General features: G+C 37.0%; 1 protein-coding gene across 1 annotated transcript; it reads right to left on the reverse strand.

The window, feature by feature from the left end:
- Positions 1-26,352: 26,352 nt before the first annotated feature.
- Positions 26,353-41,856, reverse strand: LOC143616032 (23 kDa jasmonate-induced protein-like). Its single transcript, XM_077088996.1, has 2 exons — positions 41,376-41,856; positions 26,353-26,698 (listed from the first exon to the last, which is right to left on the reverse strand). Exons 1-2 carry the CDS (start codon positions 41,820-41,822, stop codon positions 26,576-26,578), a joined length of 570 nt encoding a protein of 189 aa, XP_076945111.1. The 5' UTR covers positions 41,823-41,856; the 3' UTR covers positions 26,353-26,575.
- Between the last annotated feature and the right edge of the window lie 30,233 nt (positions 41,857-72,089).

The raw sequence follows: 72,089 nt of genomic DNA on the forward strand, positions 1-72,089 counted from the left end.
AATTAAAATAATTTCGAATGAGGGTGCACTCTTCAACTCCTATATAACTTGTAATGCATTTTATTTATGTTTCCCTTTTTCTTTATGTTCCCAGCTATCAAAAGTTATTTGATTAAAATCAACAACACTTATGAAATAGTTGTTGATATATATTCACCCCTAGCCTCTAATTAAACTAGCAAGAAAAAAAAATTCTACCTTTTGAACTTACCCATGGGTACCCAACGGCTTGTAAGCTCAATGATAACGTGTTAAATTGAGGTAAAGTTTCTTATAAGTGGAGTGGGTTCAAGTCCTATTGCTAGCAAAATGATGTAAATTAAGAGTAGGATGGAGGCCGGAGTGCGTGTTGCGGTTAAAAAAAAATTGTAATCGCAAGTTAAAAATTAGCAAGGAGCCATGTTATTAAATTGGTCTTATATGCATTGTTTATAAATAGGAGCATGGATCTTGTGTAACCATGAGCCGTTTATATCTTAATTTGTTAAATACCTGCACATGTTACTTCTCCTTTATATAGTGTTATTATAACCAGGTTAGTTACCCAAGTTACACACAGGTAGAAAATAAAGAAAACGTAATTTATATGGTATATTATATATTTTAATGAATTATAAATGTCATATTTATAAGAACGGATAATTTTACATAATTAAATTTAATTAAAACACAATAATTATTTGATTTTAGTCAATAAGAATAAGTAGAAAAAAAAAAGATAAATCATTTTAATATATAGCGAAACAAAAGTAAATCAACTAAACAAGCATAAAACACACAACCACAAATTCATAACCATAGCCTCCTAAGATTGACTACACTTGTTGACCAAAAACAAGTGTGCCAAAAAGTCTTTCCTAAGGGGCCCATAAAAACATAAACTTGTACCGGTGAACTCCCACTTGATCCCTAATGAACAAACACTACAACACAAACATTCAACCAAACACAAGGCCATGGCTAGTTTATGAACATCTATTACACATCCAAATATGTAAAAACATAATGATCAAAATGGTTCCCCTTTCCCCTTAAAACTTTTGGCCCAAACATAACCAAACCGAAAGTTTCGGGTTTTGTCCAAACAAAACAATCAATATCCATATGACTTAATTTTTCAAGATTACCACATGCATGTAAAGTATAATCTTGAAAAACAAAGAGGTAACCAAAACCCCCAAAATTTTCTGCCAAATGGTGAAACCTACCATAAACCCTAAAATTTTTGGGTCTAATGAAGCATGCATCCGTATAAGCGGCTCTTGATGCAATTGTTGGGTTTTAACAAGATTATCAAAGTCCTAAAACCTTACTTTTATGAAAACGCAGCGGAAATAAGTTTTAAATCTTGTTAATATGATGAATGTAAAACCAATTTTTACACATGCAAAACCCAAGCCCAGATCCAAATACGAAACACATGCTTATAAAACATAAACAACCATAAAACTACACATGCAAGTCAACCTTCTGAGTGCTTGTGGAGATTGAAAGGGAGATGGTTGAATGACGAATCTTCAAGAGAGAAGACCTCAAGCTTGTATACCCCAAGCCTTCAACTAACACCTTGTAGCTAGAATTTCACACTTAAAGCTCCTCCTTCTTCTTCCTTGTTCTTGGCCGAAAATCCCTAAGAGGGAAAAGAGAGGAAGAGAGTTTTTGGTCTTGCGAAAAGTGTTGTGTGTGAGAGAGACTGAGTTGGGAGGTCATAAAAGACACCACCCAAGATGCCCAATTAGATCTCTTGCATGTACCCACTAATATTTGCAATAATTATAAAATAAGAAAAAGAGAGAGATAGAGGGGGGGGGGGAGGGCTTCTTTCCCTTTCTTCTTATTATTATTTTTCAAAGTTTCCATTTATACATTGTGTTACATAACTTACATTGTGTTATATAACTTATATTGTGTTATAAATATAACACAATATAGGCAACATGCTAGGTAACATTCTTCACATATTGTTACTTAATCATCTTAAGTAACACTATGGAATGCTCTCTCTCAAAGTATAAATCATCCATATGATTTATTCATTTCACAAGTACATTGTATTTAGAAACCCTTTACAAATAACATAAGTGTCAATATTTATTTACTTATGATCATATCATATATAAACAAATATAATTGGTGTTTGTGTAGCTTGTTATTGGGTATGACCCCACTTGGATCATGACGTACTAGCCACATCAATTATAATATGTGTCTTGGGCGGACCGAGTCCAACAATCTCCCACTTGCACAAGATACATAGAAGATTGATGCAAGTAGCAAATACCGCCTAACTACGGTTTACTACCCCTAGTACGCATGACGAAGTGTCATTCAATAACATCATCCCCTTCAAGTACCTTACTTGAAATGATTTAGGTAAAACTATCATTTATCCTTTTGTCTCAGATGTCATGTCAAATCTAGAGACGCAGAGTGATCATTCTCTGTTGATTTAACTTAGCAGGCCTTAGAAATCTTACTCTCAACGAATAAGAGGGACAAATCCCCTTTTGACTACATACGTCTCTCACAATCACCTTGTACTGTACCCGATCTTAGCCATATGTACCGTCATGTTTCAAAGCAGCGAAGAACTAAGTCAAAGTATAATTTTTGGTGAATATCTAGACCCAATATGTATCTCAGATCTGAGGATACTATGATATTCGCCTTTACTCAAATTTACTTATGATCAATCACAAAGATTCCATGTAGTAACATTTGAGAGCGGGTCAGTCCAATATTTATATCCCATAAATATCTATGAACCTTGGCAGCAACCTTTTGCTCTATATTCATACCTTATGAATATCCACCAATCCAAGTTCATAATAGTCTTACCTTCATACTTGTTCCCACAAATATGAACGACTATGAACATTTAGAATAACTAACTTATTCATGGATTTAAACATGCTAAAATGGAACATAACTCAAAATGCCATAATCATAAACCATAATCATACGATGAGCGAAAATAACAATTGTTCCGATATCCAAATACAAAATAGATCATATCCAATCACTAGAATATCGAAGTCCTAAGGCACAAGTGTGACCTTCATGCTTTGGCCTTTCAAGGAGCTATCCGCAATGTTTTGATCGGTGTGAACTTTCCGAATACATATCTTTCCTTTCTCAACTTCATCCCTTATGTAGTTGAATCTCCGCTCAATGTGCCTCGTCTTTTGATGTGCACGAGGTTCCTTGATTTGAGCAATCGCACCCTCGTTGTCACAAAAGATCTCTAGAGGGTCCTGAATGGTACGGACCACCCCTAGATCGGCAATGAATTTCCTTATCCACGCAGCTTCTTGAGCTGCCAATGAGGCGACGATGTATTCCGATTATGTGGTGGACAATGCTACCACATCTTGTTTTGAGCTCTTCCAAGAGATTGCCCCACCATTCATAACGAAAACATATCCCGATTGTGATCGAGAGTCATCTCGATCTGTTTGGAAACTCGCATCCGTGTAACCCTTTACAACGAGTTCCTCCTCACCAGAACCGTATATTGGAAACATATTCTTAGTCCTTCTAAGGTATTTCAATATACTCTTAACCGCCATCCAATGGCTACTTCCCGGATTTTGTTGGTATCTACTTGTCATGCTCAAAGTACATGACACATCCGGTCTAGTACATATCATTGCATACATGATGGATCCTATAGCCGATGCATATGGGATTCCATTCATTTTCTCTTGCTCATCCTTTGAGCTTGGACATTGAGATGCACTGAATATCGTTCCTCTTTGAATAGGTACCAAACCTTTCTTAGAGTTCTCCATCTTGAACCTCTTCAAGATTTTGTCAATGTATGTACTTTGGTTTAAACCTATCAACCGCCTTGATCTATCCCCATAGATCTTTATTCCCAAAATATAGGCGGCTTCACCAAGATCTTTGATAGAAAAGCAACTTCCAAGCCATGCTTTTACACCTTCCATGGTTGGAATGTCATTTCCAAATAGTAGTATGTCATCAACATACAATACTAAGAAAGTGACTATGCTTCCACTAGCTTTCTTATACACACAAGCTTCATCGGCGTTCTTGATGAATCCAAATTTCTTAACTTCTTCATCAAAAAGGTGATTCCAACTTCTAGATGCTTGTTTCAATCCATAGATTGATTTCTTTAATTTGCATACTTTATTAGGATATTATGGATCAACAAAACCTTCGGGCTGAACCATATAGACATCTTCCTCAAGATGCCCATTTAGAAAAGCGGTTTTGACATCCATTTGCCATATCTCATAGTCATAATATGCGGCTATAGCAAATAATATCCTAATAGACTTTAGCATTGCTATGGGAGAGAAGGTTTCATCATAATCAACCCCTTGAGTTTGAGTAAAACCTTTTGCTACAAGTCGTGCTTTATAAGCATCCAAGTTTCCATGCATATCGGTCTTCTTCTTGAAAACCCACTTACTTCCAACTGGTTTGGAAGAGGTGGTACAACCAAATCTCATACTTGATTGTCATGCATGGATTGCATCTCAACGTTAATGGCTTCAAGCCATTTGTCACAATCGGATTGTGACATTGCATCACGGTATGTGGTGGGTTCATCCGAATCTACCACATAGCATCCATCCATGAAAAATCCATATCTTTCGGGTGGATGACTGATTATACCGGATTCGCGAATGTTTTGATCAACCATTTGATCATTCTCAACAACCTCTTGTTGATTGCTAGTATCAACCAAACATGTATCGGCTTGTGGTTCTCGATCCTCCTCGAGTTCCACCATTCTACTAGTACCTTCTATAAGGATCTTAGTTTCCAAGAACTAGGCCTTTCGAGCAATGAACACCTTTTGCTCGGTTGGGTTGTAGAAATAATATCCCATAGAGTCTTTGGGATATCTTACAAAGATACACTTAGTGGATTGACTTTCAAGTTTGTTTGGGTGTTGTTCTTGACATACGCCTCACAACCCCATACCTTTAAATATGATAACGATTGAGCCCTTCCATGCCATAATTCAAAAGGTGTCTTGTCCACTTTCTTGGTTGGGTCCATATTTAGAATACGGGCCGCGGAAGGCAAAGAAAACCCCAAAATGATAGAGGCAATGTGCTTCTAGCCATCATAGATCGAACCATATCCAATAGAGTTCGATCCCTTCTCTCGGACACACCATTGTGTTGTGGTGTTCCAGGCGGAATAAGTTGTGAGATGATCCCACAACTTCTAAGATGAACTCGGAAAGCATCACTAAGGTATTCACCTCCTCTATCCGAACGAAGTACTTTGATGGTTTTATTGAGTTGATTTTGTACTTCATTTTGGAAGATTTTGAACATTTCAAAAGCTTCATCTTTGTGTCTTAACAAGTACACATATCCATAACGACTATAATCGTCGATGAAGGTAATGAAGTATCTTTTATCATTCCTTGTCATTGTCTTAAAAGGACCACATACATCCGAATGTATGATACCTAATAAGTCTTTTGCCCTTTCGTTTGTTCCACTAAAGGGGTCCTCGGTCATCTTTCCAAGTAAACAAGACTCACATTTATCAAATGAATCATCTTCACGTGATTCCAAAAGACCATTCTTTTGAAGTGTATGTATGCGGTCTTTGTTTATGTGACCAAGGCGACAATCCCAAAGATAAGTCTGACTCAAATCCATTTTGAGTTTCTTGGTGCTTGATTGGTACAACGTGTTATCATAAGATGTGTTATTATGAACTAATTCATAAATGCCATTAGACGGCATCGCTTTAAAATAAAAGACATCATTCATAAAAACACAAATACAATTGTCCACAAATATAAAATCAAAACCATATTGTCTTAACAAAGAAACGGAGATAATATTCCTAGTCAAACTAGGAGCATACAAAACATCATTCAAAATAACTTCCAAACCATTTGAAAGCTTCAAAATGTAGTCCCCTCGGGCTTCGACAACAGCCTTTGCTTCGTTGCCCATGAAGAGACTAATATATCCCTTCTTGAATCCATCATTTCCTTTGAACCCCTGCAACAAATTGCAAATATGAGTTCCAAATCCGGTATCCAATACCCATGTGTTAGAGGAAATAATATTAAAATCAACATGAATCATGAAAGTTGTACCTGAGGTTTGCCCCACATCCCTCTTAGCTTTCAACTCTTTTAGATAGGTTGGATAATATCTCATCCAATGCCCTATCTCCCCACAACCAAAACACGGCTCCTCCGCGCAAACCTTTGGCTTCTTTTCTTTTGGTTTGGGTGGTTCCGCTTTAGCCTTTCCCTTGAACTTACCCTTGACTTGTCCCTTACCTTTGGCAACCTTTGCCTTGGGTTCCGGGTGATGCCTCTTCCTATTTCCTCTTTCATTGATTGTGAGAACTGGTAAAACCCTTTTACCCATTCCCGCCTCGGCCGTCTTAAGCATTGCGTGAAGCTCACCAATGCTTTTGTCCCATCCATTCATGTAATAATTCATAACAAAAGTCTCAAACCTTTTGGTTAGGCCATTAAGGATCAAATCCGTGGCTAACTCTTTTGAGGCAGGACAATTTAACCGTTTGAGATGATCAATGTGGCTTTTCATTTTGAGCACATAAGAGGAAACCTATTGGGTTTCTTCCATACGACATGCATGAAGCACTCGAACTGTTTCGAAGCGTTCCACCCTAGCTTGTGTAAGGAACATTTCCTTAAGCTGGGTGACCATGTCGTATGCCCCATGAAGTTCAAAATCCTTTTGAATCTCGGGAATCATAATTCCCAACATGAGGCAAGAAACTTGCATCGAATCTTCGTTATGTTTTACCCAATCGTTATAGTCATCGGTATCGTTAACGCTTGGTTCATTAGGAATAGGATCCTCTAATACGTAGTATTTCTTTTCTTGCTTCAGAACGATTCTCATGTTTCGATACCAATCCATAAACTTGTTATAGTTTAGACGATCCTTATCGAGTATAGCTCTTAGTGATAGGTTATGAACGGGTGGGATAATAACGTTAGGTGGATTGTTGATTACGGCCATCTACAAATTTAACAAAGCTCAATTTTAGTATTTTCGATATCATTAATTAATTTTAATTGTTAATACCCTATATGTCTCCTAGACAATTAATGATTAAAATCTAGAACCCAACGTTACATTCAAATAGTAGTTAGGTGACCTTTATCCTACTATTTAAATTAACAAGGTAGTCAACGTTTGACCATTGCAACCCTTTGCAACTTCTAGTTTTATGGGATCGGTTAAACATCTTTTGTTTAGTTGGCATGTTTAATCCTATCACCACCATTGTACGCCATGCTTCAGTGACCCTATTCACATGGTTTCCAATTTAAGTCGTCCTACTTACACACACGTGTGAGTTTACACATACAAGTGGTTAGGTGACCTTTATACAACAAATATGGTGAACCCACCTCAAACTCACAAGTTTCCTCCAATATGGTTAGGTGACCTTTATCCCACATCGAGTTCCCAAGTGATTCGAGTGTTGTATAAAAGGATGGTGTTTGACTTATTTTATAAAAGGGATTTTTGTTTTCTAAATTCTAGATTGGAAAACAATTCATGTACCTTGCATTTGCATGCATTCAAATGTATGGTACTTAGTTGAAAAACCCATTTTCAAAATTTCTATTAATAAAACCAATTTTATTATGAAAACATTAGCCTTTAATAAAACCAATTTTATTACCTAACGATTTCTAAGGATCCAATTTTATGCTAGTCGTTGATTTTAAGTTGTTAACAATCCAAATTGTAATAATAGCACAAACAAAAGTAAATCAACCAAACAAGCATAAAACACACAACCACAAGTTCATAACCATAGCCTACTAATATTGACTACACTTGTTGACCAAAAACAAGTGTGCCAAAAAGTCTCTCCTAAGGGACCCATAAAAACATAAACTTGTACCGGTGAACTCCCACTTGATCCCGCATCCAAATGCTCCAAGTGTTCACTCCGTATTGTGGTCTCCATGATTTTATTTGGGTTTCCTTCCTTGCATCTTCTTTTATAAAAAAATATATCCTAACACATTTTTCTATAGTAAATAAAATGCAACTAATCTACTTATTATTAAAACCAAATGAATGAATAAATAGATTACAAAATCCAAAAAAATATTACAACTATATCGAATGAACAAACAACCACATGAATGAACAAACACCACAACACAAACATTCAACCAAACACAAGGCCATGTCTAGGTTATGAACATCTATTACACATCCAAATATGTAAAAACATAATGACCAAAATGGTTCTCCTTTCCCTTTAAAACTTTTGGCCCAAACATAACCAAACCGAAAGTTTCGGGTTTTGTCCAAACAAAACAATTAATCATCCATATGACTTAATTTTTCAAGATTACCACATGCATGTAAGTATAATCTTGAAAAACCAAGAGGTAACCAAAACCCCCAAAATTTTCTGCCAAATGGTGAAACCCACCATAAACCCTAAAATTTTTGGGTCTAATGAAGCATGCATCCGTATAAGCGGCTTTTGATGCCATTGTTGGGTTTTAACAAGATTATCAAAGTCATAAAACCTTACTTTTATGAAAACGCAGCGGAAATAAGTTTTAAATCTTGTTAATATGATGAATGTAAAACCAATTTTTACACATGCAAAACCCAAGCCTGGATCTAAATACGAAACACATGCTTACAAAACATAAACAACCATAAAACTACACATGCAAGTCAACCTTTTGAGTGCTTGTGGAGATTGAAAGGGAGATGGTTGAATGACGAATCTTCAAGAGAGAAGACCTCAAGCTTTTATACCCTAAGCCTTCAACTAACACCTTGTAGCTAGGATTTCACACTTAAAGCTGCTCCTTCTTCTTCCTTGATCTTGGCCGAAAATCCCCAAGAGGGAAAAGAGAGGAAGAGAGGTTTTGGTCTTGTGAAAAGTGTTGTGTGTGTGAGAGAGTGAGTTGGGAGGTCATAAAAGACACCACCCAAGATGCCCAATTAGATCTCTTGCATGTACCCACTAATATTTGAAATAATAATAAAATAAGGAAGAGAGAGAGAGGGGGGTGGGGTGGGGTGGGGGGCTTCTTTCCCTTTCTTATTATTATTATTATTATTATTATTATTATTATTATTATTATTATTATTATTATTTTTCAAAGCTTCCATTTATACATTGTGTTATATAACTTATATTGTGTTACATAATTTATATTGTGTTATAAATATAACACAATATAGGCAACATGCTAGGTAACATTTTTCACATATTGTTACTTAACCATCTTAAATAACACTATGGAATGCTCTTTATCAATGTATAAATCATCCCTATGATTTTTTCATTTTACAAGTACATTGTATTTAGAAACCCTTTCCAAATAACATAAGTATCAATAGTTATTTACTTATGATCATATCATATATAAACAAAAATAATTGGTGTTTGTCTAGCTTGTTATTGGGTATGACCCGACTTGGATCATGACGTATTAGCCACATCAGTTATAATATGTGTCTTGGGCAGCCCGAGTCCAACACATGGGTCATGATATAATATGAACATGAAAACCGGGTCATGGGTCATAGTAAGAAAACGGATCATGGGTCATGATATAATATGAAATAGCTGACATGACATTACTTGGCAATGTAGATAGCCTAATTGAATGTCATGTGCACAATATGTCTTTATTTTAATAGTATAATAACTATATATATGAGTCAGTTTATTCTATAGAAGGGGACAACAATGATAAGACGGATTTGTAGTCACAGAAAATCTCATAAAAATAAGGAATATTGGTTTTAAATAATTCAAACTATTACCTATTGGTAAATAACAGTCCCAACTTCAAGCTTGCCTGGTGGTGGTCCCAACTAAAAGGGTATTTGTATATAACGGGCCCGCAACTAACGGATGCTAACTCCGTTAGTCTATTGCTTATGTGGCATGCCTACTTGTCAAAAATTTCTTACGTGGCAAATACACCTCAGCTCATCTCTCTAACTATCTCTCCCTCTCATCTCTCAGCTCACTCTCTATCACTTCCCTAATAATCAAGCCCTCACTTCACCCCCATCTCCTTCATTCTAGACACCACAACCAACCTCTCGTACCATCACCGATCCACAACCTCCACTGTCCACCTCCTCCGGAAGGTACGGTTGAAAACCGTATTTCGATCTTACCTTCGTATTCTCCCACAAATCACCCTAATTTCCTTATGCAAATCCAATTTTGAGGCACACTTTTCTCCTTCTCTGATTTCTTCTTGGCGGCGTAACCCAGAAGTCTTCCGATTAACGGTGATAGGCGCCGTTGCTATGCTGTTCAGAACGCGAGTGGCGGTGCCGTGGTAGTTGGATTTAGGGTTCCGACGACCATGAGTGACGGTTGCGTGGTGGTTGAATTTAGGGTTTCAACGGTGGAATTGTTGATTAAAGATGGGAATGGTGTTGAGAGATTGGTATTTGGGGATTGGCGGTGCTTGTCGTAGCTTTGGGATTGTGCTTGCCATGGTGTCGCCGATGAGATTGATGCTATTAAAGGACTGTTTGTTTTGAGATGGAGTCAATAACAATGGGTGTATGAAATGAAGAAGGGTGAGGATTGGGGCCCACTTTGTGCCACATAATGAAGTTTTTGACAAGTAGGCATATCACGTAAGCAATAAACTAACGGAGTTAACATCCGTTAGTTGCGGGTCCGTTATAAACATATACCCTTTTAGTTGGGACTGCCACCAAGCAAGCTTGAAGTTGAGACTGCTATTTACCAATAGGGCATAGTTGGAATTATTTAAAATCAATATTCCTAAAAATAATAAAAAAAATTAATTAAAAAAACATAACTCAAAATTTAATGAAAAAACAAAAGAAAGTAAAAACACAAAAATGTTTCCATTATCATCTTCTTTGTTATAAAAAAAGACACAGTGTTGAGGAAAAATAATTATTGTGTCTTTTTATTTATCATTGTTTTTTTTTTCTTGATGTGTTATATTACTCAATATTGTTTTATATTTTGTTCGGTATATGTTGTGTCTTTTTTATTTATCATTGTGTTTTTTGTTTATGCTTGTCACTTGTCACTGTGTCTTTTTTCTTGATATGTCTTTTTTTATTTAGCAACAAGAAGAACATCTGTAGAATTTTTGAAATGAAGATTCCTTTTGTCTCATCCCAAATCTATCATCAAGAAGATATCTACTCATATCTGTCAATTATCAGAGAGTGAGGGGTGAAGTGGCGATGGAGATGAAGATGGGCGGCGACGAAGAATCTAAACCTATGATTTTGGGTTGGGTTTGGGGACGGTGATATTTCTGGGTGGTATTTTAATTTGAAGGGAGAATGACAATTTTGCCATGCAAGAAACACTAAACTTGAAATGAAAATGAAACCTACAATTTGATATAAACCTAAAGGACAATTTTTTTTCACAATTATGTTAATATTCATAAAGACTTTAATATGCAAAAAATTATTTGGTGACTTTTGTGTGGAAAAAACAAAAATTATGTTGGTTTTCTATGTATTTGCCAGCATTTTAACTTTTCCCGTTATAATATATATCATAGATGCCAATTGCAAGTATTTTCAATAAACATTTACTGCAAGTATATTTAGCAAAGAGCTTTTAGGAGCTTTTAAAAGCTTTTAGTTATAAGTTAAAAAAAACTCATATTTAATAAAAAGTATTGTTTGGTTGGAGTAGCTTGAAGCTTTTAGTTTAGGAGAAAAAACTTTAAGCTAAAAGCTCCAATTATTAGCGTTGAGAAAAAGCATTTTAGCTTTTATATTTGAAAGTTTTCAAGTTTGATACTTAAACTTTCAACAACTTTTGTTAATTTATATAATAGCTGCACATTTAATCCTTATTCAAAACCAAATACCACCACGATTTTTTAAGAGACCATAACTTTTTCGCATGCTAATGTTTTTTTTTTTAAATTACATCATAAAAACGAGCATTTTATTCTCTTTAATTTGAGTATGATAATGCTGTACTTCTTTAACTTCAAAAAATTAACATATTTCGTGATTACCGGTTAGATCGGCAACAAGTCGAGTTAGGCGAGCTCGGGTAACGTGTAAGACCAAATTAAGGTCGGAACAAGTCGATACAAAAAGGGTTAATTTAGTTCAGTTCGTGTCAGTACGGTTTTGAGTCGAAAGGGGACATGTCAAAACATGTTTTAAATTAGAACAATGTCGGGTCAGAACGGGATTCAGATCAAAACAGGCTGGTTTAAAAAATTATCTATTTAAAATTACTGTATATTTCGGGTGAATCTTTCAGGTTATGTGTGCACTGTCATTAGATGAATCATGTACCGACACTGATTATACAGTTGATGCCAAGTTGCACTCTCACTCCGCCGCACCGTGCGGACGCCCACTTAGTTTTATTGATGGTTTCAGCTTTTCTGCCAAACACCTAAATATATTTAACAAGCTACAGCTGGTGGTTAAGCTACAACTACCAGCTATCAGCCACCAGCTTCCAGCTAACAGCCACCAGCTAGTTTTGCCAAACATACCCTACATCTAAGTACAATTAATAAACAAATACACATGTTTCTAATATCTCCATCCTAAACATTGAACTACAAAATGGAACACTGATTTCCAGAAATGAGGAAACCATATAAGTTGACTTTAGATACAGAATTACCGATCGAATGCCCTAAAGGCCTAAATACTTATCCAGGTTGAATTTTGTTCAAATGACTATGGGTTCGTGTTCTATTCATATTTCAAAAGGGTTCAAGTTGAAGGGTTAACTTAGCTAGTTAATTAGTTTTCAATTGCTATATCGTTGCATAATCATCCATATGTCCGTTCTTATTTAATTCTCAAGTATGGTTGATTTCAATATTTTCATAGATTAGAAACATGACTTTCCATCTTCGAGTGTAGTGTTGTGAATCTTTTAAATAATTTTATCAATACGAGTAATTATCTTTTTACAAAAGAAAAATATTCCATTTCTTTGGCTTGTTCTCATAGAGATCTTTGAAGTTTGAAGATTTTGATCTTAGTTTTTGTTGGATTTAAGGTTGATTTCATGTTACTCATCTCTTTTGGAGTCCCTTACATCTTAGAAACACACGAGAATCACCAAATCTAAGTTTTTAGTATTTTAAGTTTTTGTGTCTGAGCTCAGATTCGGCTTAAAACTCAGATCTAAGCCGATTTATTGATTTTTAGACTAAAGTCTTTTTGACTTTTTGGAAGTTTGGGTGTTACATTCTCAAAAAAAAAAAAAAAAAAAAAAATCGCATCAGGTACTGTAGCAGTCGCTTCCGTGGTACTGTAGCAATCGGGGGGGGGGGGGACTGTAGCAACTCATGCGAAAAAAGGAATTTCGCATGCATTGTAGCAACTCATGCGAAACACTATAGCAACTCGGTACTGTAGCAACTCATGCGAAACACTGTAGCGACTCGGCACTATAGCAAAAAAAAAAAACTTAATTTTTTTTTCTCTTTCCCTAAAAGAAAAAAAATCTATCGAGTTAAAAAAAATGTCTTACGAACCTAAATTTGGAGGAAATCTGGATATGGGAGAAAGCCGAAAATGTTAAAAGGAGAATTCGACATGTTTACACACATTAAAGGAGAATCGGTTGCCTCTCTCATCAACAGATTTGAGTCACTCATCACCAAAATGAGTAGTGTCGGTATCATCATTGGTTTGTTTGAGATCAACATGAAGTTGTTGAATTCACTACCTTACACATGGAACATCAATGTGGTTACCATCAAAAGAACCACAAAACTGTATACCATGACACTCTTAGGGTTGGCTTCTACCATCAAGTCTTTTGAAATAATGGAAGATAAGCTTCAAATGAACAATCAGTCCAAAGAAAATAAAGTTGGGACAAGTAATAAAGTTGGGACAAGTGCTGCCGGTAAAAGTAGTCATGCATGTCTTATCATTCCCGACACATCACCAGCTGATGAGGTAAATCACAATCTTTGTTCTCAAGCATGCATCAACAAAGTCACATACTATAGATATCATCAAGACGAAGTTTTGAAAGAAAATGCAAAAATTCGTCAGTTAAATGCTGAATATGTAAAAGATGACAAGATCTATGTTGAAAAGATTAAAACTCATCACGATGGTATTGCAAATCTTAAACTTAAAATCTTTCAAGAAGAACACAATGTCATCTATTACAAGAACATAATTAACAAGTTAAAAGTTGAAATTGAAAAGTTAAAACTTGAAGTTTCTGACAAAAAGGAAAATGAAAAGCAAGTTGAAAGATTTGAAGCATCATCTGAGAAATTAGATGATCTTATTGGAGCCCAGAGAAGTTCTAAAGTTAAAGCGGGGCTGGGGTATGATTACACTGCCGTACCACCACCATTCAATGATAACTACACCAGCTTGCCCCACTTTAGCTATAATACTTTTCCAGACGAGGAAATGGAATACGGGGTTGGTAGAATACCAAAGCCTGTGAAATTTGTACCTGCTGCCTCTCAAACTGCTGCTCCAGTCTCATCATCTGATAAATCTGACATCAATGTATCTTGTGTAGCAGGTGATGTAAGTGGTGATTGTGGGAAGATTAACCTGGGTTGTAAGCTAAAAAGAAAGTTAGAACCACGTTTTGAATCATGTGTGGATCTAACCAAAACTATTAACAATCCAGTTTGTAATAAAGTTTGTGAATCCATGTTGGGAAGTTTAAAGTCAGGGTCAAATTATGTATTTTGTGAAAATTCAAGTGATGATAGTTGTACAAACGTTTGCAATGAAAATGAATGCTCTTCTTCTGACTCAGATTATGAAACCGTTTGTAATGAAACTTTTGTTGAAAAATGTGTCAACGAAAGTAGGCCTGTTGAGGTGAACATATCAAGTTGTTCATCATCAAGTTGTGAAACTGAGGATAATTCAAGTAAAAGCCAAGTTTTTGAAATTGAAAAGACAAGTACTTCGTTTACATATGTTCCACCAAATAAACGATTATTTTCTCAAACAATCAATCAATTTAGAAATCTTCAGCCATGCAACTTCTGTGACAACAACTACTATGGTCATTATAAACAAAATTTTGTTGATCCATATTACACAAATGTGTTTTATAATCATGTTCCTTTCCAAGGATCACCTTTCCCACCACACCAACCACATTATAGTTTAGATGAGTTCTTTGGCACTCCCAGGAGAAAGTGTTGTTTTGTGTGTGGTCACTCTTCTCACCTTGCAAGACATTGCAAGCACTGGTTCAAGCAACAAATTGATATTCAAAGGCGGCTTAGTCAGTCCCCAAAAGGAGCTTTTAGTAGCCCTGATTCAAGGACTGATCAAGTTGATAGTGAACCCAGTGAAATGGATGTGAGATCCAAAGTTAATAGAGTAAAACACAAAAAGAAACCCTTTTGGAAATCCAAAAAGGATCCTAAGACTGTAAAGTCTGAGGATTCACCAAAAATAGTTTCAAAATCAAGAAAAGAAAATTCCAAAACTGAAAAAATCAAGGAACAAGTTTTTGCTTGGATTCCTAAGGACTGTTCTTCATCAAGTGAGGCTCCACCAAGAAATAAATGGTTTTCAGGAAATAAAATCAAGTTTGGTCGATTTACGGTTGACCTTCCCGGGACAAAAGTATCCCGGGAACCCATGTCTATTTGAACGTTTAGTACATTCAGGGTCAATCAAGGAGGACTATCAATAGTATTAGGTACTTAGATAGTGATTGCACTCGGCATATGATGGGAAACGAACTCGTGCTATTTGATGCTAAACCATTTGATGGCGGATTCGAGTCTTTCATAAGCGACATGGGAGGATAAACTTAATGGAAAGGAAGCCTTGTTTAAATGGTTCAACAACAACTTTTCGAGCGTTTCTTAAACCAACCTCGTCCAACTGCTTCTCTCAAGTGATGGATCCAGCATCAGCTGTTGGATGTCGGTTTGAATCTCATCAACTTTGTCATACAATGTGATAATGCTTGCTTAAGATAGCCCATCTGACAACAACTTTGCTGACCTTTTCACTAAAGCCATCGATCATGCCCGATTTGAATTTCTGGTCGAATCGCTCGGCATGATCAGTTTTGATTAAAACAACCTATCTATCTTTTTGTATATAAAATTGTAAATATTTTTCAAATATATTTTAGAGGGAGAAAATTGAGTTAAGTTTAACTCACCAAAAAGATTTTCAGTTTGCTTTCAAGAAAAACTAAAACAAGTCATTTGACTTAACAAAAAGATTTTACTCCTATTAAAGTAAAATTTCAAAAATTCAAAAACTATTATCCCGCATAGAGGAAGCTCCTTCGTAAAGGGAGTCGGATATTTAAAATTTTTCAATTAAGAATTGATCTGACCATGTGAAAAATGATAGTACATTGGTATGAAATGATCTTAGCGCATGAAAAGAGTAGATCAAAAGTCCACAAAATCATTCACAGAAGTGTAGGTAGGCTTGAAAAACAAGTAAGTGTCAGGTGATATAAACCTAAATTCCTGCCGGTACTAGTGGATATACGATTGTGAAGCGGTTGCATGATTCTGTGAAGTCATATTCATGAAGGCAGAAATATAATTATACATGTCATACCCAAGCCTCTCTTCACCTGATCACAGTTGTCTTATGAAATAAGTTTCAATTTTTAATCTTTATTTGAGTCAAGAAAAGCCTCATAGAAAGGCAAGAAAAAGAAAAACAAAAGAGTCAAGAAAAGAAAAAGAAAAACAGAAAAACAAAAGAAAAATCAAGAAAAAGAGTCTATCTTAGGATTTTAACTTTTGTTTTATTTCTTCATTTATTTTGATTCAAGCCTTGGACTTTCTCTGTTTGTAGTCATACAAGACCTGATTGTTAAGGCCCTGAATCTTCTGCTTTCTTTTAATCTTTCTAGATTGAGTCAAGTGTGCAAAAATAAAGCGTAAAGTGTCAAGTATGTTAATAAGAGTACCGTGATCAAATAAGAAAGGTTTAAGTCAAGTTGAGGTGATATATCAACACAAAGTAAGCCTGAGATATGATGGAATCAGTAACATGTCTGATTAAGTGGGGACCACATAAGCACCATGCCTAATTGTACTTTAAACGTATCACTTTGGCATCAAAACACTTGTCAGGTTAAACAAATGGACGATATCTACAGCCGGTGATGAAATTGTGACATAATAATATCAAAATGGAAACGCGATCTAGGGCTTTGCAAATCAATATGATTCTATGTTGTGATCTTTCTCACAAAACTATTAAAATCGTTAGAAAATTCTGTAAATATTATTAATATATAATATTAATTTCATCTTTACTCCTATCTTTTATTGTTTATTTTGATTTTGTTTTATTTATGTTTCAACTTCAAAACATTATATATATATTTTCACTATTTTAAAATATATGAAAATGCCAAAAAGATTTTAAGTTTTTATTATGTTCGTACATATTTTATTAAACCTTGTTTTATTCAAAATAATGTGTTTTGTTGTTAAGATCGTCCATGCAATGTTTGTTGGAAACCTAGGACTTAAACAAATCACTTACAAGTTGAGGGACTGAAATTGGGAGAGTCTATGAACGAATTCTTCTTTGACCCTCAAGAGGGTCTGTGAACGAATCTTATTCATTCTAAGTTTTGTGCAGGTGTACACGGACAGGTAGATCAAGATCAAGTCTGCTTGGAGTTGCAGATGCTCAAGCGCTTAAAAGAAAACGAGAACGTGAAAGTTGGTGGTTGAAGCTAAAAATGAATTGATTGCATTCCAAGACAATGAAAGAAACCAGTCGGCTCAAGAAAGTCAAGAAAAGAAAATTAGATGTCGAGCCTCCCGCATCTGATGTTTCTAAAATTTGCTATTGCCGATCCTTCCCAGAAATAAAATGGAAATTCAAGTCTACAAGACTAGAAAATAAAGAATTGTTCAAGATCCAATCTGGTTCAAGATCCTAGATCAAGACAAGTACTAAGTTTCAGAAATAAAGACGAAGCAAATAACTTGACGAATGTTCCTCGACATACTCAATCCTAGAGGGAGATTGTAGGGCCAACATTATATATTGTTTTTAGGATTGTATATGTCGTTTTAGTTTGCTTTTAGTCGGTACGTTTATTTTGTAAGTATTGGAGAAATGGGGACCCTATAAAAGGGCCACTTAACCCATTTCTCCAACTCTCCAACTCTTTAACAACTCTTGAAAATAAAAAGTTATCTCTCTACTTCTCCTTTTTCTCTCTTTTACATAACAAACTAAGATTCGAGATCCGAGTGTCGTTGGTGATTTCTGCTAACCAACAACACGGATTGATCCGAGTTAAGTCTTGAGATCCATCTAGAGGACCTACAATAAGTATAACGTTATAATCATGCTATTGTCTATCAAGAACACATCAAGAAAACATTTTATTTATGTAAAGCTTTAAAAGCCAATCATTAGAAGCATACATAGAGCATAAAGGTTGCGGGTTTTCATCACAATGGCTCAAGTAGTAAGAGCCTTATTGTAACGTACTACGAGGAGGATCGTGGTCGTTATGTAGTTGGCAAGAAAGAAAATGGCAGTGTAACATGGAGTATTGCCTTCCTTATCGATGGTTACTTTTGTAGCATAGCCTTCCTTACTTGCATGGCTTTCAGTACCAGAACCCTCAACTTTTTGTATATTGCTTCCCAGTCACAGTTATTAAAGTATCCCGGATAATTCATCTCACAATAAGCCTGCAACATTTGTATAAATGGTTTGTTGTTATATATTATGTATGACTTTACAAGAAGAGTGGTGGAATATGGGATTTTATTATTATGAACTAAATTGTGACTGATTATATATATACTTGCACTGTTCATTCCGCCCAAGCCAGTTTTCCAGGGGTTTAACAATCTACTACATGCGTGGGTACATGTAAAGACTTTGGGTTTTCTATATACTTTGGAGGACTTCAACTTTTATGTGGTTTTGTGCGTAGTCGTTAAAGCTGTATGCGTGTCCCTTGTCACAACCTGAGAGGTGAGTTTACGTAAAAATATTTATTTCACTTTTTAAAGTTTCAAGTACATTTATTTGTTTATGGTTTAGTGCGATGTGATGCGTGCGGGTCATGTTAATATTAGGATTTCTATTAACATAACTTTTTTAAGGTTTTATGAATTGATAAATTAATTGTTTTTTTTTTGAAAAGCCAAATATATTAGAAAATCAAAGAGAACCACTTACAAGAGGCAAGTAGCCCACAAATAAAGGAGAATAAACCAAAAAAAAAAAAAACTAAAGAACAAAACAGCAGAGGCAAGCGACGACCCATTACAATGGGAAGTTAACGAAATTAAACCTACACCACCTCTCCCAATCCAGGCCTAGCCGCTTGCTCTTTTGTTTAACCCATAAGAAAGACGCCGATTTGATCTCAAGTACCATCTTCAACATTGAGAAGGAGGTGCTAAAAATTATCTCATTCCTCGACAACCATATCATCCAACATGCTGTTGCCAAAATAGACTACCCGCCAAACACATTGCATTTTATGATTTTACTTGGAAATTCTATGATTTCTTCAACTGACTCAAAATTCGTTCGCCTAGAAAGCTTCACCCAATCAAAGATAATTGCCTAGATATTATTGAAGCCTTGACAATGTACAAATAAATGTTGTGTGATCTCCGGAACCGAACCACAAACCACACAACACAAATCCCACACATTAATATCCCTTTTGCGTAAAGCATGTTTGGTAGCAATACGATCCAGCAATAGGCGTCATGTGACACAGTTTATTTTAATGGGTAACCACTTGATCCAGAAGGTAGAGTTTTGTACTTGTTGATCCACATTATCAAGTTCCCACTATAGTGATTCAACCGAGTAGTTTGAACATGTACCATCCGACTCCATCCAAGACCAACAATCCGGATTCAAGGAAACAACAACCGAAGAAATAAGTCTGATGCAGTTTTGTAAATCAACCTTACGTTCGGGCGAAACGAGCCTTCTTTTCCATCTCCATTTCCACTTCATTTCATTCTCAACCCATTCATAACATTCCATGAGCAATATGTCTTTTTGTTTTTCTAACATGAGCAAATCTGGAAATAACAAGTTTAGTGTAAGTTCGCCAACCCATCAATCAAGCCAAATAATATTTTATCCCTTTGCCCGACTGCACTTTTAACCTTTCCATCATCCTATTGTTGCCATTATTATTTTCTTTATCTGCTTGACAAATCTGCTTCCATGAACCACCAAGTGAGCGCTTAACCGGTACCGATTCCACTAGATAAAATGTTAAATTCAACATAAATATCTAAATCAAATTATTCAGTGATTGTTTGGCTTTTTTGGGCTGCTTGTAGACACTAATGGTCCAAACTTTAAAAGTGAAGCAAGCATTTTTTTTTTTTACTATTTACTAGATTGTATTAATGTATATCTAATGTGCTAAGCACTAACACCAGAATAAATCTTATGCTCAAAGTATATCCCTATCACAAGATGTACATTTGAAAACCTTGTCCACAAATTCAAAAGTTATAAAGCTCGAATCAATTATCCACAAGGAACATGAATCCCATTATATTTGTTTGTTCTTATAATACATGACATATGTCCTGATAAGATATTTGCAAAGTAATGTGCCCGGAAATAGACAACCTTCTAGAATCTCTTTTATAATATATTTTTTAATGGTTCATTTGGATCACTAACGGGTCACTGACCTGTCCGATTATCTCCACTCCAACTGACGGTTTGTATGCTCATATATTAATACTTTAATTATATAGCTTTAATGAGTTTATCGTTAGAACTCCTGTACTTTATACATGCTTTTGTATTTCAGGTTATTGATCGTTAATGATGCTAAATTGGAGACTTGTACAAGCATGACATGATATCTCGGGAAGACCGGAGCATGACTTGGAGTCTTGGGAATTGTTAGAAGGATTCGGGATGAGTTTGGTTGATAAACCATATGCAATTGCTAAAAATAAAAAAACATGGGTTGACAAAAAGCGACCTAGAAGTAAAACGAGCATATTCTATGCTAGAAAATGAGTTACGGGATTTATAATACATGAATTTTGGGTTTCTCGACAAAAGGAATCCAAATATGAGGTTTTATTTGGTTGCGTATCGCTACCACACGAGTATATGCCAATCGCGATACGCGATCGACATAAAAAACGTGAAAGAGCGGGTTTTTGACATATATCTTCTATTTTACGAAACCCAATAAGTTATGACGACTTCCAACCGCTGTTTGGCGATTTCGGGTGAATTCCAAGGCTACCAATCATCTCTTGATCAATCCTAATGGCTTTTTTCATAATTGAAGACTTATCGATGACGATGCTCGGCTAGTCTTCTCGAATCATACCCGGGATGTAGAGTATTGTATTTATAACAATTTTTCTCTTGTTTTTAAGAACAACTAACTGTAATTGTTAATTATTGATCTATGAGCATTGATGTAGCGACTCAGCACTGTAGCAAAAAAAAAAAAACTTAATTTTTTTTACTCTTTCCCTAAAAAAAAAAATCTATCGAGTTAAAAAAAATGTCTTACGAACCTAAATTTGGAGGAAATCTGGATATGGGAGAAAGCCGAAAATGTTAAAAGGAGAATTCGACATGTTTACACACATTAAAGGAGAATCGGTTGCCTCTCTCATCAACAGATTTGAGTCACTCATCACCAAAATGAGTAGTGTCGGTATCATCATTGGTTTGTTTGAGATCAACATGAAGTTGTTGAATTCACTACCTTACACATGGAACATCAATGCGGTTACCATCAAAAGAACCACAAAACTGTATACCATGACACTCTTAGGGTTGGCTTCTACCATCAAGTCTTTTGAAATAATGGAAGATAAGCTTCAAATGAACAATCAGTCCAAAGAAAATAAAGTTGGGACAAGTAATAAAGTTGGGACAAGTGCTGCAGGTAAAAGTAGTCATGCATGTCTTATCATTCCCGACACATCACCAGCTGATGAGGTAAATCACAATCTTTGTTCTCAAGCATGCATCAACAAAGTCACATACTATAGATATCATCAAGACGAAGTTTTGAAAGAAAATGCAAAAATTCGTCAGTTAAATGCTGAATATGTAAAAGATGACAAGATCTATGTTGAAAAGATTAAAACTCATCACGATGGTATTGCAAATCTTAAACTTAAAATCTTTCAAGAAGAACACAATGTCATCTATTACAAGAACATAATTAACAAGTTAAAAGTTGAAATTGAAAAGTTAAAACTTGAAGTTTCTGACAAAAAGGAAAATGAAAAGCAAGTTGAAAGATTTGAAGCATCATCTGAGAAATTAGATGATCTTATTGGAGCCCAGAGAAGTTCTAAAGTTAAAGCGGGGCTGGGGTATGATTACACTGCCGTACCACCACCATTCAATGATAACTACACCAGCTTGCCCCACTTTAGCTATAATACTTTTCCAGACGAGGAAATGGAATACGGGGTTGGTAGAATACCAAAGCCTGTGAAATTTGTACCTGCTGCCTCTCAAACTGCTGCTCCAGTCTCATCATCTGATAAATCTGACATCAATGTATCTTGTGTAGCAGGTGATGTAAGTGGTGATTGTGGGAAGATTAACCTGGGTTGTAAGCTAAAAAGAAAGTTAGAACCACGTTTTGAATCATGTGTGGATCTAACCAAAACTATTAACAATCCAGTTTGTAATAAAGTTTGTGAATCCATGTTGGGAAGTTTAAAGTCAGGGTCAAATTATGTATTTTGTGAAAATTCAAGTGATGATAGTTGTACAAACGTTTGCAATGAAAATGAATGCTCTTCTTCTGACTCAGATTATGAAACCGTTTGTAATGAAACTTTTGTTGAAAAATGTGTCAACGAAAGTAGGCCTGTTGAGGTGAACATATCAAGTTGTTCATCATCAAGTTGTGAAACTGAGGATAATTCAAGTAAAAGCCAAGTTTTTGAAATTGAAAAGACAAGTACTTCGTTTACATATGTTCCACCAAATAAACGATTATTTTCTCAAACAATCAATCAATTTAGAAATCTTCAGCCATGCAACTTCTGTGACAACAACTACTATGGTCATTATAAACAAAATTTTGTTGATCCATATTACACAAATGTGTTTTATAATCATGTTCCTTTCCAAGGATCACCTTTCCCACCACACCAACCACATTATAGTTTAGATGAGTTCTTTGGCACTCCCAGGAGAAAGTGTTGTTTTGTGTGTGGTCACTCTTCTCACCTTGCAAGACATTGCAAGCACTGGTTCAAGCAACAAATTGATATTCAAAGGCGGCTTAGTCAGTCCCCAAAAGGAGCTTTTAGTAGCCCTGATTCAAGGACTGATCAAGTTGATAGTGAACCCAGTGAAATGGATGTGAGATCCAAAGTTAATAGAGTAAAACACAAAAAGAAACCCTTTTGGAAATCCAAAAAGGATCCTAAGACTGTAAAGTCTGAGGATTCACCAAAAATAGTTTCAAAATCAAGAAAAGAAAATTCCAAAACTGAAAAAATCAAGGAACAAGTTTTTGCTTGGATTCCTAAGGACTGTTCTTCATCAAGTGAGGCTCCACCAAGAAATAAATGGTTTTCAGGAAATAAAATCAAGTTTGGTCGATTTACGGTTGACCTTCCCGGGACAAAAGTATCCCGGGAACCCATGTCTATTTGAACGTTTAGTACATTCAGGGTCAATCAAGGAGGACTATCAATAGTATTAGGTACTTAGATAGTGATTGCACTCGGCATATGATGGGAAACGAACTCGTGCTATTTGATGCTAAACCATTTGATGGCGGATTCGAGTCTTTCATAAGCGACATGGGAGGATAAACTTAATGGAAAGGAAGCCTTGTTTAAATGGTTCAACAACAACTTTTCGAGCGTTTCTTAAACCAACCTCGTCCAACTGCTTCTCTCAAGTGATGGATCCAGCATCAGCTGTTGGATGTCGGTTTGAATCTCATCAACTTTGTCATACAATGTGATAATGCTTGCTTAAGATAGCCCATCTGACAACAACTTTGCTGACCTTTTCACTAAAGCCATCGATCATGCCCGATTTGAATTTCTGGTCGAATCGCTCGGCATGATCAGTTTTGATTAAAACAACCTATCTATCTTTTTGTATATAAAATTGTAAATATTTTTCAAATATATTTTAGAGGGAGAAAATTGAGTTAAGTTTAACTCACCAAAAAGATTTTCAGTTTGCTTTCAAGAAAAACTAAAACAAGTCATTTGACTTAACAAAAAGATTTTACTCCTATTAAAGTAAAATTTCAAAAATTCAAAAACTATTATCCCGCATAGAGGAAGCTCCTTCGTAAAGGGAGTCGGATATTTAAAATTTTTCAATTAAGAATTGATCTGACCATGTGAAAAATGATAGTACATTGGTATGAAATGATCTTAGCGCATGAAAAGAGTAGATCAAAAGTCCACAAAATCATTCACAGAAGTGTAGGTAGGCTTGAAAAACAAGTAAGTGTCAGGTGATATAAACCTAAATTCCTGCCGGTACTAGTGGATATACGATTGTGAAGCGGTTGCATGATTCTGTGAAGTCATATTCATGAAGGCAGAAATATAATTATACATGTCATACCCAAGCCTCTCTTTACCTGATCACAGTTGTCTTATGAAATAAGTTTCAATTTTTAATCTTTATTTGAGTCAAGAAAAGCCTCATAGAAAGGCAAGAAAAAGAAAAACAAAAGAGTCAAGAAAAGAAAAAGAAAAATAGAAAAACAAAAGAAAAATCAAGAAAAAGAGTCTATCTTAGGATTTTAACTTTTGTTTTATTTCTTCATTTATTTTGATTCAAGCCTTGGACTTTCTCTGTTTGTAGTCATACAAGACCTGATTGTTAAGGCCCTGAATCTTCTGCTTTCTTTTAATCTTTCTAGATTGAGTCAAGTGTGCAAAAATAAAGCGTAAAGTGTCAAGTATGTTAATAAGAGTACCGTGATCAAATAAGAAAGGTTTAAGTCAAGTTGAGGTGATATATCAACACAAAGTAAGCCTGAGATATGATGGAATCAGTAACATGTCTGATTAAGTGGGGACCACATAAGCACCATGCCTAATTGTACTTTAAACGTATCACTTTGGCATCAAAACACTTGTCAGGTTAAACAAATGGACGATATCTACAGCCGGTGATGAAATTGTGACATAATAATATCAAAATGGAAACGCGATCTAGGGCTTTGCAAATCAATATGATTCTATGTTGTGATCTTTCTCACAAAACTATTAAAATCGTTAGAAAATTCTGTAAATATTATTAATATATAATATTAATTTCATCTTTACTCCTATCTTTTATTGTTTATTTTGATTTTGTTTTATTTATGTTTCAACTTCAAAACATTATATATATATTTTCACTATTTTAAAATATATGAAAATGCCAAAAAGATTTTAAGTTTTTATTATGTTCGTACATATTTTATTAAACCTTGTTTTATTCAAAATAATGTGTTTTGTTGTTAAGATCGTCCATGCAATGTTTGTTGGAAACCTAGGACTTAAACAAATCACTTACAAGTTGAGGGACTGAAATTGGGAGAGTCTATGAACGAATTCTTCTTTGACCCTCAAGAGGGTCTGTGAACGAATCTTATTCATTCTAAGTTTTGTGCAGGTGTACACGGACAGGTAGATCAAGATCAAGTCTGCTTGGAGTTGCAGATGCTCAAGCGCTTAAAAGAAAACGAGAACGTGAAAGTTGGTGGTTGAAGCTAAAAATGAATTGATTGCATTCCAAGACAATGAAAGAAACCAGTCGGCTCAAGAAAGTCAAGAAAAGAAAATTAGATGTCGAGCCTCCCGCATCTGATGTTTCTAAAATTTGCTATTGCCGATCCTTCCCAGAAATAAAATGGAAATTCAAGTCTACAAGACTAGAAAATAAAGAATTGTTCAAGATCCAATCTGGTTCAAGATCCTAGATCAAGACAAGTACTAAGTTTCAGAAATAAAGACGAAGCAAATAACTTGACGAATGTTCCTCGACATACTCAATCCTAGAGGGAGATTGTAGGGCCAACATTATATATTGTTTTTAGGATTGTATATGTCGTTTTAGTTTGCTTTTAGTCGGTACGTTTATTTTGTAAGTATTGGAGAAATGGGGACCCTATAAAAGGGCCACTTAACCCATTTCTCCAACTCTCCAACTCTTTAACAACTCTTGAAAATAAAAAGTTATCTCTCTACTTCTCCTTTTTCTCTCTTTTACATAACAAACTAAGATTCGAGATCCGAGTGTCGTTGGTGATTTCTGCTAACCAACAACACGGATTGATCCGAGTTAAGTCTTGAGATCCATCTAGAGGACCTACAATAAGTATAACGTTATAATCATGCTATTGTCTATCAAGAACACATCAAGAAAACATTTTATTTATGTAAAGCTTTAAAAGCCAATCATTAGAAGCATACATAGAGCATAAAGGTTGCGGGTTTTCATCACAATGGCTCAAGTAGTAAGAGCCTTATTGTAACGTACTACGAGGAGGATCGTGGTCGTTATGTAGTTGGCAAGAAAGAAAATGGCAGTGTAACATGGAGTATTGCCTTCCTTATCGATGGTTACTTTTGTAGCATAGCCTTCCTTACTTGCATGGCTTTCAGTACCAGAACCCTCAACTTTTTGTATATTGCTTCCCAGTCACAGTTATTAAAGTATCCCGGATAATTCATCTCACAATAAGCCTGCAACATTTGTATAAATGGTTTGTTGTTATATATTATGTATGACTTTACAAGAAGAGTGGTGGAATATGGGATTTTATTATTATGAACTAAATTGTGACTGATTATATATATACTTGCACTGTTCATTCCGCCCAAGCCAGTTTTCCAGGGGTTTAACAATCTACTACATGCGTGGGTACATGTAAAGACTTTGGGTTTTCTATATACTTTGGAGGACTTCAACTTTTATGTGGTTTTGTGCGTAGTCGTTAAAGCTGTATGCGTGTCCCTTGTCACAACCTGAGAGGTGAGTTTACGTAAAAATATTTATTTCACTTTTTAAAGTTTCAAGTACATTTATTTGTTTATGGTTTAGTGCGATGTGATGCGTGCGGGTCATGTTAATATTAGGATTTCTATTAACATAACTTTTTTAAGGTTTTATGAATTGATAAATTAATTGTTTTTTTTTTGAAAAGCCAAATATATTAGAAAATCAAAGAGAACCACTTACAAGAGGCAAGTAGCCCACAAATAAAGGAGAATAAACCAAAAAAAAAAAAAACTAAAGAACAAAACAGCAGAGGCAAGCGACGACCCATTACAATGGGAAGTTAACGAAATTAAACCTACACCACCTCTCCCAATCCAGGCCTAGCCGCTTGCTCTTTTGTTTAACCCATAAGAAAGACGCCGATTTGATCTCAAGTACCATCTTCAACATTGAGAAGGAGGTGCTAAAAATTATCTCATTCCTCGACAACCATATCATCCAACATGCTGTTGCCAAAATAGACTACCCGCCAAACACATTGCATTTTATGATTTTACTTGGAAATTCTATGATTTCTTCAACTGACTCAAAATTCGTTCGCCTAGAAAGCTTCACCCAATCAAAGATAATTGCCTAGATATTATTGAAGCCTTGACAATGTACAAATAAATGTTGTGTGATCTCCGGAACCGAACCACAAACCACACAACACAAATCCCACACATTAATATCCCTTTTGCGTAAAGCATGTTTGGTAGCAATACGATCCAGCAATAGGCGTCATGTGACACAGTTTATTTTAATGGGTAACCACTTGATCCAGAAGGTAGAGTTTTGTACTTGTTGATCCACATTATCAAGTTCCCACTATAGTGATTCAACCGAGTAGTTTGAACATGTACCATCCGACTCCATCCAAGACCAACAATCCGGATTCAAGGAAACAACAACCGAAGAAATAAGTCTGATGCAGTTTTGTAAATCAACCTTACGTTCGGGCGAAACGAGCCTTCTTTTCCATCTCCATTTCCACTTCATTTCATTCTCAACCCATTCATAACATTCCATGAGCAATATGTCTTTTTGTTTTTCTAACATGAGCAAATCTGGAAATAACAAGTTTAGTGTAAGTTCGCCAACCCATCAATCAAGCCAAATAATATTTTATCCCTTTGCCCGACTGCACTTTTAACCTTTCCATCATCCTATTGTTGCCATTATTATTTTCTTTATCTGCTTGACAAATCTGCTTCCATGAACCACCAAGTGAGCGCTTAACCGGTACCGATTCCACTAGATAAAATGTTAAATTCAACATAAATATCCAAATCAAATTATTCAGTGATTGTTTGGCTTTTTTGGGCTGCTTGTAGACACTAATGGTCCAAACTTTAAAAGTGAAGCAAGCATTTTTTTTTTTTACTATTTACTAGATTGTATTAATGTATATCTAATGTGCTAAGCACTAACACCAGAATAAATCTTATGCTCAAAGTATATCCCTATCACAAGATGTACATTTGAAAACCTTGTCCACAAATTCAAAAGTTATAAAGCTCGAATCAATTATCCACAAGGAACATGAATCCCATTATATTTGTTTGTTCTTATAATACATGACATATGTCCTGATAAGATATTTGCAAAGTAATGTGCCCGGAAATAGACAACCTTCTAGAATCTCTTTTATAATATATTTTTTAATGGTTCATTTGGATCACTAACGGGTCACTGACCTGTCCGATTATCTCCACTCCAACTGACGGTTTGTATGCTCATATATTAATACTTTAATTATATAGCTTTAATGAGTTTATCGTTAGAACTCCTGTACTTTATACATGCTTTTGTATTTCAGGTTATTGATCGTTAATGATGCTAAATTGGAGACTTGTACAAGCATGACATGATATCTCGGGAAGACCGGAGCATGACTTGGAGTCTTGGGAATTGTTAGAAGGATTCGGGATGAGTTTGGTTGATAAACCATATGCAATTGCTAAAAATAAAAAAACATGGGTTGACAAAAAGCGACCTAGAAGTAAAACGAGCATATTCTATGCTAGAAAATGAGTTACGGGATTTATAATACATGAATTTTGGGTTTCTCGACAAAAGGAATCCAAATATGAGGTTTTATTTGGTTGCGTATCGCTACCACACGAGTATATGCCAATCGCGATACGCGATCGACATAAAAAACGTGAAAGAGCGGGTTTTTGACATATATCTTCTATTTTACGAAACCCAATAAGTTATGACGACTTCCAACCGCTGTTTGGCGATTTCGGGTGAATTCCAAGGCTACCAATCATCTCTTGATCAATCCTAATGGCTTTTTTCATAATTGAAGACTTATCGATGACGATGCTCGGCTAGTCTTCTCGAATCATACCCGGGATGTAGAGTATTGTATTTATAACAATTTTTCTCTTGTTTTTAAGAACAACTAACTGTAATTGTTTATTATTGATCTATGAGCATTGATGTTTGGTATTATTGTGCATTCAATCGGTTTAAGTTTATTTCGATTAGAACGATTAGTTTGCTAGTTGTTGTGATACGTGTTCATAGGGTTGCTTTTATTAGTTTGAATGTGATAAAGCATACAATTTCCCTTAGTTGAGTCACACTGGCAGGGACCGTTTGATAACCAGTGCATTGTGTTAGCGATTGTTGATACCTAAGGTTTAACCAGTTAACCAACCTAATTCAATTATTGATGATTAATGTGTTAACTGACATGAGACTATTGTTTGTTACATGCTTGAACCCCGGGTGTGATTTGTCTTTGTTAATTGCTTGAACTTTGCTTAGTTTACTTGTTTAATATTAAATCCAATCTTTTGCTAGTGTGATCAGTACTCATAGCTGTTTACTTCATAATTTGAATTTGCGAAATTGATTATACATTACACTGGCCACATACTCAAGGTGGATATAATACCTCACTTAACTCTATCTACTTAGGTTAATTAGGTTTTTGCATAACTCGAACGGCGGTCATCACCAACCTTAAGAGAAAATCCACCATAGGTGAGAAATCCCCTGACCTAGAATCATTTTTTTTGTCACGGGTAAGACTTGAACCCAAAATCTTCCCCCCCCCCCCCTTTTAGCTGTGTAATTAACTTTTCGCTCGATGGGTGTAATAGCATGTAACATTCATTACTTTTCAAACCCAAAAACCCGACCCATTTTAAATTTTCGGTTTTGTTTATGAATGTATTATTATATTTTCAAATTTCGTTTCATGTATTTTATTGATTTATTCTTCATTTTTATTCGCATTCATTAAACCGAACCGTTTCGTCGTTTTATTGTATTTGTGCTTAACGTTCCTCGTTAATATAATATTCTCGAGAATTTACGTTCATCAACTATCGAACCTACGGGATTTAAAGTTTTACGCTTAAAAAAAAATTTGCAAACTACACGAATATATTACATGAATATCCAAGTATAATAACTTTCGATTCATTAGTTATAGCACGCCAAAGTTCTGGGTTCATATTACAAATATACTTTCAGTTTTAATTTAAAAGAAACATGAAACTAGAAGGTTTTTAATGTGATTATTAATTTAAATATGTTTTAAAACCCCTTTGAAAGTACAGGGGCTTGGTGTGTAAAATAATCAAAATATTATAAATTTTATTAACCCAACTCAGCCCCTCCTCCCCCATCGATTTTCCGGCAAGAGGTCCGGCCACCGGAAACTGGCTCCGGCCAACCCCAAACCACCATTAAACAATCGTTTTGACACGGGAATTAAGCCTAATGAAATTTGGCATTGATAATAAACATGTTTTAACTAATTAATTGTGTTTTAAACGACCATAACCATTCATAATTTTTGTTAGACTAGCCGGATTTTCGTCCAATTTAATTAACGCGAATCAACGAAGATACGTTTCAATTGGTATTATAAATAGCAGACTAGCATTTATCTAAACTCATTCACAACGAGAAATTAGCATAATAAACACCCTATATCTCGTAATAGTCCGACGAAGTTTGAGTTTTCCGGCGACCTTGTTCTCCGTCAATCCGAAACATATACATGTAATTACTATATATATTTAAATAGTTTTTTCATTGCTAATCAAAACCCCAAACTCATTTCAATCAAACATGGATCGGATTAAGAGTATTAAATCTAGGGTTGATTAATGTAGAAGATGGAGTTGTAGTAGTAGATATTTACTTATATTCTCATTTCATAACCAAATAATCATGCTAGCACAACTGGTTAAGACACAACTATGATTCACGCTAGACCCGGGTCAGTGCACCATATTGTTTAACTTTCTTTAATCATTTATATTAATTATTTATAAATCATATATATGTTTATAAACCTTTTTTTTAATCAATAAAAATTATTATTAATCAAATAAAAATAATTCTTTTTACATAAAAATTATTACAAATTAATTTTTATCAATGTTCACCCAAAAACCCAACTTTCCATATCCGTAACGCTTCGAAAGAACCCGTTAATATAATATTACATTATTATTGCATTTTCAATACGCTAACGTAATTGACCAATAAACTTGTATTCCATAAATATTAAATTTCCCTAAGTATTAAAATTCTCTTATTGATATTGAATTATATTTTGCGTTAAACCATTATAATTTAAGTTAGTTATAATTCCGTTACTTCAAATTAATTCATTAAGCTTTCAAATTTTATTAAATGTTAAACTTTAAATCCGTTAGCTATAATTCATTAATTTTTAATTCTTTAACATTATTCCATTATAATCGCGTAAGATAAAATTCTTATTTAAAATACATGCCTTAAAATATTAAAATTTAATCAAATAATAATAATAATAATAATATAAACCGTTAAAACTCCGTTAAGCTTAGAATAATATTAAAATAGTCCACGCCTTGAAATAATAAATTATATAACACATCATCTTTAAAACTAAATAATCAACTTGTATAATCCCGTTAGTTAGTATTTAATTTTTTATATTTATTTTGTAGTTCGAGAAGTTCAATCGTTTCGGTTTCTTTGACGCATTTTCAGATTTCATTTTCTCGTTTATCGTCTATTGGAAAGGTGAGTTTTCATAACCCCTTTTTACTTTTACACATTTTGGGGTGTAGCACGTCCAAACTTGGTTTTCTTTTGTCAAACTAAAATTCACATGCGTGTCTTGTATGTATTTGTTTTGTATCATATTGCCTGTAAACTCAGCGCCGAACATTCACAACTGCCAAACATTCACATGCGTGTCTCGTTTATCGTGCTTTAAGTGTTATATCGTGTGTTTTATGTATTTATATGTCTCGAACACGATTACTTTGAGTGGTTTTACGTTTTATAGGTGATTGGAGCTTAAAGGAGCTAAATTTGAGCATTAAAGATGGAGTGGAAATCGTGATAGAGAATTGAAATACGAATATACGAGACTGAAAACGGGGCAAAAAACGGAGTTATAATAAAGAATCTACTAGCAAAACAGTATTGTGGGGTTTGAGCCCACCGTAGCTTACGGTGGGGACTGTCACCATAAGCCAGTGGAGTCTAACCGTAAGCTGCGGTTGCCACCGTAGCTTACGGTGGGCCGACCGAAGCTTACGGTCGGCCAGACGGGGAAAATGCGAATTTTTGGTTTTTTCTTTATCATTTAAGCCCGGAAAACCCTAGAACGGCCATTTCATACCATAACATAGTTGGAAAATTTTGGGAGCTCTTTCCACCATTCTAACACCTACCTAACACCATAATCATCCATGCTTTCATTCTCTTACACCACAATTGAGCCATTGAAGACTAAGATGCAAGGCTAAGGATCTCGTAACCATCTTCAGGCATAAAGTTGAGTTGCATGTTGGCATGTCTGGTACTTTAAAACTTAAACTTTGGATTTTAACCTGGTTAATCATGCGGTTAGTCAAATCTTGGATTTTGTTTGTGTGCTTAAACGGTTTTTTGTAATTGAATGCTTTGAAGTTTTATTAGTTAATTGATTTGTGGTCATCAACAATTATGATTGAGTTCTTAGTGTCATTGACCTATTTATCATTAACCATAATACTAAATTGATTCATCAACACCTACAACTGATACTCAACTAGATCATTGTTTATCCGTGTCAATTATTCAGATTAAGTTATGATAATCAACATAGTCAAACATTTAGTCTCTTGGTTTATTTATTTAAACAAAGATACATTCCAATAGGTTTAATTACTTATCCAACTTGCTTCAAAACCTAAACCCTGAAGATTGGTTATTCTTTATACAATTGAATTAAAATCAAAGAGTAATTGTGTTTTAATAATTAAATCATTCAAATTGCTTGACATCGTCTGTTCGTTTAGTTATTAATTAATATTTCATAAGTCGTGAGCCAAACTTGCACTTTCCACTGATTCGCTGTAGAGACGAACTTACTTACCCGTACTAGTTATAGGTATATAAGTGATTATAAATACTTGTTTTTTATTAGAGCACGACATCTACATTAGCCATCAATTTCCTCATAACATATCAATCTCAATCAAGCTAGCATCAACGAAGTGTTTTTCAAAGCTTGTGGCCTTGTGTGACTAATTTCCAGTGGCGGATGGATCAATGACCAAGGGGTGGCGATTGTGGAGGTGCGGCTGTCGAGCTTGGTGTTCATCAGAATACGGTAACGGTGGTCTCCAGTGGTGTCGGAGAAGATGGTGGAGAAAGGGGGGAGGGTTGGACTTTTATTTATATAATACATTTAAGTTTAATTTAATTATTATGATATTTCAAGCGGGTCCCAATTAACTAATCTATTTTTGTATTTTTTTTTAAACCAAGGGTATTTGGGTAATCACACACAAGCATAACTAACAAAGTTAACTATTTGTTAGACTAGGATTGTTATTGGCAAATAAACTAAAAGTTGGGATTGTCAGTAGTCACATTGTTAGTTGGGATTAATAATGGACATTGCTTAATAGTTTAGATTATTAAAATCCAATTTTCATTAATATTTTGTGGACCAGGGTGTCAAGATAAACACAATACAATTTCTTTTGTTGTGGCTCTCAATTCATAGACAAATTACGGGTTCTAGAAGATTAATTCAAGATTTAGACAGAAGTCCCATTGATCAAAGAAGATGGAAGACATACCAATTAATCAAGTTGGTTTTCTAAAAGAACCAAGTTCCCTCTTGATTCAATGTCCAATTCTTACGTCCACCAATTACACAATTTGGATGATTAAGGCCATCTTCAAGGTTTAAGGGTTGTTGGAAGCTATTGAACCAAGAACGGGAATGGTGGTCAACTTGAAGATAGACTGGTTGGCGATCGAGTATCTCTATCAAGCCATGCAGGAGGCTTTGGTTATGCAAGTGTCTCACCTTTCCACCGCTAATGAGATATGGGATGTACTTAAGACTCATTTCGTTGGGGTTGATAGGGTTCGGGAAGCACGAATCGAGTCTCTCAACATGAGTTCAATGTACTCAAGTTGAAAGAAGCAGACACGATTGATGACTTCTCAACAAAGATAAGCCAAATAGCTTCCAAAGCAAGCAATCTTTGTGAACCGTTTGAAGAAAAGGCCTTTGTGAGAAAGCTTTTGAAGTCCATTCTGAGAAAGAGGTATATAGCGATTGTTGGTACCATTGAACAGTTTGCCGATATAAAGACCATGACGTTCCATGAAGTCGTTGGATGCCTAAAAGCGCTTGAGAACAATCTAGAAATGAAGACAAACCCTTGTCTAGTAAGCAAGAAAAACTCCTATATAAATATGAAGAATGGAAAGCTAAAAGCAATCAAGAAAGGCTTCTTGGTAAGGCCAAGATAGGAACCGAATCGAGTCAAAAGAACAAGGGAAAAGGTAAGGTTATGGATCGGGAAAAGAAAGAACCCCGACAAAAGAAGGATCGGTCAAAAATTAAATGCTATCGGTGTGATGAACTAGGACATTTTCCACATCATGTCCTAACCGAAACAAGGAGAAGAATGAACAAAGTCCTCGCTCCAGATTGCGGACCAGCTCTAAACATGATGGCGATAGCTCTGAGTAAGGAAGACGTCGTTTTTCTAAAAGAAAACCCGATTGATCCAAAGTTATACGCTTCAACCCCATGTGATAAAATCACATTGATTCTCAATAACGGGACGAGTAACCACATGATGGGAAATCCAGAGTGGTTTTCCAACATTTATCACAACATGCCTGGGAATTTAAGTTTCGGTGGCAGTTCGTGTGTTGAAATCGAAGGTCGGGGCATGATAGTAGTAGAAGGTCAAAGGGGAGACCTATGAGCCTTGAGTGACGTTTATTTTATTCCATCTTTGAAAAATAATATAAGTTTAGCGCAATTAGATGAAGGAGGATGCAAGATCGGGATCCAAGACGATATTTTATGGATATTTGAGCAAGATGGAAGGCTTCTAATCAAGGTACCGCGTTCTTTTAACCGAGTCTATAAAATTAATTTAAAGGTTGTTTCTTCGGTTTGCTTACAAGTTAAGTTAAAAAAACCTTGCATGGATATGGCATGCTCGATTAGGTTACTTCAATTTTGATGCCCTTCGGGGTCTCTTGAAACTTGCGAATGGAGTGCCAAGAATCGAACACCCGATGCAAATTTGCAATGCATGTATTCTAGGCAAACAAACAAGATCAGATATCCCGAAATAATCCAACTATCGTGCAAAGGGACCGCTCGAGCTCATTTATGCCGAAGTTTGTGGCGCAATTTCTCCCGAGACACATGGTGGAAATCAGTACGTTTTGCTTTTTGTTGACGATTACACCCATTATATGTGGGGTTACATGATAAAGACGAAAGACCAAGTTGCGGGCTTACTAATTGGTTTCATGAAAAAGGTGGAAAGTGAAACGGGCAAGAAACTCAAAACCATATGAACCGAAAATGGGAGTGAGTTTACATCCCATGTGTTGGAAGATTATTTGTCAGGTATAGGTGTGGCACATCAGTTTACGACCCTGTACACACCACATCAAAACGGGGTGGTTAAAATAAGAAACCAAACCATACTTAGTATGACTCAAAGTTTGTTAAAGGTGATGCCACGACCATAAAATCTATGGGGAGAAGTAGTTCATCACTCGGTTTGTTTACTAAACCGATTACCAACAAAATCTTTGGGGGATTCGACTACGTACGAGCGTTTTAAAGGAATTATACCGAACCTTTCACATGTTAAAGTGTTCGGATGCACGGGGTATGTAAAAGTCTTTGATACCGGCCAAAAGAAATTGGATGACCGAAGCATTGTGATGATTCACTTAGGTACTCAACCCGGAACAAAAGCCTACCGTATGATCTGATCAAAAGGAAAGTACACGTTACGCGAGATGTCAAGTTTGACGAGTGTAAAAGGTACGCGTGGGCTGCTCTTAACAAACAAGAGGGCGAAAAGGGTCTGGAATGGACCGAGTTTATTGTCGGGTACGTGATGTAGATGTCGTGCTCTAATAAAAAACAAGTATTTTATTATCTTAAATACATATAACTAGTATGGGTAAGTAAGGTCGTCTCCTTAAGGAATCAAAGAAAAGTGCAAGTGAAACTCATGATTTAAACTAATTACTTAAGCGGACAGACGATGCTAAGAAATTTTTAAAGATGATTTAAAGCAACACGATTACTTGTAAAGTTGTTAACAATTATGAGAAAATTGATTCACTTCAGGTTCAGTTAATGTGATGACCAACTAATCCAGATTCCAATAACTTGATTGCGCATTACTAGACCTAATAGTTGGGCTGTGATGGAAAACGATACCCTAACCGAAATGTTGATACAACTGAACTTGATCTACCTTATTACCAGTTTATATGATGAAAGTCAGTTAGGTTGCAATGACTAGCGATTATTGGTTCAATGACACAAGAACCTAGTCCTAAATGTTGATGAACACAACCAGATAAGTGATGCAAGATTCAATAATCAAAGACACAAACTGTTTAAACAATCGGTTGATAAATCAAACAAGATCAAATAACAAAACTCAATCAAGTTATTAATCAATAAAGCACATGGAATATGATCAAAGTTAGTTTACATAAAAACCCTAGCCTAAAGTGAACACGAAGGTTTTACCCTAAAATCAGCATGAAAATTGACTCGATTATCTGATGAAAGGATGAAAGCATGTGATTAATTTATGAACTGGAAGCTTCAGGATGGTGCAAAATCGTCCTAAGTCTTCCCTCTGGCTGCTGGAATAAGTGATAGGTCAAATGGGGGTTGAAAAACTGATTATATATCCGTTAGGGGTTTTTTCCCATTTTTAAGCCCCTTCGCGTAGCGCGAAGGGTTTTTGACCCCCCAGTTCGCGTTGCGCGAAGTAAACTAACCCCATATTCAACTTTGTCTCGTCAAGAAACCCAAATTCATATATTATGGGTCCCGTAACTCATTTTCTAGGACGAGATATGCCCGTTTTACTAAAAGACACTTTCCTGTTAACCCGTCTTGTTCAATATTCGCTTCAGCTTCGGGTTTCTCATCTAAACCCTTCCTAAATCCTTGCTAACCATCCATATATTTCCCTATGCTTTCGTCTTCTCGAGGTTTGCTTAATCTTCCTCTGGATGGCTCTGAATTAGCTCTTTTATGCTTCAAACACCTATGATCATAAAAGAACTCAAAAGTAATTGTGCTCGCTATATATAAACAATTAAAATACATGAAATAACACATATATACACATGAAATACACCCGACCATCTGTACGATATTGACCTGAATCCGAGCAGGTTATATCCTGGTTTAAAACCAGGGTCGTGGACCGACATGATACAGGTGAGTTGGTTCGACTCAGAGACAGAAGTGAGTCGTCAAGTTCAGAAGGTGGCAGCCCACCCGTAAGACCAACACTGGCTTAAACCAGGATCCATTACAAATTCCCCAGCCTCATTGAACTACTCGAAAGACGGTTTGCGCAAGAAATTTAGGGATTTTTTGGTTGAAACCAACACCCACCGAGCAAGACCTGACAATCGACGAGGTAAATCTCCTATTATTTATTCGACGGCAAACCGGAAAATTTTCGTGAAGCGAATAATGAAAAACATTGGAGAAAGGCCATGGAAGCTAAGATTGAGTCGATTAAGAGAAACAAGACATGGCGGTTAGTTGAAGCACACCCAAAGTAAAACCGATAGGTTTAAAGTGGCTTTATAAAACCAAAAGAGATGAAGCCGGGAAAATTACCAAGAACGAGGCCCGACTCGTAGCTAAGGGTTATGTTTATAAATATGGGATCAACTTCGAAGAGGTGTTCGCACGGGTGGTGATATTCGAAACCGTAAGACTTTTACTCGCGTTAGCAGCAAACCGAGGTTGGGAAGTGCATCACTTGGACGTAAAATCCGCGTTTCTTCATGGTGATTTAAAAGAAGACGGATACGTATTTCAACTAGATGGGTTCCTTAAGTAGGATCCAGAAAGAAACGTTTACAAGTTGACTAAAGCGTTGTACGATCTATGCCAAGCACCAAGGGCGTGGAATACTAAAATAGACGGTGGTTAAAGAAACTCGGTTTCTCTCAATGTAAACAAGAACAAGTGGTTTACAAGCGTATTCGAGTCAAAGGCTACTAGTCGTTGGAGTTTGCGTTGACGATATGATAGTCACGGGCACAAGTGTGCAAGAGATATCAAATTTCAAAAGACAAATGGAGTCAATGTTCGAGATGAGTGACCTTGATTTGTTGCATTGATATCTTAGGATCGAAGTTAAACAAAACAATCATGGGATAACATTAAAGCAAAATGGTTATGCAACAAAGATCATAAAAGAAGAAATTTTTGGGAATGCAAGTCGACTCATTTTCCGATGGAACCGGGCTTAAAGTTGTCTAAAGAAGATGAAAATCCGAAGGTAGATCCGACCGGTTATAGAAAAATAATCAGAAGCTTGCGTTATTTAACACATACGAGACCTAATTTGAGCTACTCGGTTGGTTATGCGAGTTGATTCATGTGATCACTAACTCAAGCTCACGCTCAAGCAGTTAAATATATTTCTCTGATATCTAAGAGGTTCACTAGACTTTGGTATTACTTACTCGAGAGGCGGAAACAATATATTGCATGAGTATAGTGATAGTAGTCATGCGGTGGATATGGATAATGGTCGGAGTAAATCGGGTCTGATTTCTGTTATGCTACATCACCGATATCATGGGTTTCTCATAAACAAGGAAAGATGGCGTTATCATCGTGCGAAGCTGAATTTATGCTAGCTACATCAGCTACATGTCAAGCCTTATGGCTTCAGGGTTTGTTGTCAGAGATGACCGAAGAAAAGGAGGAAGTCGTGATGTTGAAGGTGGATAAATCATCAGCTATTTCCTTAATGAAGAACTCGGTTTTTCACGGGAGAACCAAACACATCAACACTCAATAATACTATTTCATTCGGAAGTGCATTGACAGAGAACAAATCAAGGTGGAGCGTGTCAATGGAGATTTTATAAAGAGCATAGATCCTTACAAAAGCATTGTCACGGTTGAAGTTTAACGAGATGCGAAGCTCAATCGATGTTACGAGATTAAGGGGTGATTGTTAGTGTAATCTTGCGTAAGTGTGAGGACCTAGTTGTCGTACTTAAAAACTTTTGAGTTAGTATTTCTCCTATTATTGTCTAACAATGAATTATATGATTATAAATAAAGTTATTAGTAATCAAGAAATCATAACATTAACCATCAATACAATGAAGGTTTAGACTTGAAATCTTGTTGTCTTCAATGCCTACTCATGTTTCTACCACCACATAACCAGCCCCTAGCCTTGGACCACACCGAGGAGATGCGTCCTCTTGAAGCCGCGTATTCGTTTGTGCCGAAAATCAGAATAACCTTGAATGAGTTTGCACACTTCAACTCCTAACTCGTAATGCGTGCTTTTTTTAATTGTGTTTCCCTTTTTTTTTTATGTTCCCATCCAACAAAAATGATTTGATTAAAATCAACACCACCGATGCAATAGTTGTTGATGTAACACCTCTAATTAAACAAGCGAGAAAAAAAATTCTACTCGTTGAGCTTACCATTGGAACCCAAAGGCTTGTAATCCAATGGTAACAACGTGTTAATTGACGTGAAGTTCCTCATAGGTGTTGTGGGGGTTCAAGGCCCACTGTTGGCAAGATGATGTAAACTTAGGAGTAGCTTAGAGGCCGGGGTGCGCGTTGCGGTATGCATGGCAAGCTAAAAATTAGCAAGGAGTCATGTTGTTAAATTGGTTTAATATGTATTGTTTAATAGCACCATGAATCGTGTGCAACCATGCGCCGTTTATAACATCTTTGTTAAATAGCTGCACATATTAATTACTTTTATATATATAGTGTTTTAATATATTCATAAATGCCAATTGCAAGTATTTTCAGCATTTACTATGTGCAGTCGATAAACATTTACTACATCTAAGTACAATTAATAAACCAATACACATGTTTCTAATATCTCCATCCTATACATTGAACTACAGAATGGAACACCGATTTCCAGAAATGAAGAAAGCTGGAAGTTGCCTGTAGATACAGATCGGATGCCCGGCCTAAATACTTGTCCAGGGTTGAATTTCACTCAAGTGATTGTGGATTGGCGTTCTATTCATATGTCAAAGGGTTGTTAACCTAGCTAGTTAGTTTTCATTGCTACATAGTTGCATAATCATCCATATGTCCGTTGTTATTTAAAAGCATGGTTTATTTCAATATTTTCATAGATTAGAAACGTGACTTTCCATCTCCGAGTGTAGCATTGTGAATCTTTTTAATAATTTTATCAATATAGGTCATTATCTTTTTGCCAAAGAAAAATATCCAGAAGCTACTGTCCATTTCGTTTGCTTGTTCTGATATAAGTATAACGTTATATATAATCCCTATATTGTCAGTCAAGAACACACCAAGAAAACGTTTTATTTAGCTTTAGCCAACCACCACCTACTATAAGTTTGGCTTAATACATAACATTACAAGCATACATAGAGCTTAGGTGCTGCGGGTTTTCATCACTATGGCTCAAGTAGTAAGAGTCTATTGTAACTGCGGGGATCGTGTTCGTAACTGCGGGGACCGTGTTCATTATCAAGTTGGCAAGACAGAAAATGGCAGTGAAACATGGAGTATTGCCTTCCTTATCGATGGTTACTTTTGTAGCATAGCCTTTCTTACTTGCATCGCTTTCAGTACCAGAAGCCTTCAATTTTTTGTATATTGCTTCCCAGTCACAGTTATTAAAGTATCCCGGATAGTTCATCTCACAATAAGCCTGTAACGTTTGTATAAGCAGTTTGTTGTTATATATTAATTATGTATGACATTACAACAAGAATGGTAAAATGTGCGACTATATATAAGGCAATGGTTTTATTATTATGAATTAAATGTGACTATATATGTACTTACACTGTTCATTCCACCGAAGCCAGTTTTCCAAGGGTTGTTCCAAGCGATCATTGCATCAGTGCAATTCTGGATGTCGTACACAACAGCAGCAATTGATCCTTTGCAGAGTGAGAGAAAAGGCCCAATACTAGTGCCGACATGCTCAAAAATCGCCCATTGCCCGTTTTGGATATGCACCGGGTAATGCCAAACGACGTTTCCCTGCCAATCGTGGGCAGTCACTTTAGTTATAGTCTCTCCGGTGGCGTTGTAAAGCCTGCCAAATGTGGTGCTAACTGTGGCTGGGCCCCTTCCCGTTGCTGTTTTCTGAGACTGACTTGAAATCTGCAACACCTGGTCGAGCTTACCATCTGCGTTTTGGTAGTTCTGGGCTGCCTGGGCCCTTTGGGCACGAGTTCCTTGAGTGATTGGGTTGCCAAACACACGAACCGCGGTTGCAGCTGCCATTGTTTAGTATGAAGTGGTATTACAATTAACAAGTTAATGTTTTGTTTTGTTTGGTTTGTTGGAATACTTATATCATGGGTGCTACCCCTATTTATAAAGCCTCTTGGGGGCTAAGTACTCCCCTCATTCAACTTAAGTCACTTTCCAAATTTGCATGATTAGATGTAGTATATATTCCTTATTTTAGCTTAAGTTTGAAGCCACCGTGTATGTTGATTAATGCATGTCACCATAGTGTGTCTACATTATCTTATCTGTTGAATATTAAAGATTAAACTGCGCTGCTCAAAGCACAGCAAGAAATTAACTTGATGTGGTTCACATAACATAAAAACTGGAACAGTACTTGATAAAAATCACCTAGATGTGTGTGTGTGATTTAGAATTAGTGATTTACCTTTCATAGTCTCGGTTTATCATTTTTTGTTGAATATCAAATATCCATTCGTTGGCCATCAACACACAACCAAGAAACTAATATAATTTACATTTCGGTTTTAACAAAAAACCAAAAAACTTGATATATGCCACATAGAGATGCATGCGATTGAAAATTAGTTTCAGCACAAGTTGAATAAGTGCGCCAGGGAATGATCAAATAAAAATAGCGTTTCGCCTAAGTAGGCTACAAAGACATTTTGGAATTTCGTTTTCGTAATCAATGGTTGAGATCAAAGTGTGGGAAAAAACCAAGGAAAGGAGGGTAAACTGGAGATAAACGTTCCCTCATCTTTTTTAATCGTCTACAGCTTTTTCATACAACATTAATTTAAAAAAAATGCACCATAAATCGAGCACTTTTTATCTTTAATTTAAGACCGTGCTATATTTTTGTTACTGGATTTTTGTACTGAAAATTTTGTACTACTTGTTTGTGTTGAACTTTTGTACATTCTGAATTTCCGTATTGGCTTTTTTGTGCTAGATTCTTTGATTTTTTTTTGTTGTACTTTGAGAAAACAAGTAGATGAAAGTTTGAGTTTTTAGAACCTAAACGCCTCTTAATCCTAATTAAAAGGGGTGTTGCATTTCATCTCTGTAATCCCTTCTTAGAAGGTCCACCCCTTTGATGCCCATTAATAATAGCGTAAAATATTATTATGTACACGGTTAAATATAAAGATGAAGTGCATTATATAAATAAGGTTGAGAATAGCAATCAAGTAAATGTTCTAATTAAGGGGTCATACAGGAGTTATGTGCCAATAAATAACATAACATGGAATTGGACATCAAAGGAATCAATCTGATTCTTATCAACAAACTGGTGAATGAAAGAGTCATACAATGATATGGTGAATCATGATTTTCATACAAATAAGTTCCGAATTAATTAGAACATATTGGGAAGCTATATTATAACTCTCCTCTGTAGCCTAACGGCATCAAGGTATGTAAAACTGTGCATTTTCTTAGGAGGTTGATAGTTCGAGTCCCGTGATTGATAAAGATGATTTAAGACTAATATCTGAGAGAGAGTTTGTCACTCGAAAAATAATTTAATATGAATTATGGATGGAAAGAAAATTGATCGTACAAATACTTGTGTTAATATAATGATTTAGTTTTGTTATTTTTTTCTCATATTAATTTAGGTGTTGTTTGTTTTTTCAGAGGTAAAATTTTTGCAGTCTGCGGACCACATCTGCAGAAATCTGTAGCAGAAGAGGTGGACCAAACCTCTGCAGTCTGCAAGAAAAAGACTGTCTGTTTTTTAACGTATGCAAACTGCTAAAATAAACAGAAATTTAACTAAACCGATTTTCCAAGAACCAATATTCCAGTGTTATAGAATCAAATAATTTCCAGAAACTCCAATAGAAGTAATATACAAAACATGTTTCAAGTATACAAAAAAAGTTTCAAAGTACAACAAATGTATATATGTTTAAAAGTAACATTCGTTTCAAGTAATATACAATAACTTCCCAAACCGACGTCTTCATACTTGCAACCCGAATCGATGTATTCATACTTGCAACCCAAACCGACGTCTTCATTTTTGAAACCCAAATCGATGTCTTTATTCTTGCAACCCAAACTTTAGTAACCGCCTAACAAAACGTAATATTACATTAATATAACAAACTAACAAACAATAAATACGTTAATGCATATGACAAAAACAAACCCAAAACATTCAATATCTACTAGATCTTCATTAGACAAAAAACATTCAACATTTCTATTAAAACATATAAATCAATTCCAAGTAAGAAGCACCAAGATCTTCGTTAGACCTAAACTTTCTACAAAGTGTTTTCAATTAAAAACTAATTATAATCGAACAATTATGCAAAATTATAACTGAACTAAAAACTAACAAGAATTCAACAAATCAATATTTACAAACTTTTTTCAACTAAAAACCTAATAAGAACCTAAACATAAACAATCAAACCTAAACATAAACAATTTTCCAAGGCACAAATCAAACCTAAACATAAAACAATTTTCCAATGTACAAATCAAACATAAACCTAAACAATTTCCGAGGCATAAATCAAACCTAAACACAAACATATTTCCAAGAACCAAATCAAACCTAAACATAAACAAAATTGATCAAAAAGTAAAACTAAAATGAAACAGGTCAAAAATCAAGAATTAAGAATCCATCGTCATGGATTTCACTTTAATACACTAATATCACTTATGACTCGAACCATTATTAACAAAGTAATTGAAAATTAATCAAGAGAAAATCAAGAATCAAGATTGTAATATAAAGAAAATCACTTTAATCAAGATTGTAATAAAAAATAAAACCTTAACAAATCAAAGAGGAAAAGAGAGAGACCGACGATGGTTTGCTTAAAAGAGAGAGGCTAACGGCGGCAGGGGGCGGAGGTGAGCGGCGGCGGCCGCTGGAAGTTGCCGAAGGTGGAGGAGGCAGGTGGCGGCAGCGCACCGGAGGTGGAGGGGGCATGTGGCGGCAGAGGCTCACTGGAGTTGGAGGGGCAGTGGGTGATGGGATGGAATGAAAGAGGGCTCGGGTTTTGAAAGATCTGATGGAATGAAGGGGATGAAAGAATAAGAATGTTAGAAGATTTGAGAAGTGGGTGGTACATGTCTACGTGAAAAAGAGGACGCGCAGACCTTTTTTAATGAAATGTTTTCTAAAAATCAAACAGTTTTCAAGCCTAAAGGTCCGCGCGTGATCTGCGCGGTGCAGACATAAGAGGCCAGTAAGATGTTCAGGAAAAAAACAAACACCACCTTAGTGTTTTATAACAAACCTTACCCTATAATATTCCTATATATGTGTGGGTTTATATATTTAATAAATTATTATAAATTTTCAAATTTCAAATGTCTATACTCATCACATATATTTTTTGAATTTTGACAAAATATCAAAACTAGTCCTTTATGTTTGCACGGTTTTTCAATGGTTGTCCTTTCGCAAACTTAATGACAGAAAACATCCTTTATGCTTAAAAACCATATCGCGTTACGTCCTTTGACCCTAACCCAGTTAAGTTTTTTTGTTAAAATCAATCATGTGCAAAGCACATGAGGGTAAGTTCGTCTTTCATTCCTTGAGGGAGTATTTGTGTAGATAACTCAAACTTTGAGCTAAAGTGAAAATATTTAAAGATAAATTTTCTCTCTCTCTCTCTCTCTCTCTCTCTCTCTAAAACCTGCACTTTATCCCTCTCTCCCTCTACACCATAACCAACTCCGGCCACCACAAATCATCTTCGGCAACCACCATACTCTCTCTCTAAATCATCTCCGGCCACCATATATCTGTAACCATCCACTTGCCACAACTATCAACACCATCGTTCACCACCACAGTTCCACCATCACCGCCTTCACCTACCAACCACTCCACCACTGTCAAAATACCCTCCACCACCACCGCATCTGCCATAAGTAACCACTGCCACCATTGACGGATCTATAACTCGACCCGAGAACCCAAATCCACCAGACCTAATTAATCTACAACAACAATTTAACATAATCGGAGCAATCTTTACCGATAGAGAAGATAGAGAGGCGGCGGCGGTAGGTAATAAGGCTCAGATGTGGTGGTTGCGGTGGTAGGTGGCACTGGTGGCTAGGACGGCGGTAGATAATAGGGACGGCGGTTCGTCTGGTGTGGTGGCGGTGAAGAAAATTGTAGACGCGGGTGACGGAGTTTGGCTATCGGCTGTTTGGTTGGGGATGGTGTTTAGGTGGTGGTAATCCGGTGGTGTGGGTGGTCGTCGGGGGTTGTGGCGGTGGTGGTGTAGAGAGAGAGTGAAAGAAGAGAAAGAGTGAAGAGAGAGAGAAATGAAGGATTATATTTTTAATACTGTTTTAATTTATTAGTGGAGTAAAATGACTAAAATACCCTCATGTGCATTGCACATGAGGTGATTTAACTGATAAATTTAACGTTCGTTAGTGAAAAGGACCAACCGCGCAACAAATTTTAAACATAAGTTATGTTTTCTGTTATTAAGTTTGCGAAAGGACAACCATTGAAAAACCGTGCAAACATAAAGGACTAGTTTTGATGTTTTGTCTTGAATTTTTCTACATAGTGACATCTAATAGTTGCTTACATACCTTTAACTAAACACGGGTTTCCTAGAACACTACGAAGCCTTAACTATATGGATCGGACTTGGAAAAACTATCATGCTACGTGAAAAGGTCGATATACGCGATGTGACCATGAACATCCCACCATTATGCTCGAGACAGTTCAATCGTATGACCTACGGATATAATTGGCCAGTAGTTAGTAAAATCTTCATGGTGCATGACAATACACGAAAGGATACATATATATTATCTTGCAGATTAAATTATATATATAACAATTTCAAACATTTTGGTGCATCACCAGTTGTACAATGTGAAAGTAAACTTGTACCAGCTTCTTCAGCATTTACAATTTGTGAGGCTTCTAGAAGCAGCATTTTGACACATTGACTGTCGGTTTCTCCTTTACACATGCGCTGTGTTCCCGAGTTACATTTAAGAAGAGAAAAGAAAAGAAATAGAATTAGGAGAGAAAATAAACAAAATGAAAGGACAAAATTTGGTTTTATTTGGTGTTCCAGAGTTTAATGAAAATGAAAAGAAAGGAAAGAAAATTTAACATTTTACAAGTTCCCGAGTCAGGAAGAAAAGAAAAGAAAGTTACGATTTTACTAATATACCCCTTTTAGAACTAAAATAAAATTTACATGTGATAACATATCAAAATAATTTCATGAATATATAAAAGCAATCCTTATCAAGATTTTTAACAATTAAGAGTTTTATTACCATTATATCATTTAAGTAAACTAAAACAAAAAAATATGTGAGATAAACGAGCCGGGCACATTTTGGCTTGTGAGGGCTCGAGCGCGGCTCATTTCAAGCACCTTTTCTAAAATTCCAACTCGACTCGGGCTCGAGCGCGGCTCGTTTCAAGCACTTTTTCTAAAATTCCAACTCGACTCGGGCTCGAGCTCGAGCTCGGCTCGTTTCAAGCACTTTTTCTAAAATTCCAACTCGACTCGGGCTCAAGCTCGGCTCGTTTCAAGCACTTTTTCTAAAATTCCAACTCGACTCGGGCTCGAGCTCGAGCTCGGCTCGTTTCAAGCACCTTTTCTAAAATTCCAACTCGACTCGTGAGTTGTTTTACTCTTCTTTTCAGGTGGCATAGAAAGAGGAAAAAATAGCAAAAGATAATCCACAAGGCAAAGTCAATACTCTGTGCTCAATCTCAACACCTAGATCAAAGTCAACTTGTATGTTAATGGTTTGATACAAAAGAAATATGGGTGTTTAGTTTGTAGTGACAGCTAGGTCATTTCACATGCTCATCATCATTTTGCTAAAAAATCACAGTATGCTTCTTATAATAGGAACAGTCAACTTAGAAATCATCAAAAGTAAATTGGAAATCACTATGAGAATGTGGATCAAGAATGTTGTTTAAGAAATAGTCTTAGTGTGCTCAGGTTAAAGATTTGTCAAAGTCAAAGGCTGAGTCAACTGGCATATTTTACCAGACTCAGGTCTGTTCATATTTAAAATCTGTTATTCTGGTTTAAAGGTTTGTATCTTGGTAGTCTTATATGGCAACAATTTGATCAAGTTAACAGATTAGTTTTAGCCATGTTCCGTAGGCAACGAGCAAACACATGACACATTTGACATGTTATCAGAAGTACTTAAACTACTCACTTCAATACCTGAAATAACTTTGGTATATAAACGACAAATTATACCCTTGGTAAAATACCTCTGGTTAAAAACGCAGAAATTTGAGCACGTAACTGACTTGACCCGTTTTTCAGCCATGAAAATGATCGGTTAACAGTAGCTATTTGTCCACTTCACGAGAGTGTGAATAAAACCCGAATTCAAATTAGTTTGACTCGTTTCAACTAAAACAAATCTGTCCTGAATTACCATATAAGAGCAGCGCACGACCCATTAAAACAAACAACCTACGCACAATATGTTTACGCGGTAAATTAATCAAATATTGGTACTTTACTAAAATACCCCTGATCCAATATTTTGACCTGTATATGTTCTCTACATTTAGACCAAGTTCTTTATGTAAACACAACTAAAAGTAGCTGCCATCATAACACGTGACAAAGATATAAAGCTGCAAAAACAGCCCCGAACTTGAGTGATCAAAACAAACTCGAACTTGACAATTACCCGTAACTGATGTGACCCATTTTTCAGCCATGAAAATGACCCGTTAACAGTAGCTATGTCCACTTCACAAGACTGTGAATAAAACCCGAATTCAAAATAGTTTGACTCGTTTCGAATGAAACAAATCTGTCCTGAATTAGCATATAAGAGCAGGCACGGCCCGTTAAAACAAACAAGATACACACAATATGTTTACGCGGTAAATTATTCAAATTTTGGTACTTTACTAAAATACCCTGATGCAACTTTTTGACCTGTATATGTTTTCTATAATTAGACCAAGTTCTTTCTGTAAACACAACTCAAAGTAGCTGCCATCATAACATGTGACAAAGATATAAAACTGCAAAAACAGACCCGAACTTGAGTGATCAAAACAAACCCGAACTTGATTAACTGCTAAACAGAATTCCACATAATCATAAACAATCCCAAGATCCATAACCAAATAGTAAAATACCCAACAAAGAAATAGTCATAAATGTACAAAGTAACTAAAAAGAAAAAATAAAAACTTCAACTAAATAAACGCATCATAAACTCATTTAGTTACCGGAATCCATCATATCTGTTAGCAAGCCCAACCGTATCTGAGGAGGACAACTAAATAACGCCCGTGCATCTGCTTGGTTGGCCACCAAGTACCTTAAAGCCCTCTTTATTTCACGAGGTTCCAAACCCATTGGTTCCAATGCATTGTAAATTTCCTCTCCCGTGTACTCGCGATGATAAACTCTGTCTAGTATTTTATTGCCTTCAAAAATAGCATTAGCCACACTACCAACATTATTCATAATCATAGAGGCTAAATCTTCATTTTCTTTTTTAGCTTTTCTTTTTCTAGTCTTGCATTTCTTCGCACTTGATGGTTGCTCAGCTAGAGAAAATGTAGGATGTAGCACTTGAATATCATTGTCAATATCAAATTGGCTTTCCAGTATTACATCATTTGCAGCACAGAAATCATCCACTTCTGGAAAAGTTTCTAAGTTAACGTTGTCATTCTTTTGGAATCGTGCATTTATCTCTTTAGCAGTTTCAGCTTGTGCATCGGATGCCGGTCCTTCGCAAAAAGTTCTAGCATTTCATTAAAGTTTGATACTTTCTTCGTCTTCAACGCTTCAGATTCAGGGTCCGACTATTTAACAAAATCAAGATGATTAGTTTTATAAACGATAAGCAAAATATTCATGCATATAATTAAAGTAGGGGTGGGTTTTTTAACCGCACCAGAACCGAATCAGACCTGAGGTGAGTCGAGACCTGATATAACCTAACCTAAAAACAACCAACCCGAAAGAACGATAAGCTTGAACCCGAGTTAAGGATGCATGCCAAATTCACCCATTTATCATTTACAAAATAGCAAAAAAAGACTCTTACTTTTAATTTTTTTCTTAAGACAGTATACACATCTTATTTAAATTGAAAATACATAAGAACTCTTCATGCTCATTTGATAACCTATTACGCCCCAACCAAATAACCACATAAATAACCAGAAGAAACCTGTTAAATTAAGGATTACCTGTATTAATTTATCCCAGACTTTATCCTCTGCTTCAATTAATTGAGTAGTTGAGTTCCATGAGAATCCGCTCAACGACGTTCCACGAAACAAATCGTACCATTTAAAAAAATGCTCTTTCAACGTTTTTAATCGGTTTTTCAAATGTTTTTTTGATACATTCATTTGAAACTTTATGCTCAGCTCCTCAACTATATTGTCGTATGCATTTGAGGTAAAATTTCCATTAACCCTATTTCCGTTATCCTTTTGTGTCATCATAGCTTGTATGAATGCGTTATCCATATTTTCCGTCCACTTTAGTGTTTCCTTCTTTCCGGTTGCTTCGTGTTTGCTCATTTTGACTTTCTACATGGTAACATAAAAAAATTCTGCATATGTAAATATATAAATGATTGCTTATGCTAAATAGAATTACTATATGCACACACAAGTAATTAAAAAATAACCAAATCACCAATTAACTGAAATCATAACATTCAATACAAAATAAATATGAAATACTATAAAGTACTTTTCTAAAACTACTTTGACATATCTATTTCAGCGTTTGGATACATCATGTAGTTAGTCCACATGTTAGTTGCAATTGAGTTCCTTAGTTGTTCATATTCGGTACTTCCCTCACGTACATCTCTTGTATTATGACGTTCTTCCTCTTGTGGTCCATGTAGCACCTCTTGTATGACCTCATCTTTAGGATCTATGTCACGATCTTCCTCAAGTAAAAAGTTGTGTAAAATACAACATGCCAAAAAGATGTCAGACTGTGTCTCGCAAGAGTAAAATGGTTCGGTTGTACTTCTAATGATAGGAAACCTCTTTTTTAGGACACCGAATGCTTGCTCAATTGCGTTACGTAATGATGCATGACGAAGGTTAAACAGCTCCTTTGCATTCTGAGGGGCATGAGTGGAGTACTCTTTCAAATGATACCTAACGCCTCTATATGGTGTCATTAGGGTATTCGTATGAGGTAAACCTGCGTCTACTAAACAATATCTACCTATAAACAAATTGTAATTAGTATTATAATAAATAATTACACAATTAATTAAATTCGGTTTAAGAAATTACCCGTAGGAATAACTAGCTTATCATCTCTACTAAATGCGTTCTTTATAATTCTAGAGTCGGATGCTGTACCCTCCCATCCAGTTAGCACATACTTAAATTTTAAATCAAATGTACAAGCAGCCAGTACATTTATTGTCGGGTATCCCTTACGACCACGATATCTAGGGGCATCCTTATTAGGTACTTTGACACGTACATGTGTTCCGTCAATTGCACCGATACAATCCTTAAAAAAAGGATAAAATCTCTTTTTCTCTTGAATTTCTTTTGGGACAATATCACCTTTAGGTTGTTGGATGTAGCGACCTTCTAATGATATAATCGCTTGCAAAACCCTATGGAGGCACCGACTAGTTGTTGATGCAGAACGCCGGTATAACCAAGAGGTAAACCGGTTTCTCAAATCGTTACCTACAATATGTAAAAAACTTGCAACTTGCTCTTCAACAGATATGCGTTGAGTAGGTCGAAGTTCACCATCACTCTTTAGGATACCACATAATGTCATAAAAGCTTTCTCACTCATGCGGATAAGGTCACGACATTTACCGCCATTTAAAAGGTTGTGTAACATTTCTTCTCGTACACATCGTCGTTGTAAAATTTCATCTCTAGTAGGTAAATTAGCACGCTTTCTGGCTGGCAGTCTAAGTAGTGCAACGAAAGCCATCAATAAGCAAATCAGGTGAGCTGCTTGCAATTGTCTAGCTCGAACAAGTTCAACTACCTTGCGTGTCTGATTATCCATTAAACTGCCTATACATGAATCAACATAGATATGGCCTAAGAGTCAAATTTATTAAATTACAAGATTGTCTAAGTCAACACTATAACAGCTACGCACAATGTTAGAACAAATAATGCATTTTATGAACGAACATTTTATAACCAAATATTATCACGTAGTGTTCACTAATGATCTAGATGTATAAACCCATGTGATAATAACCATGGACATCAAAAAATAAAAACATTAACAAACTAGTTTTACAAACAGTTGACCTCGAACGAGCTTGGCACGTTTAAGGTACTACACAAACTCGAAAAGATGTTAGGCCCGTTTAAAATTTTCTCAAAATATCTGAAAAACTTAAAACTGTATAAAAATTAATTAATGAATAATAAACGAGTCGAACCTGAGCTTGAAAAAACAACTGAAAATCCGAGCTCGAGCTCGGCTCGACACGTTTACACACTCGGTGCCTACTACTGTTTGATTGTGTATTTTCTGTTCGAAGTTATGATAATCAAATAATTATTGAATTTGATCATGCTTTGTAATAATCAAATAGTAACCTGATTTGCTTTTTCTGTTGGTGACAATTTTGCTTATTTAGGGTTCTAATTGAGGCCAATTAGGTCAAATTACTGATGGGTATAATCATAGATGGTGCAGAATTAAGTAGCAAAATTGTATATGCTGATTAAGAATTACAACATATAGGTAAACATGTAGCAACTGTTTGAAGTTTCATAATTTTTGAAAGAAAAAGATAGAATAATTACCTGGTTGTCTTTTCTCTGCAAAATTGCACAAAACCACCAGAAAGAATGGTGAAATTGATTTTGAAGAGATGATGGAAGATGGTTGTTGAAGGCATGGCGGGTAGTGGGAGATATTATGTTGACAAGGGCAATCTTGGAACTGAATTTTCAACATTCAAATCACTCCAATTTAGGAGGAAAGATATAAACACTAAAAACACATGTTGTTTTTCTCTTCACCTCTCTTCTTTTCACTCCAAATCATTTATCTTCTCTCCTTAACTCTGGAACACAGCGGTGGTGCTGCCTCTCTGCGTTGCGTGTCTTCTTCCCCTTTACACCTCATTTGGCTATGGATTCTTTTATAGAGAGAGAGAAGCATGCATATCAGGCTACAAGGGCAGCAGTAGATCAGAACATTCTACCAGCACGTAAAATCTTCGATGGCGAAGGTAATCAAATTGTTTGTTTCATTGTTTCATCGTTTCCATATATCAATTTGATAATCCCAACTCCCACACACAATATAGGTCTCCTAAATGACAACAACAGTCTTTTCAACGAATTAGTTTTTGACTGTGAACTTTGTAATGCTCGTCAATTGAATGCCTAGTCTTTTGAAATATTAGAGAAATCGATGTGTTAACTGTTAAATGTTCGTTACTTTGTCAGGGGATCAGATTGAACACATGAAGAAGATATGGGGGCTGAGGGATTTTCCTTTATCGGTAAGCGTCTGTTAGTCGTACGGTACTACTATTGTTATTATCGAAGCCGCTATTTAATAATTCGACATCATTGGATGTTTGATTTGATCTGGGATTTTGATGGTTTTCTTACATCTTGGATCTTTTTGCAGCAAATGAGGCGTTTGAGAAGGTAGCCGGTTATGGATCAGTGCCAAATATACTACTGTACTTTATTTGATAACAATAGACACTATGTGTATGAAATGCTTAAAGGTTAAATATGTTCCAGTGTCGATCACCGAGTAAGTTTTCGGCCCTTATATCTCTACAATTTACTACACAATCAATTTTTAAACGGATTTCTTTTGTGCAGTGAAAGCGTTCTACAGTTTCGACTCAAAAGGGCATGCCACATCACCATGTTTCTCCCTTTTCATCTCTTTGTCACATTTGTTTCCAATTCAAGTTCATATTCCCTTTCTAATGTCAATTGTTATTTGCAGACCGTTGGCTATGTTGTTGTATCCGCTTTATGCATCGGTGGTGGCTATTGAGAGAGCGTCAGAAGAAGACGATCCATAGGAGCTTTCTTTTTGAATCTTATGTTCGTTACTCACTCTCATGGATATGCTTCTTCAACCACTACTTGGATGGTAATTCTGTGATTACTTCATCTGTGATGAAATTGTAGTGTGATAAAATTGTAGTCTAATTTGAGAAATTTGCGAATTAATGTGTTTTTGTGTTATTAAATAGTGGTTGCGTGATTGGTGCTGCTGCATATCACGGGAGCTTCCTTTCCCCCTTCATTCATCTTAAGGCTTCTTTTACCCTACTTTCAGGCCCTAGGTACTTATTATGTGAAACTAAACACGTCATTAGTTTTAGCTATCGATTTTGACTAAACTAAATGTTGATTTGTGCAGTTTTGTTGGGTTAAAAAGTTGAATTTCAGTGTTCATGATTTGCAATTATGCAATAACGAGCTGGATTTGTCATTACAACATAGCCAATAGGTAAATGAGGTACTCAAAGTTAAGTGTTAACTCGCCTCATATAACAACCCATTTTCAGCTTAACTAACCTATGAGTCGGCCAAACATTTTATGTAATCATAATATTCAGCTACCAATATAAATCGTTAGTTGAGCAATTGAATGAGTCCCGAGTCGATTTAGCAAAAGCTGGACTAGCATTGATATTGGATATAAGTTTATACAAAGCAATAGCCCATTAGCTCTTGCAAACCAAGTAAAACTAAAAACCAAAACTGGATCAAAATCTTAAACTCAAGACCAATTTAGTTCAACCAAATTCTGTTTAAAATAGAATGGGCTATGCTGTTAGGCAAAATATTACAGTTACTTAACATGAAAATTGCATATCATTTTATCCAGATCAATGTCAAGACTGAACATGCTTATGTTGCTGTTGATGATCATATGCGAGTAATCGATGCGAAGGAAAATTATACGGTTTGTTGCATATGGAATTCCATGCTTCTTTTAAGGAAATATAATTGTTTATTAGTATTTGAATATAAATGGGTATATGAATTTGAATTATAATCATTATTTGTTAGGGTCCTGGGTCCTCATTTATATTGCATTGGTGATGCGAATGGCAAGTTGATGCTCGCTCATGTGTCAAGTTTACAGGATTACAGGGGATATTAGGTAAATGTTGATACCAAGCTTATTTTGTTTTTATTTTGTTATTTTATATTTTTTATTTGGAATATTGGCCTCATATAATCCCAACTATGGCCCAGTGGCAAATATAAGGACAACTATCGAAATGACAAAATATAATCCCAACTACGCATGTGAGTGGAAAATTAATGGGAAGTTAACCATCCGTTAGTTTTTAGTGACGTGGCAACTGACTAGTCATTAAGCAGCTGACCGGGATGCTGACGGAGCTGTTGAGTTGTCTATTGAAGAAATTAGAGCTTGATGTATGTTAACAGCTCAGCACACTTCTCCATTACCCAACACAACTTCACCAAACCCCAAACCAGTTTCAAAATCTTGATTTCAAGATCTCATAAATCCGGCCAACCATTAAATCCGAAGTCTACCATTAAATCTGGCCAACACTTCCACCACCACCGTATTAGTTACCACTTACTAGACGTGCACAAAAAAACCGGTTCCGGAACCTAACCGGTGGAACCGAACCGGAACCGGTTCCAGTTCCAACCCGGTTGGAACAATACCCGGTTTGGGTATTTTTGTACCCGAAAATCGTACCCGGTTCTCCTATTTGTATGTCAGTACCAGTTCCAACCCGGTTCCTACCCGGTTCTTAATTGGAACCGGTTCGGTTCGTACCCGGAAAAACCGGTTCCGACGGGTTTTTTTTGAAGGGTCAAACAAAAGTCAAACTAGCCGTTGGAACCGGTTCCAACGGTAATATAGCCGTTGGAACCGGTTTTTTAGACACCAATTAGCCGTTGGAACCGGTTCATGAGACACAAATCGTAATGAACCCAAACATCGGGGCATCTTGTTGTTTCGATCACCATAACAACGTCATCATTGGTTGCCATTTGTTGTCGGTTTAAGGTTAATTGTGGTTTGGAGTGTGTTTTATAGTTTTGGAAGTGGTTTAACAAGTAAACAAACAAACCTTGCTATTCATAGTAAGAAAGTGACCTATTTATAGTTAAAAAACCGGTTCCAACGGTCAAAAACGGCTATATAGCCGTTGGAAACGGTTCCTAACGGCTCTAATTTTTAAATTTCAAAAAAAACCGGTGGAACCGGTTTTTACGTAAAAACCGGTTCCGGTTCATACCCTACCCGGTTCTTAAAAGTTCGCATATCTGGGCATCGGTTCGGGTCGGGAACCGGTTGATTGGAACCGGTGCCATTTTACAACCCGGTGTAAAAAAACCGGTTTGGAACCGGTTCGGGTTTTCCATTTGAACCCGATTTGTGCACCTCTACCACTTACCACTACCACCTCAGCACCACCGCTCATCTACCAGAACCACCACCACAACCACACAACATCCATCGTAGCTTCACTACACCCGTATGAGCCGACCACCATTACCAGATCTGGGTTCAATTCCGCTGGAAAACTTATTATTCTCAAACTATAACGCCGATAGGCCCAGCATCCAGCCCATGAACTCGGGTAAAAACCCATGGATATCATTATTACTTAAATCAATAGCTATTAACTAGCTATTTCGCCCCCAGCATGCCGAAATTTGAACCCACCAGAACTGGTTGTTTGCTACGGTTGGCTGGCGCAACGACAGGTGTGTAAAAAGCTCCGGCGATTGGGTTCCGGTGAGATGGTGAGGGTGTACGAAGATGGTTGAGGAGGAGGTGGTGAGGGTGTACGAAGATGGTGGTGATAGGTGGACGGGGCTTATGACGGTTGTCAAAGCGGATGATGATGGTGGTCGAAGATGGTGAAGTGGTGGCCGGAGAGAGAGAGTGATGGGTGGATTTATTATTATTATTATTAATTATTATATTATTGTTGTAGATTATATATATATATATATTTAATTAATATCCCTGTCAGCATCCCTGTCAGCAGCCCCGTCAGCAGGTTACGAGACACCTAAGCCGCCACGTCACAAAAACTAACGGAAGGTTAACTTCCCGTTAATTTTCCACCCACATGCGTAGTTGGGATTATATTTTGCCATTTCGATAGTTGGTCTTTATATTTGCCAATGGATCATAGTTGGGATTACATGAGGCCAATATTCCTTTTTATTTTATTCCAATACATTCTTGATGTATATTTGAAAACAGTTGTTAAACAACTTAGTGGAAAAGATCTTGTCCTCAACCATTTGCGTGTCTATCCGCATCTTGCATCACGCATCTTGAAATCATTATGGTTGAATTGCCCAGGCAAAAGTTTTTGTTTCAACTGTCCACCTCATGATTATGAGATCAGTTTGAAAACTTACCAGTAATTTTTTTGCGGGTTGGATTTACTAAAAGCAAATTTTTATCTTAATTCATTATTTGACTTGGGCATTGCCGAAGTAAAAAGATTAGTGTTGCAAACGTACAAGGTCACTATTGTTTCTACGGTCACTATAGCTCAGGGTGTAGGAGCAAAAAATGTGTGGATTTGAAGTGAATGCGGGCTTTGTATTGTATTTGTAAGGTTATATTTTAATTTTAAAGGGTTAATATGAGCATGTCAGTAATTGTGGATGTTTTTGTGTGTTGTAAGATGTAACAGTTGTCCAAATACCCGTGAAATGGGACAATTATGTCGCACAACAAGTTTCTTTCGTTGTAGATAGTCCGCCCTTCCGCAACGCGGCCCGGGGTGGGGGGGGGGGGTTGGGTTTAAAAAAACTAGTTTATCCTAAAAAGGGCGCAATAGTAAAAGGTTTCACATATCCACATAAACCGAAGAAACTACAATTTAAAATTCGTCATGAATTGAATATGTAAAGGATATTGGGAGAGTCTTTGACGTCCTCACGATGGGTAATTATACTAGACCCAAAAAGAATTTGAAGCATGTAGGTAATAATAAGTGAAAAAATGCGTATACATTATATTGGATAATATGATTGTACATGACGAAGCAACACTTTTCAAACGAACAAATGAAAGCCCACACGAACAAATGAAAACTACAAAGAGTAAAAGATGACAAGAAGGCAGGTTTCGATTCCAAAATCATCCCATGAGTAAGAGTTCCTGATAGCCCCTTTCAGTAAAAACAAAGTCACACTGGCCGCTGTTAGCCTCGTTTTGTGAAAAAAGAAGCAACACTTTTTGAACGGACAAATGAAAGCCCAAACGAACAAATGAAAACTATAAAGAGTAACTGATGACTTCGACTCCAAAATCATCCCAAGAGTTTCTGAGAGCCTCGTTCTGTAAAAACGAAATTAAATCAGTCGTTACAAAAACGAAGTCACACCAGTCGCTGTTAGCCCAAACGAACAAATGAACACTTTTCCTCATATCCCCTTTCAGTATCCTAATATGGTTACTCTCAAACGAATAAAATTATTGGTCTAATATTATTCCTAATATGGTTTAATTTTGTTTTTTCAGAACGAATGAAAATTATAAAGAGTAAAAGATGACAAGAAGGCGGGTTTTGACTCCAAAATAATCCCATGAGTTCCTGATAATCTCGTTATATTAAAACAAAATTAAACCAGTCGCTATTAGCTTCGTTCAGTGAAAAAAAAAGCTACAGTTTTCAAACAAACAAATGAAAGACCAAACGAACAAATTAAAACCACAAAGAGAAAACAAAGACAAGAAGGCGGGGATTCGACTCCAAAATCATCCCTTGAGTTCCTGATAGCCCCTTTCAGTAAAAACAAGTCACACCAGTCGCTGTTAGCCTCGTTTTGTGAAAAAAGAAGCAACACTTTTAAAACGAACAAATGAAAGCCCAAAAGAATAAATGAAAATCACAAAGAGTAAAAGATGAAAAGAAGGCGGGTTTCGACTCCAAAATCATCCCATGAGTTCTTGGTAGCCCCTTTCAGTAAAACAAAGTCACACCAGTCACTGTTAGCCTCGTCTTGTGAAAAAATAAACAACACTTTTCGAACGAATAAATGAAAGCCTAAACGAACAAATGAAAATTACAAAGAGTAAAAGATGACAAGAAGGCGGGTTTCGACTACAAAATCATCCCATGAGTTTCTTATAACCTCGTTCTGTTAATACAAAATTAAACCCATCGCTATTAGTCCTGTTCAGTGAAAAAAGTAGCTACAGTTTTCAAACAAACAAATAAAAGACCAAACGAACAAATGAAAACCTGTAACGCCCGTTAAATTTTGTAATTTTCGTTAAAGAAGAATCAAGCCTCGTAGATTTTGTATTTTTAACCGAGACCGAGTTGGCGTCCTTAAGGGACCTCCTAACTATGCCCGAAAGTCGTGTTATCTAACCTTTGGCTCAAGACATCACGTTTTACAAGTTAAAAGGGCCTAAGCGTAACATTATTATAACAAAACCCTAACTAGTTTCTTCCTCCCTTAGCTAGCCGATCGCAACCTTGCAGCCATCACCACCTCGATTTTCGTGCAGCTCTGGCCATGTCCAGCCATCCCGAGTCTAATCCAAGGTCGGTTTTATGATTCCCTATGTCTTTTACACCTTAATTGATCATATTAACGCGCTTATTGGTCGTTAAGGTTGAATTTTGATGATAACAGTTTGCTGACAGATTCGTATACGTTTATTGTAGGGTCTGTAACTTGATGATAATCCATTTTTTTTGATCTATTCTCCTTTTCATGATGTTCTACTTTGAGTCTAGTTTCCAGAAAGGTATAATACGTAATTTTTGGACGAGATTTGAATACTTTTTATGATTTTATAAGATCGAGTGTCAAAGCTGATGCGGGATGACCGATTCTGGTCTGTCTTCCCGACATCATAACCTTTTTTCGACAAGTTAAATTGGTTGGTTCCACTTTTTGAAGTTAATATTTTGAGTTAGGAACCAAACCCAATTGGAATCGTTTAATTTGGCTGGGTAATGAATTTTATAAAAATAAAATCATTTTGTTGCTCACTGAAATAGCTGCACATACCTTTCTGTGTTGGAGAAATTTTTATGATTTTTGTGTCCACTAGAAAAATATAATAAAAATATTTTTATAAATTTAAGATATTTATGCAACTCTGGTAAAAATTTTTAATAATTTTATTCCATGGTTTTCCTATGTAATAAAATACATCTTTGCATGCTAAAATCTGCATGTTATACTCGTTATTGATCGATAAGTTCGTTTTAGGCTTAACCGGTGGCTGCCCTTTCTCGCATCTTTCGGGGCTGTTATAATTGAAGTTTGTGCTCCGTCATCTTCTTAGGTATGTCTAGTGTAATATACTTTAGTATCATGAGTTTTGGCATTCGTTAGATTGGTCAACTGTTGATGAAGTGAAAACTAGGTTTCAGTTGTCTAGTTTGTCAATTGTTGCGTCTAGCGCGTTGTTTGAGGGAATTAACAACCAATTCGGATTTCGTAGCCTCGGTATGATTTTTTGGCGGTGAAAAACTATATTTTTATGTTATTGGGGCTGAATTGGTTGTCGGTTACTCAAACGGGTCGGTACGGCGCAAATTCGCGTTTATTAGTAATTTGTGCATCGTGCTTGCGAATTACCGACCCATCCAACTCGGGTAGCGTCATGTGGACTTGTTGGCTGTGATTTTACTAAATTTGGTCCACACGGGGCTGATTCGGTATCTAAGTGCATAAACAACCGTTAACGCGTGTATTCGATAAAGTCAACAACTTTTGGGGGTAAATTGGGAACCCTTTGTCCCCGGGATTAACTAAGGGTGGTTTTGGTAAATACATGGCCTCGAGGGCTGTTGTAATTGGATTTGGTAATGTCAAGGCTTTAGGTCAATCAAATCATGTCAGAACGTCTCGTAGGATAAGCGAGTCGGTATGTTTAGTTAGTAATCTTTGTGTGCAATCCGACAGGCTTGTAAACTGTGGATTGGCTTTGAAGTTCTCATACCTATTGTTATTTGATTGGCTCGTTTCAGGTGAGTTCATGATGCCCTTTTTTAATCTTTTTACGTTTTGGGCTAGCATACACACCTTATTATGATTTTAACCGATTTTAATTCGTTTAAACTATTGGTTTGGTATTGTATGATCTCGTTTGTGGTTGTGCCTTTATGAAGACATGTGTAAATTATATTTTATGCCTTAGGATATTTTAGACTCGTTTAAGGTCATATATCCCTTAAGGTTATACATTGTACTTGGGCTCTAATCCTCGAGGTTGCTATTAGGCTTAGTATTGAATGCCTAGATTATCCATTATTAATGGATTGTATGTGGTGATGTTGTTGGTTGGATGTTTGAATTAGATGTTTGTATGTGCGAATGTGAATGTGTATGTGATGGTAAACTGTGACCGGGTCAAATATATTACTCGGGGAAGACCCGGGGTGAGGAGGCCTGATGTGTTGTAAAACACACGTATTTTCCGCACCTTTTATCTACGTAATATATTATATTTTATGTGTTTTTACTCGTTTTAGTTAGGTTTTACGTAAGTTTAATAACCTTGTAGGTTTTGGGTGAAAGAAAGAAGAAAACCGGGAGTTTTCGAGCATTCTACGAGCCTTTTAACGCATACAAGTTCAAGACAAAGCTCAAGGCCCGACCCGTATGCATCATGGAGGCCCAAGACCATATTATATTATATTATATAAAAAAAATAAAACCCTAATGAGAAAGGAGAGCTGTTGGTCGGATTTAGCAGCAATCAACAGCATCAACAGCAGCACAACAACAGCCAACAGCAACCAACAGCAGCAAAATAGCTGCTGATCGGAATTTCCAGCAAGAAAAAAAGAAAGAAAAAGCTTTTGTGTGCTAGGGTTTTGATCGTGTGACGGCTAGGGAAGGAAGAACAAGCAAGAATCAAGCCTCGGGATCATTCACCACTGTTTTTTTACAGCCGAGAGCAGCCCCGGAACACCTCATATCCTTACCTCTTATTCATTGTTCATACACTTTTAGTTTCTTGCTTAATTGTTGAATTGTTTTGCAATTACTTGAGAGATTGAATTGTTTATGATTAGGATTGATTGTTGGACGATTGTTAAGATGGTTGGTATGAGTTTTATGATGTTTTTATTGAGTGTTTGCTGCTGTCCAAAAATTATGCTCGGCTAAACTTGTTAGTTCTACCTGGGAATGATGATTATTGTTAGTGTTTGATAGGTTTTATGGATTGTTTGATTAATGGACTTGAATTGCTATTGTAAAGTTTGATTTAGACATGAAATAGGTTGTGTTTAAGGGCTGGAAATTTTGGTGATTCATTGCATAAACCCCGTGTGTTGATTGATTAGTTTTGTATTGATTGATCGGTGCATTGTTTGATTCTAGACTTTGTGTTTAGGGTTTGTTTGCGGTAGGTACCACCGTAGGGTTTTGTTGCGTGATTATTTGGATTAAGTACAGCGGTTAAACACCTTCTTTGAGACCGAGAGGTGATAAGAAGTTAGGGTTGTCTCATTGCCTTTGCATGCTAGAATAAGGATTGCGCGAGAGCGAGTTCGTTTCTTGTCAGGTTTAGGTGTTTGAGCGACTAGTTGATCTATTTTGGTTTAAGTTGAATTGTTCCTCTATCCTTGGTTGTGTAGTATTCATTACCATTAGGGTCGAGTGTTGGTGAGACCGAGAGGTGATCTAGCATTAGAACACGTTAGCAATTGTTTCCCGGTTTGGTCGTTTTAGCCAATTTTGAGTAGTTAGGGTTTGTTGTGTGAGACCGAGAGGTAATCCAGTGAGCCCGAGCGATCCTTAGTCGTGTCATCTTTAGGAACCGGTGTCTATATATCATTCAATCCATTAGCTTGTTAGGCCTACAATTTGATTCAGACCTAGGTAGACGGTTTTCTCCATCTTAAGTCAACACAGTTAGTTTTCCGTTAAGTTTTCTATTTTTGGTAAGTTTTTTTAGTTAATCCAGTTAGTTCAGTTAAGTTAAAAAAAATCAAAAATCAATATAATATTATTTTAAGGTAGGTCTTGTCTAGGGTTAGTGATCTTTAGCGTTCTAACGTGTCCACGTGTACGATACTCGGACTTCCTAAGTCTATACTACTTGCGATCGGTACACTTGCCGGTTGTGTGTGGTTTTAGGATTTTCGTTTTAATATTAAAGCTTAGTTATGAGGGTCATTATTATAGGGTTATTAGACACACATCAAGGCCCGTGTTGCATGTTTATGACGCGGCTGGGTCAAATATATTACTTGGGGAAGACTCGGGGTGAGGAGGCCCGCCGTTCTATAAACCGTGGTCGGGTCAAATATATTACTCTGGGAAGACCCGGGGTGAGGAGGCCCGTATAACGTGTTTGGTATGTTAAACCGCGACCGAGTCAAATATATTACTTGGGGATGACCCAGGGTGAGGAAGCTCGTGTTGCGTGATTTTGTTTTATTAAACTGTGACCGAGTCAAATATATTACTTGGGGATGACCCGGGGTGAGGAGGCTCGTGTTGCATGATTTTAACGGTTTTGTTAAACCGCGGCTGGGTCAAATATATTACTCGGGGAAGACCCGGGGTGAGGAGGCCCGTGCTACGTGAAAAGATGTTTATTGTTTTATTTACTTATGATTTGGCTAAGAAAAGCTATTTATGATTTTATGGACTCATGATTTTCCCCTACAATCCACAATCATGGAATTTAAATTTTTAATGAATACCATTTATGAAAACTTGAACTCACTCAGCTCTAGCTGACTTTGTGTGTATGTTAGATTGATTGTCAGGTTATGGATTGGAGGTTATCGCTTGGACGTGCTGGAGACTACTCGGAAGGTTGAAGGCATTTCTGGTCGAGGATTTCAAATAAAACGGATATTTTATTTACATTTGATTTTGGACACTTGTACCCGTGTTTGGCATTTTTATTAACTTTTTTCGCTATTATTTACTCTGAACTGGTTTTAAATACAAAGAATTTTTTGGTTTTAAATTTTTGTGAAATTGTGGATGTGATGACCAACGGTAAGATTCCCGGGTTTCGGGGTCTTACAAAACCACAAAGAGAAAAAGATGACAAGAAGGCGGGATTCGACTCCAAAATCATCCCATGAGTACCTGATAGCCCCTTTCAGTAAAAACAAAGCCACACCAGTCGCTGTTAGCCTTGTTTTGTGAAAAAAGAAGCTGCACTTTTCAAACGAACAAATGAAATCTCAAACGAACAAATGAAATCCACAAAGAGTAAAAGATGACAAGAAGGCAGGTTTCGATTCCAAAATCATCCCATGAGTTTCTGAGAGCCCCGTTCTGTAAAAACGAAATTAAATCAGTCGATATTTGCCCCGTTTAGTGAAAAAATAAGCTACGGTTTTCAAATGAACAATTGAAAGACCAAACGAACAAATGAAAACCACTAAGAGTAAGAGATGACAAGAAGGCGGAATTCGACTCCAAAATCATCACATGAGTTCCTGATAGCCCCTTTCAGTAAAAACAAAGTCACACCAGTCACTGTTAGCCTCAACTTGTGAAAAAAGAAGCAACACTTTTCAAACGAACAAATGAAAGCCCAAACGAAAAAACAAAAACTACAAAGAATAAAAGATGACAAGAAGCGGGTTTCCTCTCCAAAATCATCCCATGAGTTTCTGATATCCCCGTTCTGTAGAAACAAACTAAAACCAGTCGCTATTAGTCCCGTTTAGTGAAAAAAGAAGTTACGGTTTTCAAACGAACAAATGAAAGACCAAACGAACAAATGAAAACCACAAAGACTAAAAGATGACTAGAAGGCGGGATTCGACTACAAAATCATCTCATGAGTTACTGATAACCCCTTTCAGTAATATCAAAGTCACACTAGTCGCTGTAAACCTTGTTTTGTGAAAAAAGAAGCCAAACTTTTCAAACGAACAAATGAAAATCACAAAGAGTAAAAGATGACAAGAAGGCGAGTTTCTACTCCAAAATCATCCCATGAGTTCATGATAGCCCCTTTCAGTAAAAAAAATTCACACCAGTTGCTGTTAGCTTTGTTTTGTAAAAAAAGAAGCAACACTTTTCAAACGAACAAATGAAAGCCCAAACGAACAAATGAAAACCACAAAGAGTAAAAGATGACAAGAAGTCGGGTTTTGACTCCAAAATCATCCCATGAGTTCCTGACAACCCCTTTCAGTAAAATCAATGTCACACCAGTCTCTGTTAGCCTCGTTTTGTGAAAAAAGAAGTAACACTATTCAAACAAACAAATGAAAGCTCAAACAAAAAAATGAAAATCACAAAAAGTAAAAGATGACAAGAAGGCGGGTTTCAATTCCAAAACCATCCATGAGTTCCTGATAGCCCCTTTCACTAAAACAAAGTCACACCAGTCACTGTTAGCCTCGTTTTGTGAAAAAATAAACAACACTTTTCGAACGAATAAATGAAAGCCTAAACGAACAAATGAAAATTACACAGAGTAAAAGATGGCAAGAAGTCGGGTATCGATTCCAAAATCATCCCATGTGTTTCTGATAACCTCGTTCTGTTAAAACAAAATTAAACCAGTCGTTATTAATGTAACACCCATTAACTTCCGATTTAATGATTTAGCGCGTTTAAAGTATGTATAACTCTCGGGACTTAACCGACGTTTCTCGGAAGCCTTTACGTCATCCCGGTACGTTAAAGAACTTAACTTCTCCTTCTATTTTGCCTTACACTTCAATTTGGAGGGACTTGGATGTAACTATTTTTATTATATCATAAAACAATTAACCTAACCCTAAAACCCTTTCTAGTGGCCGATCGGAGGAGAGACCCCCCCCTGCTCGAAATTATTCTGTCCAGCCAGCTTTGATCCGTAAAAACTTCAATTCCAGGTCGGTTTTATGATTCCCCATGTCTCTTACACGTTAATTGACCTTTGAATTATGCGTATTGATCAAAAAACGACTTGTTGTAGGCTAACCAGGTGGCTGTCCAATTGAGCTTTTCCGGGACTGATTTGAGTGAAGTTTTTTGCATCAAAATCCTCCTAGGTATGTGTAGTACATCATACGTGAAAATCATATACATTGAAGGTGTTTAGGTCGGTCAATTGATTTTGATACGAAAACTAGGGTTTATCGGGTGTAGAATTGGTAATTGTTGAATTTGATGCGTTAATCAATTGAATGACCAACCGAATCAGTTTGCATGGCCCTAGGGGAGTTTAAGGGCTGTGGGAAAATTATTTTTATGATACTCGGGGCTGATTTGGTTGGTGATTGGTCAATCGAGTTGGCGGTGCGCGAATTGCCGTTTAAACGTTAAATTGAGTGTTGTAAAAAGGAACCGTCAGCCCTATCAACTTGGGTGACATAATTATGATGTATGAAAAGGTTAATATGGGAATTTGTTCCATTTGGGGCTGATTGGTTTGACAATTGGTTTTTAAGATTTAGTACGCGCGTATTCGACTGGATTTTTATACCGACGGGTGAGTTGTGCATCATGGTTAGCCCCTACCATGATCGTAGAGTGGATTTGGTTAATTGAAGGGTTTTAGGGGCTGAGGTAAAGTAATTGGGTATGGGTTGGGCCTCGGGCCAAGTTGTTGGGCCTCGGGGCAAAGTGTTGGGCTTGAACGGCCCATTAGGCAAGTGTGTTCTTACAGTCTAGTTTAGTGACGCGTTGTGTACAATTTACAGGCTCTTACTTGTGAGTGTGCACTTAGGGAGTCCTTAGCTCGTTGCTGGTGTTTGGTTGACCTCAGGTGAGTTCTTGATGCCCTGTTTAACTCTTTTTAAGTTTTGGGCTAGCATGCACACCTAAGCGATTTTGCTTGATGAAATGTTTTAAACTATTTTGCATAAGCTTGCTAGTATTGATAGGCCTTGGAATGTTATAGAATGTGTGTATGTATATATATTATTGTATGGCCAATATTTGGCGAATGTTGTAGTCGTTATCGACTACGGAATGTTACGCATGCCTACTTCGTGTTTGCATGCGTTGAATGGAATGTTACGTGTTGGGGTTGTACATTTTCTCGGCCCTGAATGTTATATATATATATATATAGGAATGCACGTATAGAGATGTTCATACGTAAGGATGATTATTTATTAAATGTGATGACCTAACTGATGTATTTCCGTTTACAGTTTTAAAACCGTTGGAATGATTATTAAGACTTTTGTTACTTATTTAAAACTTGAACTCACTCAGCTTAAGCTGACTTTGTGTGCATGTTAGTGTGAGTTTCAGGTTAGGAAGAGGATGCCTTATTGCTTGGACGTGTACGAAGCTACTTGAACGGTGAAGGGCATACGGGATTTGAAGACTTTATTATTAAACATTTCCTTTTAAAAATTTTTATTAAATATAATTAAGTTGGTTTTGGGCAAAATTCCCGGGTTTTGGGAACTTATTTTATTATTTACGTTTTCCGCTGAATTTTACTCTGAAATTGGTTGCTTAATGGAACGATTGATTTTTTTTAGTTTAAATATTTTTTAAGTGTTTTGTATGATTACCAACTGTGGGGTTCCTGGGGTTCGGGGCCTTACAAGTTGGTATCAGAGCCTTGATTCGAGGGATCCGAGCATCCCCGAATGCTAGGACTCGAACTGTAAGCAAAGAGACACGTATGTCCACCGCGAGTAGCTGCACGCCAAGAGGTAACTTTTAATTATTTAGTCATTCCTATAAATTTAAAAGTTTCTGGTACGTGATTAACTGTTTAAGTGTTAGATAGAAGGCTAACGTGGTTAGGGGCAGGGGGTGGTTAGGACAGGCGGGTAATGTAAACAACTAATTACACTTTATCAACGTCATTAGCAGTTTACCCTTACCTTACATGTTCTAATTACCACTTGTACTTGACCGTGTTAAAATTCTGTCTTTGTAGGGATAAGTCATGGTTAATACTCGAGCTGCTAAGAGAGGTGGTCCTAGTGTTCGCGGCCGTGGTCGTAAGCCACGTGCCGAAGCCGAGAGAGAGATTCCTACTCCCCAGCGGGAGGAGACCCCGACTCATGAGGAGGGGGATAACCCCGCCTTAGATCCTGCTATGTGCGCGGCTATCGCCAACGAGGTTTACCAGGTGATTCATAGCGCCATTCCCGAGATCGTTGCTGAGGCCGTTAGGGCCATGGAAGAGTCATTGGTTGGTAAAGGTTCGGATAAAGGGATGAAGGGTAAGGAGACGCAGGTCGAGGAAGAGGAAGAGATGTATGTACCGAGTGGGGATGAGGATGAGGTTCGGACTATTAGTGTATCTGCTCGGGGTTGTTCGTATGGGGACTTCAAAAGGTGTGACCCTCCTTCTTTCGATGGTACTAAAGATGCTTTGGCATCTCATCAGTGGGTGAGAGAGATGGAGGCCGTTCTGAGGGTTAGTAAGTGCAAGGGAGATGACATGGTCACTTATGCTACCGCCTCGTTTCGTTCCGAGGCATTATATTGGTGGGATAATCTGGTGCAGGCTATGGGTGATCGATCGATTAGGAGGATGACATGGGATGGATTGAAGAAGTTGGTTCTCGATCAGTTCTATCCTCCGCACGAATTGGATAAAATTAAACAAGAATTCATGACCTTGGAGGCGGGCAGTATGACACATCGGGAATACACCACAAAGTTCAACAAGATGGCTCGCTTATGTCCCGACCTGGTTACCCCTGAGGCAAAAAGGATTAAGAAGTATGTGAAGGGCCTTCCGGTGGATATTCGTAGGGGTGTGGTGACCACCGACATGAACTCCTTTCACTCGGTGGTTACCTTGGCAGGTACATTGTATGATCAGAGGGAGAAGTTACCGCCGACCGAGGCTAGGAAGACTTGGAACACTAATTCGTATGGTAAGCGGCCCGGGGGAAACAATTTTAGTTCATCTGGGAAAAGGGTGAGGACCGAGATTTCTGAGTTTAGGAGGGATGCGGCATTCAGTAATTGCAAGAAGTGCGGCAAACTACACAAGGGGGAGTGTAAGAGTGGGTCCGGCACCTGTTTTTATTGCGATAAGGTTGGACACCCCCATTACGAGTGTCCGACTCTGACTTGTTTCCGCTGTAAGGGTTCCGGTCACTTGTCATCAAACTGTCCTACTAGTAAGGCGGGGGGATCCGGTCAGGGGACTTCGTCAAGAGGGAAGATGGAAGAGAAGCCGAAGGCCAGGGTAAGGACCTTCAACATCTCCAAGAAGGAGGCGAAGGATGATGCGGATGTCGTTTCAGGTACTTATCCTTATTTAACTTTCATTCCACCGTTATAATTTCTTATTCCTTTGAAATCGTATGTGTTGACCGTGTAGCTAAATAGTAGTATAATATCGTCCGAGGTACTTTTCTACTTGATGAGTTACATGCGTCAGTTTTATTTGATTCTGGCGCCAGTAGAAGTTTTGTGTCTACCGCTTTCTGTTCCTCGTTGAATAAATCACCCGAGCGCGTAGTCGATGTGTTTGAGGTTGAGGTCGCCGTAGGAAAATCCATGTCCGTGTCTAGGGCTATTTAGGGTTGTTCCATCGAGTTGTCTGGGTATAGAATTCCGGTGCGGTTGTATTTGATGCTGCTTGGCTGTTTCGATGTGGTGCTCAGGATGGATTGGCTAGCGAGTGTTGATGCTGAAATCATTTGTGGTCAGAAACTTGTTCGTCTGAGGGCCCCGGATGGGACCCAAATCACTGTCTTCGGTGATCGGAACGGTGAGACGCCACATATCACATCTATGCTTAAAGTGGGGAGATTGATGCAGCGGGGTTGCGGGACGTATCTAGCGTATGCTATAAATTTGAAAACCGAGGTGGCTACCGTCGGTGACGTTCCTGTTGTTCGGGATTTCCCGTATGTATTTCCAGATGATTTGTCAGATGTGCCGCCGGACCGCGAGGTCGAATTCCAGATAGACCTTGTGCCAGGCGCAAAGCCCGTTGCTCGAGCCCCTTATCGTCTAGCACCGAATGAAATGTAAGAACTTATGGCCCAGTTGGAAGATTTGCTCGACAAGGGCTTCATTAGACCGAGCATCTTGCCTTGGGGTGCCCCTGTCTTGTTCTTTAAGAAGAAGGACGGTAGCATGCGGATGTGCATTGACTACCGTGAGTTGAATAAGCTCACTGTTAAAAATCGGTACCTGCTCCCGAGGATCGACGACTTATTTGATCAGCTCCAAGGAGCTAGTTGGTTCTCGAAGATCGAACTTAGGTCCGGGTATCATCAGTTAAAAATTCGGGAGGAAGATATTCCTAAGACCGCTTTCCGCACTTGTTACGGACATTACTAGTTCCTCGTGATGTCTTTCGGTTTGACCAACGCACCAGCCGCGTTCATGGATCTTACGAACCGGGTGTGTAGGCCGATGCTCGACCGATCAGTTATTGTATTCATCGATGACATTCTGGTATATTCCAAAAGTGAATCCGATCACGCCGGTCATCTCTTGGAAGTCTTGGAAGCTCTGCGAAAGAACAAGTTGTATGCGAAGTTTTCTAAGTGTTCTTTTTGGTTGCGCAAGGTTCAGTTCTTGGGTCATGTTACTAACCCGAGTGGTATTTTGGTTGATCCTGCAAAGGTGGAAGCCGTTAATGATTGGGAGTCTCCTAAGTCTCCATCTGAAATCCGTAGCTTTTTGGGTTTGGCGGGGTATTACCGCCGCTTTATTCCCGATTTTTCGAAAATTGCTTCTTCACTGACCAGGTTGACTAAGAAGAGTGTTAAGTTTGTTTGGGGAACTGAACAGGAGGAGGCTTTTCTCGAGGTGAAGAACAGGTTGATGCATGCCCCGATTTTAGCTCTACTTGATGGCACCGACGATCTGGTGGTTTATTCTGATGCCTCTTATCAGGGGCTTGGTTGTGTTTTGATGCAGCGAGGCCGAGTCATCGCTTATGCCTCATGGCAGTTGAAGCCTCATGAGGCGAATTATCCTACTCACGACTTGGAGCTGGCGGCGGTTGTGTTTGCACTTAAGTTGTGGAGGCATTATTTGTACGGGGTTCCTTGCGTTATCTATACGGATCATAAGAGTTTAAAGTATTTCTTCGAGCAAAAGGAACTAAATATGCGACAGCGTCGATGGTTGGAGTTGATTAAGGAGTACGATCTGGAGATTATGTACCATCCGGGTAAGGCTAACGTGGTAGCCGACGCATTAAGCCGGAAGGAGTGACCAAAACCTATTCGTGTGAAATCCTATCAGCTTATTCTTAAACCCGACATTTTGAAACAAATAGCCAAAGTCCAGAATGAAGCATAACAGGTGGAATGGATTATGTCAGAACGTATTTGGGGTCAAGAAAAGTTGTTGGAAGACGTCGGCGATGGGGTAAAGTATAAGGATGGGCGTTTATGGGTACCGAGGTATGGGGGATTCAGAGATAAAATTTTAGATGAAGCGCACAAGTCGCGCTATTCCATTCATCCGGGCGCGACCAAGATGTACCAAGACCTGAAGAAGAATTATTGGTGGCCTGCGATGAAGTTTGAGGTGGCTCAGTATGTGAGTAAGTGTTTGACGTGTCTACAAGTTAAGGCCGGACATCAGAAGCTGTTTGGGAAGCTTCAACCTTTAGAAATACCTGAGTGGAAGTGGGAGCATCTCACTATGGATTTTGTGACTAAATTGCCTCGTACTCCTAAAGGTAGTTATGACACCATTTGGGTAATTGTTGATAGATTGACCAAGAGCTCTCATTTCTTGCCGATCCGAGAGACTTTTAATTCCGAGAAGTTGGCCGATGTGTATATTCTTGAGATCGTTTCTAGGCACGGGGTGCCGGTATCTATTGTTTCGGATAGGGATACGCATTTTACCTCCAGGTTCTGGAAGAAGTTTCATGAGGAGATTGGCACCAAACTCCTCATCAGTACCGCGTATCACCTGCAGACGGATGGTCAGTCCGAGAGGACCATTCAAACTCTTGAGGATATGTTACGGGCTTGTGTTATCGATTTTGGTGGTAGTTGGGATCGTCACTTACCGTTGGTAGAGTTCTCGTATAATAACAGTTATCACGCCGCGATTGGGATGCCACCATTTGAGATGTTGTATGGTAGGAGGTGTAGGACTCCAGTCTGTTGGGGTTCCATTGGTCAGAAGCAGTTGGGTAGTTTGGAGGTGGTCGAGGCTATGACTGAGAAACTCGACAAGATTAAAGCGTTTATGAAGGCCGCCCAGGACCGAAAAAAGTCTTATGTGGATAAAAGGCGAAGACCTATTGTGTTCGGGGCTGGGGATCGGGTTATGTTAAAAGTTTCTCCTTGGAAGGGCATTATTCGTTTTCGTAAGAGGGGGAAGCTTAGTCCGAGGTTCATTGGTCCATTCCGTATATTGTCCCGTGTTGGTGAGGT

This window comes from Bidens hawaiensis, unplaced genomic scaffold (genome assembly GCF_021521415.1).
Source record: "Bidens hawaiensis isolate Kalapana, Puna unplaced genomic scaffold, B.hawaiensis_p1.1 tig00002306_1, whole genome shotgun sequence".
In the NCBI taxonomy this organism is placed as follows: Eukaryota; Viridiplantae; Streptophyta; class Magnoliopsida; order Asterales; family Asteraceae; genus Bidens; species Bidens hawaiensis.

Excerpts from the sequence above, each read along its gene's own strand:
- LOC143616032 (XM_077088996.1), bottom strand. The coding sequence starts at position 41,822 with ATGGCAGCTGCAACCGCGGTTCGTGTGTTTGGCAACCCAATCACTCAA. Across the intron at positions 26,699-41,375 it reads GCTTCGGTGGAATGAACAGT|GCTTATTGTGAGATGAATTA; the intron begins GTAAGTACATAT and ends CAAATGTTGCAG.